Below are 60,948 nucleotides of genomic sequence, written 5' to 3' on the forward strand. Positions count from 1 at the left end.
ATAAGACATGGATGAACGAATGTGAAAGAAAAGCTTTGAACATGCTTGCTACGCCAAGTTTCCATTTAATAGGTTGATGCAAGATTTATATTCTATCACTGGATAGATTCTCAAGTCTTTGTGTGCCACGTCTGTTTCTTTCATTCTTTGGGCTCATTTCTTTCTTCCCAAGAGTTGTTTACGCTTCGCAACGCCAGTGAACGTGGATACTTTAAGATTGAGGGAAACGGTTGGACTGCTGGAAGGAAGTCTCCTGTCAGTAACTGCAAACGATGATAATTGAAATTATGATTTTTTCCTGCATCCACCAAGCATAACACATCGTTCAATAAGTCCCGAGACTAACTATGAAAACAACATTTTATCGGCAAAATTCTTTATTATTCATCAACATAATCTCTTAAAGTGTAATACAATCCATTCCACACTTCTCTATTTTTTCAATTCCATGTTTGTAGCACGATTTGTTTTTTGACTCAAAATGAGCCTCAGTAGCAGCGATCACCTCCTCATTCGAGCCATATCTTTTTCCCTGGAGCATCTTTTTGAGATCCGTAAAGAGCCAGTAGTCGCTGGGGGCCAGATCCGGCGAGTACGGAGGATGAGGAAGCAGTTGGAAGCCTAATTCGTTGAATTTGGTCATCGTTTTGATTGAATTGTGCCATGCTTTTGTTCCAATTGTGAGCAAACGCGGCACCCATTTGAAAAAAACCTTTTTCATATCCAATTTTTGGTGCAAAATAGTAAATGCACTACCAGTTGATATGTTCACCATCTTAGCTATCTCGTGCACTTTCATTTTGCGGTCACCCATCACGATTTTCAATACTTGCTTGATGTTTTCGGGAGTTACTGCCTCATTTGGCCGAACGTTCCGCATCATTTGTATCAGCACGACCGCATAGAAGTCAGCATACCTCCGACAAATGGTTGGTTTCGACGGAGTAGAGTCCGGATAACGTTTTTCAAGCCATTGCTGAGCTTGAACAGTGTTTTTTCCCATTAGAAAACAATGTTTTATCAACACACGAAACTCGTTTTGGTCCATTTTTTCAGGATTGCAAAAGTAGCGTCACTTTAACCACTATAGCTTTCTTGGTTATGCTTCGAATTACATCAAATTTTGACACATCTTATCTGAATGTTGGTACTTCCGAACCTTGGTATATACATTCTGTCAAATAAGTACCGGGAATTTATGATTTAAAAGAAAATGCTTTATTCGATTTTCGATTTTTATGTGGCGTTAGGTTGCTACACATGTCAGTGGCTTATGGTGAACAGTTCGGCCTCTTTTCCTTCATCGATCTGTTCGCGTGCCAATGATGATGGCTATTATTCGAAAAGCAGAACCAAAATCTAAGCACGTTATACATGAAGCAAAGTTTCAACCCAAATTTCGTATGTTTTTTTCTTTGTTTTTAAGGAATTCAGTTTCGTACGTTTGCAAGTCTAACTAAATAAAACACTCTTCTCCCTCAACGTTTTTGTTGTTTTTGTGTCACAGTCGTGTTACTTTTCTCTATTGCAAGTTTTAGTTATGGCTGAATGCATACGTGTAGTATCAGATATATCGTATGTCATGATTATTGGTATTGGTACACATTAGTACAAACATAGTATATAAGTAAGACTTTCTCGTAAAGCTATTGAGCTTACATTGGTACTACAGCGGTCTTTGCCTGCTTCAGGGAACTTTTCCACCGCTCGCGGTCGAGAGCCTTCGTCCACCACGTATGAATACCAGCCGATATCGCGTCCCGATCGACGCAATCTCTCCATTTCACACGGGGCCAACCACGCCGCCTCTGTCCCTCTGGACGGTCTAGGAGGACCTTATGGAGCCGGTTCGTCGTCTGCCATTCTCATGGCATAACTAGCTGTTGTAGCGGCTCCTCCATTGTCCCTCATCACATACGCGGCCAAATGTCAATATGGGCATCTTCCTCTCGGACGCGGCTAAGAGCCTTTCGTCAGTTTTCGATAATGTCCATATCTCAGATGCGTATGTGAGTACTGAGATTATGAAGGTTCTGTATAATCCCAGCTTCGACCGTCGCGACACGAGATGTGAGCGAAATAGTTTCCTCAGACTATAGTATGCCCTGTTGGCTGCTAACACCCTGGCGCGAATCTCCTCAGTTATGTCGTTATTGGTGTTAACCTTTGACCCTAGATAGGTGAAGCTCGGGACGACTTCGAACTTTCAGTCACCTATTAGTACGTCACCCCCACGTATGCTCGCCGATGTTGTTGGTGGGGCTGCTGACGGTGGCACCACCATAAATTTGGTTTTGTTTTCGTTAATCTGCAGGCCGAGATTCTCCGCGGCTTGCTCAATCCCAGTGTAGGCTTGGGCTACATCGGAGAGCCGTCGACCTCTAATGTCTATATCATCAGCATAGGCCAGGATCTGGCTGGACTTGAAGTAGATTGTCCCTGAGGTCTCCACCCCCGAGTCCCGGATGGCTCGCTCCAGCACGATGTTAAAGAGGAGGCAAGCTAGGCTTGGTGGTAGCAAAGGGATTGGATACCTTTCCATCCACCTTCACCTGGCTTGTGACGTTGGTCATGGTCATTCTAACAAGTCTGGTAAGTTTGGCCGGTACTCCGAAACTAGTCATGGTCTCATACAATTTTACTTTGGCTTTGCCTCTGTCTGTCTGTCTGTACTCAATCATCTTTTCCAAGATCTGCCACATGGCGAAGATCTGATCAGTGGTAGACTTTCCTCTTCTGAATCCTCCCTGATAGTTGCCAACTATCTCATCACCGCCTAGGACTAGTCGTTCCTGCAGAACGAGGGAGAGGATCTTATAGGCGGTATTGAGCACCGTTATGCCCCTATAGTTACTGCATAATAGCCTGTCTCCCTTTTTTTGTATGGGATAGATGATGCCAAGATTCCAGTTACAAGGCAGCAATTCACTATCCCATACCCCAGCTATGATTTGATGAATCTCGTGCTCTACTGTTTCGTCTCCATGTTTCGTGAGCTCGGCTACAATCCCGTCGGTGCTTGGTTCTTTATTGTTCTTCAGTCGACAAATGGCCCTTCGGGTCTCCTCTATGCTTGGTGGCAGGAGCAGATTTGTATCCACCAGTGGAGCTTCTGGCTGCTCAGTAAATTGGTCGTTGAGTAATTCATCAAAATGCTGGGCCCATCGCGAGAGGACCTCTGGCTGGTTACTGATCAGATTTCCAACGTTGTCGCGGCAGCAGGCGACCTTAGGTATGAAGTTGTTTCGGTGACCTGCTACCGCTTTGTAAAATTGTCTTGTGGGTCCGTATCGCACTCTGTTTTCTTCAAGTTCAAGTATATTTTGTTCTTCGCCTTTCGCCTTTTTTTCTTATGCCTTTTTACAATACAATCGCCTTTTTTTCGTATGAGCTTGCTTCTCTGTTCTCCTGAGTTTCTTGTATTCCCTTATGCTGTCCCGCGTCCTGCGCCTGCCTATCATTGCTCTGTGCGCAATGTTCTTTAGTTCCGTCACATGTCTACACGCGTGACGACGCGTGCCAAAGACGCGTGACGTATTATTTAGAGGTCCCTGTACGTCGTGGGACCCTTAGGGGGCCTCGTTGCCGCGCCCCCCCAGACCCCTCCAAACTCAGCCATATTCCCCATCCGCCCAAGGGGTTGGAAAGTCCGTATATCTAATTCCGTATATTTTAGCGTTTTGTACGACATGGACGTGTTTAGGAGGAGTGGAGGAGGAGAACCTATGTATCCTTCAAGAGGCGTCGGAATCCTTCCCCATTACAGAACAACCTCCTTATTTGTGGCTTACATTGGTAAGCTTCTTAAAGTCATACAGTGCTGTGCAACATTAAGCAGAATCTTCGATGTGAGTCGCATCGGATTTTGTATTATTTTTTATCGTATGATTTCTTTTACTACATAACATACAACGAGAATACAAAAATTGTCGACTAACAAAAGCACTAAGGTTAGTACTTTAGCCTACATGCTCTTATCAGAGTGCTTCCGTTCCATGAAGCTAGTTTTATAGTCGTGATCGGCATCCTTCCCCTTGGACTGCCTTGGAAACTGGTAGAAAATGGAATCTGCCCAGAAGGCAGATTATTGTCTAACTAGCAGACTAGCAGAGTTCGTGATCGGGGGATTGACGCGGGACCAACAACCCCACCCGTAAAAACGAACTGTTATGGAGAGCATCAGAGATTCACATTGTCTCTGGTTGGTGCAGGCTCGACCGCTCAGCGGTTGTTGTCCAATAAGAAGAAGAGACAATAAGTAAGCAGATTTTGGATTTTATCTAGTTCCTTTTATAGGATTAGGATAAATTAAAAAAATCTAGTGTTTTAACTATTCTTCAATATGCTTTTCGTTTTTTTGGTTTTTTTGGCTTTTTTTCCTACAGTTCAGCACCTTGTGATACACTACTTTTTTATTATCAGGCGCAATAACAAACAACGCAGATGGTCTTCCGGCCCGTGAACATGCCACATAAACTGATCATGGGAAAAACATTGATTTTACAAATTTCGATCACAAACTTGCAAGAATGCAAGACGGATCGGAAATTGAAGTCTTTTGAAGACTCAAACGGTATATCGATTGGGATTGTCGGGATCCTTAGTATGAGAACTTCCTCACCTTCGAATTTTCCTCTGAATATCGGCAAGTAAATCACATTGTTCATCAATTTTCTTACCACCAAACGCGTATCGTTGCATAGTTTAGGTTGGTTTATGTTTCGTAGCATGATTACTATGGAGCCAACCTTAAGGCGTAAATTGTGTGGTAGTTAGCCAGACACATCCAAGAAGTTTAAAAATTCAATTGGATAGTTGGTGGCTTCATTTTCATTTGTTACACAGTCAATAGATTTGAATGAATGCGTTGTTCCAATAATCTTATTCTGAACTAGCGGTTCGGTTAACCTTTCCGCCTCTCGTTATTCCTCTTTTTTGGATGATTGGGCTTCCCCGTGACGCATCCGATCGGCTTCCCTTCCCGCTTCCCGTTGGATATATGTCAAAACTCGCACCAGCTGAATTTGGTTCAAATTGCTTGAAAACTATCCCAGTTTAACTGAAATCTATAAGGCTGTAGCAGTCCGTTGCTTTCTCTCTCTCTTTCTCTTTCTCTCTTTCTTTCTCTTTCTCTCTTTCTTTCTCTCTCTCTTTTTCTCTGTCCCCATCTCTTTGTCTTTCTCTCGCTCCCTCTCTTTCTCACCTTCTTCAAAAATTAAAAGTAAACTATGCAGTTCACCCAACATCACACTATTTCAAGATGGATGGAATGACGGGTGGTGATAGGTGGAAGAAGGAAGGAAAAGGCTTTTAAGTGAAGCTAATCGATTTAGAGACCACCAAAACCTAAGAAACCTCTAGTACGTATTTTAAGGATTGGGGTTGTATGGGGACCCTTCCCTTCTCTCGTCCTGCAAGGACAAAATTTTGTTATGGTTTCTCAGTTGACCATGAACCATTGTGCAAGTTTTGATGAAATTCGATTTATAACTTGTGGAGTAATGAATATTTTAACAGTTAGTTGTTAGGGAGGGGAATGAAAGAGGAGAGTGAGGGGTTTCTAACCATGACTACGACATTCCCCGGCCCCTAAAACCCCTGTGAACCAAATTTCGAGTAAATCGGTCCAGTAGTTTCGGAGTCTAGATTGCTCTGCTGGGTATATGATGGGACTGGAAAGTAATCGTTTATTATGAGTTGCTTCCGTGTAGTCAAACACTAAATTCCGACCTCTACTGTCAACAACTGCACGGTTTGAAGCTAACAATTAACCAGAAACGACCAGAATCGACCTAGAGAATACTTTTTGTGTTCCACCAGGACAACGAAATGTCACGCACGTTTTTAGTGAGCCGCCAGAAAGTCCAGGAGCTTGGTTGGGAAATTTTAAGGCATCCACCGTATAGTTTGGACCTTGCACCAAGCGATTGATACCTTTTTCGTGCATTACAAATTTTCTTGAGTGATGAAAAATTGAGATCAAGAAAGGATTGTGAAAAAAGGTTGGTCGAGTTTTTCGCCAATAACGACCAAGACTTTTATGAGATAGGCGTTCTAAAGCTATTTTTAAAAAGGCTACAAAATTGGCTAACAAAACGGTGCATATTTGACGTAAATCGGACAATTGAAAATATGTGAAATATAGTTTTGAAGTACACGCAATTATAATGGATGAGTTTTTAGACTTGCTTATAGATACAGTGGATGGCGAAAATAACCTTACTAGGTGTGTGCGTTGAGAAACGGACTTTTTTAACACACAAAAAAATGTTTATAAAATTTTTATGCAAATTTCTATTTTATTCGAAGTATGTGCCATCGCTAGCTATACATTTCTCCTATCTCTCTGCTAAATCGTGGATTCCCAGGCGAAAGAATTCTTCGACTTTTTAAGTAAACTAATTAGTCATTCCATTTCGACTTTCTCGTAGAAAAACGAAGGGCTGCTCAGCCAATACGTGTCCCATCGAGGAAAATGAATGATATTCGGAAAGAACCAAGTCTGGTGAATAACGCGGGGAGGAATAGCAGCTGCCATCCAAGTGATTTGGTAGTATCCTGAAACAGTTTTGCTTTTTGGTGCGCCTGGTGCTTGTTGCCACGGGCAACTAGGCGCCTCCATTTCAGAAAACAGGAACGGCTTTTTGATCGTTTTCGATCAATGCATGGCTCAAATTGATCATTTGTTGTCAGTAGCGATAGAGATTAACGTTTTCATCAGGTTTTAGGAGCTTGTGAAACACCACACCTTTCTGTCCCATCACAAAGTCTGTTTTTTGGAGTACTTGGACGCTTTTTTTGTCAAGAGTCAAAATCGCCATTTTGATTTTTTTTAACCCCTAAAGCACTGCGACCTTCCAAATACAAGTCTCGACAAGCATTTGGTGCGATTCCGAAGCAGTTTTCTTCAACAGGGGCAGAAAAATACCTTCATTTTCTCACTTCACTTCATTTTCAGGCACAAAAGTTGACATATTTAACCCTTTCAAAGATGGGTTGCAAACCGAAATATTTTTTTTTCGACCTGAAATCCATTACCTGATATCAAAACAAGGTAATAATGAATGAACCGCTAAACTGGGAAGTCCCAATCGGCAGGTACAGCCATCTTTTTAAAAGTTCGTTTCTCAACGCACACACCTAGTAGTTCAAGAACACAAAAGATTTTAGGAAATACAAGGATGAAAAATTTGCTTAAGTCAAACAAAAATCAATCAAAAACATTACATAAGATGTGTAAATGATAGTTTTGGTGTACTTAGGGATGATTGATAAAAGAGAACAATTTTGGTCAAACATATTTGAAACAAGCCAAATTTCTCTTCGGCGAAAACAATCTTAGTATCCTGTGGTGTGGGGAAATCTTCACCCTATACGACTTGTTCCATGTTGAATGATTTTTCTTTCGTCGACTTTTAACCAGATTTCGATTCACCATTACCAGAAAAGGTCACTAACTTGTAAGTTTCATGTAAATAATGCATCCCTGGAGTGTCTCCTCTATCCCCTCGTCCTTATCGCTCGAGAACGTGACGGCCCCCTCTCCTTCTGGGATCAGCGAATTATTTGCAAAGCATATCTCCTCGGTGTTCGTCGACCCAGCCTCAAACTCCCTCCAGTCTCCCCGTGCTCTATCCCTCACCCCTTGTGATGTTCTTTCTTGTTCGGACGTCCCTATCGATGAGCACATTGTCCTATCGGCCTTGAACAATCTGAAGCACTCCTTTTCTCCCGGTCTTGATGGTATTCCTTCCTCTGTGTTGAAGGGATGTATGCATTCTTTCGCTCCGATTCTCTCATGTTTGTTTCTGAGATCGTTGCGAATGGGAATTTTCCCCACGGAGTGGAAGTCTGCTTTCCTAATCCCGATCCACAAGAAGGGAGGCCGTCAGACCGCCTCTAACTATCGCGGTATCGCCTCTGTGCTGTATCCAAAGTATTTGAATACATCACCACGTGCTGCCTAAGGTGAGCCCCTACATTTCCCCTTTTCAACATGGCTTTATGCCTAAAAGATCAACCACTTCTAACCTCATGTCCCTTTTGATGCCCCTCTACCCTATCACCTCCTCGGGGGGACAAGTCGATGTAGTATACACTGATTTCAGTGCAGCGTTCGACTGCATCCCTCATTCCCTCCTTGTTGCCAAACTTAGTCGGCTTGGCATTGGCAACCCCCTCTTATCCTGGGTCCAGTCCATCCTCTCCGATCGGACCTCCCGGGTAAGGGTCGGGAAGTGTATCTCCGCTTCAATCCGTACTCTTTCTGGGGTTCCTCAAGGGAGCACCCTTAGTCCTCTTCTTTTTCCCCTTTTTATTAACGATTGCTCCTCCGTCCTTCATTCCATCTATAGGAGAAAATTTGCATAGGCATAGGCCGACGATGTCAAATTCTGGCTCCCTATTGCGTCCCCTAGCGATGCCGTCACCACTTGTGTGCTGTGGTCCCCCGCCGGCAGGACTGCCATGAGCCGCCTTAAGGGGGTTCAGAGGATGTTTACAAGATGCGCCATCCGTCGCTTTGTTGGTGCTGCCTCCTCTATTAGACCCCCTTATTGCATTCGCTGCCGTATGCTTCGCCTTCCCAGAATTGAGGATCGCCTCACGATGGCCAAGGCGCTCTTCGTTGCCAATCTCCTACGTCACAACATTGACGCTCCTGATCTCCTCGCCTCTCTCCCTTCCTACGCGCTATCCCGCCATCTGCGGGATGGGCCGCCCTTCCTAATTCCCCCTCGTCGATCTCGCCCCGGCCAGGACGATCCATTCCTGCGTGCCCTTTCGGCCTTCAATGAAGCGAGCAGCGACTTCAATGCCTCTCTAGCTCTCTTCCGTTCTCGTCTCCTAGACTCCTTCTTATAACCCCCTCCCCTCCTTCCTTTTCCTCTCTTTATTTCCTCATCCCCATCCTCATTAGTGTGTAAGTCTGAATTAGTCTGTAAGCCTTGTCAATGTACGCCCGACGGCGAACATTCTTTTGAAATAAAATGAAATGTCACTGTAATTTGTTTCCTCGATAATGATTCAGGAATGGATAATGATTTCAACTCCTTATAATGAGAGGTGAATCATACCAAAGATTCATCATCCACGGTTACGGTTATTGGCGAAAAACTCGAACAATCCATTTTCACAATCCTTTTTTGATCTCAGTTTTTCATCACTCAGGAAATTTTGTATAACGCGAAAATGGTGTCAATCGCTTGGTGCAAGGTACGCACTATACGGTGGATGCATTAAAGGGTGTTTTTGGGTCAAAAATTGGTCAAACAAACAAATGTATAAATCAGTCAAAAAAATTATTAAAAAATCAAGTTATATTTCTTTTGAAAGCTCATTTTATACAGAATATGCAAAACAATATCTTTCAACCCTCCGTCCTAAGGAAGGCGAATTGCCGGACCTTTCGTTTTACTCCTTTCATCAAATTTTGCACCGTTTTCTTTGTCGCTTTCTCTGCTACAGCACGCCATTTTTTTTAAATTCCATCTCACTGACAACTGTTTTACGAGTACTTTTGAGGTTCCGGTGATAATGACCCAAAATTTTTCGATTGGGGGTGTTGGGAGGGTTCATGTCTTTGGGCACCACTTGGACTTTGTTTGCGGCATACCACTCCATGGGCTTTTTTCAATAATTACAAGATGCTAAATCCAGCCAAAACAGAAAAGAACTCTTGTACTTTTTTAAGAAAGGCAAAAGATTTTTATTTAGGCACTCTCGGACATAAATTTCCTGGTTGATGGTACCGATCGCGATGAAAACGCCACTTTTTTAACCATAGGAACAGAAAGCCCACATACGAGATATTTCTTTGTGAATTTCGATAGCTTTATGTCCTTGCAAATCTCTCCTATATTTTCTCTTTCAGTTGCACTATAGTACTCCTGTGCAAGAAGCTGTTTAAGGTTTGCCTAGATGTAGGTTTCATCATAGTTTTCCGCGATCGTTTTCTGGCCGACATGTTTTGCTTGTCGTCACGATTTGAAGTCACTACTTTCTTCTAGAATGCTAGACTAGCTCGTATTTGAGTTCATCGCACGGTTAAAAACGATACTTCTAGCTTGCTTGCGACATCTCGAACGGAGAGTTTGGGATCCCGCTTGAAACAACTGATCACCCGTTTCGTCGTTTTCGTGGTCTCCTGGTTTCGACTTCTACCTGATCCAGTCTTTCTGACTGTTGTCAAACGTTCTCCGAATACTTTTATAACTTTGTTACCGTTGATTTGGCCACATTCAATAATTCGCTAACTTAGCGTGCGAGTTGTTCGGATTTTCGCGCCGACGGTGCAAAGTTTTGAGACGATGCTCTTCTTGTTTCGACGCCATTTCCACAAATGTAGGCCAAATGTCAAAATCGAATAATACGTATGATTCTAGACAAAAACATCTTTAAAATGAGAGATGTACAGGATTTTTTGATGCACTATAAAAAATAATACGTCATGTTGAGTCGACCAATTTTTGACCCAAACACCCTTTAAAACATCCCTACCAAGCTCCCGGACTTTCTGGCGAGTCACTAAAGAAGTGTATGATATTTCGTTGTCCTGGTGGAACAGAAAACCTCTTCCGTTGGTCGTTTCAGGTCAAATGGTAGCTTCGAATGGTACAGTAATTGACAATAGAGATCTGAATTTAGTGTTTAGCCACACGACAGCAGCTCATAATAAACAATGAGACATTGACCCATACGTTTCATAAATTGGTCGATTTCATTCCGTTTGGCCAAAACTTCGCAGATGGAAATTTGAGACATCATGTAAATAGGGTGGCGCCCAAACATCGAGCTTCTTTGTGAATCCAGCTTTGCGCAAATGGCTTAAAACTGTTTGATGGTTAATCTTTAGCTCCTGGCCGATGCTCTGATTACTACCATATCTATCAACTTTGATTATTTCTATGATTTTATCGACGTTTTCGACGACGGGCTTGCCTGTGTGAGATGGATCTTTAACATAAAAATAACCGAAATGGGTCAACGAAACCAAAATCAAACGCTTTACTAGCTTTTTAAGATTGTCGGCACCATAATCACCATGCACAATTTCAGCAGCCTAGCTTGAATTTTCGGCTTTTACAAAGAAAAACTGTAAAATGTACCGAATTTTATCTTAGTTGACCTACATTGTGAACACCCTGTAACTTACAAACGTATGGAACAAACAAAAAACAGTTAAAGCAGTTTTTTAAGTGTAAAGTATCAGCTTTAAAACGAGCCTAAACTTGAAACTGTACGATCGATACGTCATGAGATATCGATCACAAAAGACAGCTGTCGTGAAAAACGTCGATTACTTTTTCCCCAACCTAATATTTTACAATGACAATGTTGGAACTAACATTTATAGCAGTGCAATTAGCATTAAAGCATGGCATTTATAGCATCATAATGTGTCCATCACAAATCCATCACAAATCCATCACAAATAAAGTTCAAAACACTTTAAATAATAATATCTAACACCATTCATTGTATGAACTAAAGTTTTATATTTTTGTCTCTTTTCGTCTTTGTCTCTTTTCTTGGATTCCACGGTTCTGCATTGCGCTCCAGAAGGCGATTAACAAAACGATGACGACGGCTGTTGGTGGCCTTTGCCTGATGACGACGAAGAAGCAGAAGAAGCAAACGACAACAAAGTGTAAACAACGTCACCAAGAAACGCCTTCTAGCCAGCACCAATCACAGCTACACCAGAAGCAAAATCCCTCTTTTTTCAGTTACCAAAGTATCCAAACGATAAGAAACGGAAAACTGAAAAGAAAACAAACGTCGAAGAAAATAGTTTCGATAGTACCGACGTCAACGGAGAACATAACGGGAGCAACATTACAAGCTTCGGAAAAACGAAAGATCTTTGTTGGTATCACCATCATAGTGTAACGGGATACAAGCATAACTATACTGTATGTCCTTCAGCACGTACACAATTCTACCATTTACTGTTGTTTGCGTAAGTGTTGTATGAAGGCGGTGAGAATAATAAATGCAATTCTCTGGCTTGTAACTTATCACGTGAGAGAGAAAAGAAAAACGGAAATCTTCGGGAACGGTGCGTGCTGATCGACAAAATATTCCGACGGGGCTGGCTACATGGATCGACGCAATGGCGGAACAAACTTGGCGCCACCACGGCCCCCGAAATCGTTGCCCCGTGTGCATCGTCCCCGGGCTCCAGAGCCCAATAACAGTTTGTCGACGACGACAAGTACAACATCCGGTAACATTGTTGCTTCGTTGTCTACTGCACCACCGATGAGTATGCTTCCAACAGACACCAGAAATGCCGGGGAGGTCAAAGAAACCCCCATTAATGTTCTAAGCGGTAACAACGCTTTACCACCCCAACTTTCACCGAAGCCGCTTCATCTAATCGGATGTAGTAACAAGAAGCCACCACCGGTTGCTCTGGCCAGTGCTGGAAACATCGTCACGCTGAGGTTCAGTGATTTAAGTAACTGCAGTAATATACCTTGTAATAGCATCAGCAATGTTAGCAATATAAACATTGCCAACAATAATTCCCAACATCCCGGCGGAAGCAGCATCAGTGCTGTTACCGGAGCAAGCGAGGCGAGTTGTGGACGTAACTTTAACGCTAGCCTAAGAAACAACGTTATCCGAGAAGGATGTAAGAGTAATAATAATAATAGTAGTGATAGTAGTAATGTTAGTAATACTAGTAGTAGAAGCAGCAGCAGCACGAGTAGTAATAGTAGCGCCATCAACACCACCAATAACAACAATTGCAACAGTAGGCAGTCCACTTCGTTTTCTCCTTCACTTCCACCTCATTATCTTCATCACCATCATGGAGGAGCAGGAAGTAATCGAAGCATCAGTAGCAACGCTTCGACCGTGTCAACTGCGTCTTCAAATGCTTCATCGACAGTGGCGTTGCTGAGGTCGCAGGTCACGCCACTTGTGTCACTACAGTCCCGGTTGTCTCCACCTACATCCCGATCGCCATCCAGCCATCTCCATACAGCGAGCCTTTTATCCGACCGGCCTACGTCTCCGGCCATCAACAACAGCAGCAATGCGTTTGCCCGCCGACGTCTGTCACCTGTCCTGCAAGGTGGCCCTGGCTATCTTTCACATAACCATCACCATCTACCAAGTATTCAAGTGGGAAGTGTAACAACAACAACATCGACATCGGACTTATTGCTTCCAGTAGATCAATCGATTCCAGTGGCATCGAACGCAGCCGCCGTCGTTCCAACAACCCCCGTATCCCTTTCGGCTCCAAGACCTGAAAACGAACGCCTTGCAAACGAGTACGTGGACACACCCTTCAGTCGGCATTGCAGTGGCGGAAGTGAACTATCTGGTGTTGGAGGGACGATAAACATTCCATCGTTTGGCATTCGGGGAGGTTCTGGACCGGGTAGAGGAACTGACGACCCCGCGAATGGTTCATACTCTTCATCAATTAGGGAGGCTAACTCGATAATCACGGGTCAGCCGCGACTCAACACCACGTCGATGATCGTTGAACGATTGCCGTCTGCGATCATTCTCAGAAGCATAGACAGTACTACAACAAACGATGTAAACGAAGAAGAAAAGAGCTTACATTCATCTACAGCAGCGTCAGAGGCCATCATTCCTCCCCGACGACCAACGTTACTGCCACTTCAGCTGACGGTAAACGCTTCGTCTCTTCCCATCACTAAGCAACCGTCGAAGACCGTACCAACGACAATGACGTTGAAGGACACCGGCGGCTCCGATCTACACGAGCGTCTTGAGTTGGATCATCACTATCACCATCACCATCATCACTCGACAACTGATCGTCCGCTAGTTTCAACTGTTGGCGGTGGCGGGGACGGCGGGGGCGGTGGTACTGGAAACCTCTTGCCATTCGGAAGAGCCGGTACCGATGGAGGGTTACTTGGTTCTATTACTTGTCCCCGATGTCGCCGATGTCGCTGCGAGGAATGTCAGCGCCCCCGATCCCTGCCCTCACGTTGGCTCTGTGACAATAGTTGTCTTTGCAGCGCGGAAACGATTATCGATTATGCGTCCTGTTTATGTTGCGTCAAAGCTCTCTATTATCACTGCTCCAAAGACCACGAACTGGAACGCGACGTGGTGGCTAGAGCTGGGGGTGGCAATTACGGCGTCGCTAGCAACGGAGACGCCGGCACGATCGAGACGATTTCTTGTGCCGATGATCCCTGCTCCTGTGTTCCACACAAGCGTGCCACACGCTGGGGATGTCTGGGGGCGCTTTCACTGGCTCTTCCATGTCTCTGGTGCTACTGGCCAATGCGTGCGTGTGTGGCCGTGTGCGCACGCTGCTATGCCAAACATTCCCGCCACGGTTGTCGCTGTACGCTACAGCAGCTGCAGCAACAGCAACAGATAATCGGAAGTAGTGCGGGCAGCGGTCCTCTTCTGTTGCTTGCCTCGAGAGGTAACGGTTCTATGGGTAGTGTGAGCATGAGTATTCATGGAGCTGGTGATGGCGCAATGGCGGACAATGGTATCGTGGAAGGACAGGGACAACAGCAGATAGAAGGTAAATCCGGTCCAGACTCTGTCTCGTCGCCGTTGCAACATCTCCATCACCATTTGCACCACCATCTGCATCATCACCATCATCACCATCACCACAACAACAACAATGGAGGGCGACGGGGAGGCTCTGAGGTAACGACACCCGAGAAGGGACTACTCGATTCCAGTCCGGATGGGCACTGACGCTGGCTGTCTTGGTGTTAGTCGCTTCTTTCTTCTTCTCTGGCAATTACAACCGCCGAGCGGTCTTCGCCTCCGACAGTGACAATGTTATTTTCTGTTGCTTATTGTAACGTTGTGTTTTTACGGGCGAGGTTGTTGGTCCCGCGCCAACCCTGTTGTTACGCTGGTTTCGTACATCGAACCCAGGCCAGACCGACTACTATATTAACGGGGGTGGTTACGTGACCATAATTGCATAAAAAATCTGCTCTTTTATTTTTCGGATCGGAACCCGAAAGAAGATAACGATGAGCTAATTGAACTGCTCCTACTGTAGATAGACGAAATAGAAAAAAAAGCACTTCAACGCTTTGCACTTCTTCACCATATTTTATGTACCATTTCTGTTTCCAAAACCTATTACATATAATTCTATTGATTATGCTTGGTTTTGCTGCCCGCATTACTGCTACCCCGTTTTTAATATTTGCGAATCGCTTGTTTTTTCCGTTCCATGAAATGCCAGATCCACGTTTTCTAGTTCATAACGTTGTGTGTATGTTTTTCCACTCACTTTTTTTTAGAAATGTTTGCTTGTAATATAGTTATGAAAACGAATAAGCAAAAAGATGGAGATCGAATCGATTCAAGCTCAATACATTTAGACAGTTTGATTATTTTTATTTTAGAAAAAACATAAAAAGATTATTTAAAAAGTATTCGTGCTTTTTTAAATAGTATTTTTTCGATTAAATTCTATAAAACAAAATTTTGAAGTATGTACCTAGGACATAAATAACAAACTTAAGAATTGAGTATTAAATAAAGTGAAAGTTTCTTACGATGGAAATTCTGCCAATCAAAATTTCTATGTAATTAATTTCCCAATATTAAATATCTTTTCATGTAGCCGAATTTCCATCATGATTCCAAACTGTAACATGATCGATTATTGAACTATATGTTGTATAGTTCATATTGGCTGGACGAAACCGACCACAGTGAGGCAGTTCTTTAACGCCGTAATTTCCGAAAAGGAATTAAACAAAGCGCTTCTGTATTACTTTACAGTATCAGATTCCTAAATTTCACAAACAATAATTAGTAAGGCTCTACATTGGCTTAGTTGAAATTTGAATTCAATTTGAAAAACGTTCCTAATAATCACTTTCTCCATACAATTGTCCAATTTTTAGCCTTATACATTAAACTTTTATATTTGACAAGACTTTTGAATTGTTACTTTGTGTGTACAAAAACTGTACCCCAATAAATCATCGATCCTATGAGGGCCCTTTCTATAATGTCAAAGCATTATTGGCCAACAAAGACAATCAATCCTATCCAATGATGAAAAGCACGGATATTTTTTACATGATCAATCTTTTAGCATCAAGAAGCAAGAAAATTTTGAAGGAAATAGGTTTAGAGCGTAACACAAGAAAGAAAAAGTTGAAAAATGCATGCTGTATTCATGTTTGATACACTCTTTCTTAAAACTTTGATTCATTGAGTAGACGTTCACAGCTAAACTAACTAAGGCTAACTAAAAAGTAATCCATTATTTTCTCGGTAGATGACTTTAGTCTGTTCACTATAAGTCACTGACATGTGTAGCAACCTAACGCCACATAAAAATCGAAAATCGAATAAAGCATTTTCTTCAAAATCACAAATTCCCGGTACATATTTGACAGAATGTACATACGACATACGACGATACTGTGTGAAAACGATCGTCTAAGAGTGGTGAAGCAGCTTAATCGGTGGCCAATCCAGGACTCACGGCTAGGAAGGTTCTACTTTGTATATGAAAATGAAAGTAATGGTACATGAAAGGAATCGTTTATTATTAGTTGCGGTCGTGAAGCCAAACACGGAATTCATATCTCTACTGTCAATAGCTGGACAGTTTGAATTGACCAGAAACGACCAGAATCGGCCAACGGAATAGGTATTGTGTTCCATCAGGACAACGAAATGTTACGCTTAAGTGATTCTCCAGAAAGGCCAGGAGCTTTGGTGGGAAGTTTCAATGCATCCACTGTATAGTTCGCACCTTGCACCAAGCGATTGGCACCTTTTTCGCGCATTACAAAATTTCCTGAATGATGAAAAATTGAGATCAAGAAAGGATTGTGAAAAGACGACCGACCAAAGACGACGCCAATAACGACCAAGATTTCTATAAGAGAGGCGTTCTGAAGCTACCTTTAAAAAGGCAACACGTTTTTCACAAAGCGGTGCCTGTTTGACGCAGATCGGACAATTGAAAGCATCTTAAATAAAGTTGATAGATTATAATAAAGGATTACTTTTCAGTTAGCCTTATATATATGTATATGTGAAGTATGTAAACCCAAAAGATCTCGAACAGGAAAAGAATAAACAATGACCTACTATGCCAACGAACATTTTTGAATATGTTCCTTGCTTAAAGCTCTCTTCAATATTCCATTTTTTGCCAATATTCTACACTAACAGACCCGATCGACGTTGTTCAGTTCAAATTTAATTTCGCTCTGTTTTAAATAAAGAATTAATTGATTACGTTGGTAGTAAAGAGCTTGTAGTTGTTGCACAACTGATCTTCTTGCTCTCAACGGTAGTGTGCACAGCGCTTAAGATGAATTTCTAATTATATACATGACAAACATTTTAGTTAGTCTCTAAAAGTGGTAGTAGTAAAGCTAAGTGGTGGTATACGGCTTGAATGTGTGGATTGATGAAATAAGATTGATCAATTCATTTTTAAGTATTGTACTGATTCAATTACCGTCAAAGTGGACAAGAAATTAGCTTGTTGAACCAAATGTGAGGCTCCAAAGAAAGCCATTTGAAAGCAACTGATATATTTGTAATGTAAAGTAGAAAAAATTTCGAATGTTTTCCTACTCTAATCCTTGAACGCCACCAAAACGGCGACATCAATACTCGTCACTGTTCCATTTGCTACAGGTCGATTCCCGTTGGTCTCACTTCATTCTTCCGTTTGCATCGCACAATTTCAGAGACTCATCGATCCAATAACAACAACAAACAATGAATTGAAAATGTTTCGCTCACATCGTTTTACTTTGTTTATGCGTTTGTGGTTTCTGTTGCGTTTCTGTTAAAATTCAAATCGAAGATGTTGTTCAATTTCTTGGACCATTGCGAAACCGTCAAAAAACAGCCTGATCGTAATCTGTTGATCATCCTGTTCTGTTGGTTGGTGCCTTAACGTAATAAAAACTCGATCCCTAAGATATACAAACATAAATTTATTAACGTAGATTACCGAAAGTCAAGAGATGATTCGTTGTGACGATGTATGATGAATTCACTTTAATCGAAGAAAACGGTTACTTGCTGTGATAAAATAACACAACTTGAAAGAATCTTAAGAAACAAAAAAGGAATCATATGGCAGCAAAATAGCAGATTGAGAGATGTGAGTGCTACAAATTCTCTATTTTCTCTTTTCGTTGTATCTAGAGCATTAGTAATTGTGAAGTGATGCGTTTTTGGCACAATCTGTTTCACACGAAGCGGCTTTTCTCTCTTTTAGAGAATAGGAAGAATTAGTTCTTTCTCCGTCTCGTCAATCAAATCAAAATGCACCTCGTACTATCCAAAAAGCATTTGTATGAAAATGCTGCATTTCATACGTCTGTAAATAACACTTAAATATTGATTTTGATGTCTCTGTTTCTACTAACATCCTATGTGCTCATTTTTTCTTACAATGTGTTCTTTGTTTATTACAATAACGTACGCGTATTACGTAGCACAATTGCACTTTGCATAATTCTTGAAATTGAACAGGAAAAGTATTAGATTTTATGTTCTTTGGCGAATCTACGTACATAACAATCTTAATTTGGTTTAAAAAAAGTAGTGTTTGTGAAACAAAGAAGTTACTTTGCTTTGAAGTAGCGTTAATTACATTTTACTGTTTAGACATCAAAAGGAAGTTATATTATACGAAGCAAACTTTTTCTATTCGCTTGAATGTAATCGCGATCCTTTCTTTCAAATACCATAATCAAATCAAATATCATCAATCTATTTTACAATCGTTGGCCGTTCAAGTTTTATTGAATCATCTCTCCGTCTCTGCACTTAACACTTTACCACTCTTTTCTTAATTCCGGTCCACAATTGTCCAATACTTTTCAATGGGACGGTGTTCGTGGCGATTTGGTCTACGTAATACATTTCAAACGAAATCCTATTTTAAACGCCTCATGTTTTAAATTTGCGATTCTTTAGGTAGTTATTACTTTTTCTTCAAAGAAAATAGTCTGCCTGTGTTGTTTTCATGAATGTGTGATTTTCGTGAAATTTTCTTATGGTGTTCTTCTTATTTTTTGAAATTGGATTACCAAAAGATGCAGTCAAAAATGGCGAATTATAAAGGCCCAAAGGGTTCAACGTCCATCATAGTAATAATGCATGAAACGCTTCGTGCAGTCTACTACTGCCCGGATGTTGGATCGCAACCATTAAAGAACAAGTAGAAGAGAGTGAATATTCAACAAACTTTCACAGCATCAGAGCGAACAGACAATGCTAATAGCTGATTTTAAAGTTTAAGGTTGGAAAAGTTTACTTGACGTTGCAGCTTCATTGATTATCGAAAACAGTTAAATTGAAAGTCGGTTTAGTTATCTTCTGAAATCAGTTTAGTTTTTCAAACTTTTGTTTGGTTTGGCATGTAAAAATTTGAAGAATGTTAAATATTTTACGATTGTTCGAATGACATTATACACCATTATCTTTTTGCGCAGAGAAACAAACACAATAAAAAAATAAGGTTAGCTGAATAGAAAGTTTTGTTCGCGATTGGTTTCTTCTGCTGTTTTTCTTGTTGCACTTCTTGAGTACGTTTACCTTCGGCATCACGAACAAAACTGAATTTCGATGAAGACAGCCACACAAAACAGCCACCGTACATAAAACATTACAATCAGCAATTCGACAGCGTTTATCCAACACGCTGTCTTACAGTTGTCTTACAGTTGTTGTTAATTTTTTTTTCAATTAAGTAAGCGAAAAATTTCTTCAACCACTATTGCCTTGAACTTGTATACCGTCCTTACAAAGAACGAACTAACAGTTTAAAAGAGAATAAGACGAACTGGAACGTATATACATATATATATATATAGTTAGGTTTTTTTAATTACGAGTTTTTTTTTCATATAAAAAGCAGCCATATCTAATAGTTACTAACATAGTTTTAAAGGAACGTTCTTCAAACTCTTTCAAAAGCATCCAATTTCATGCAAATCGGATGACAGATTAAAATGTTATGCGCATTTATGTATCAGTAGTTTTACAGATATCCCTTAAATCGCTAGAGTGTCTCTGGTTTGCTGGATCATAAAAAATTCTTTTTAAGGCCAATTTGAACTCATGAAATAAAAAATGGTCACATGGATCAGGGGAATACAGAGGGTGGTCAATGACTCAAATTGATTTTGTGTTCAAAAACCCATTAACTGATAGAGCTAAACACCTGAACTGAAAACTGAACTCCCCATTGATAGAGTAGTCGGTAAAGCTAGTCGTTGTCACGCTGCTACCCTGCGTTCGACACCCTAGACCGCCGTAACAGGGGATTGTTACATTAAGTAACAGAGATTAATATTGTCTGTTAGGCAAGCCAAGACCGCTCGGCGGTTGTAATTGTCAGATAAGAAGATTAATCACTTATTACGACCGAGGGCCAAAGAAGGATGAGTTTGAAAGAGTAACAACGTACCTTTCAAACTATGTAGCTAACCGATAGATATGGCTGCGTTTTATTTTTTAAAGTTATTTAAAAGATATACTGTACATAATCAAACAATAATGCCAAGAAAAACAAACATGAACTCAAGATTTCGAGAAGGATTTAATTTCCAGTATTATCTAGTCGTGCATTATGATATTTTAAAGTGCAAGGGAGAAATTAAATCATGCGCAGAAGATTTATAAAACAGATCCTTTTTGTAAATGTTTTATCTTCACGAGTGTGCGTAGGTGAGGTAACAAACAAGCGAGAAACTAGTGTATGTATGAATATTGGCATGTTAATAGTTAATAGGTAATGGTGCATCGCGCCCGTGTAATATGTTATTATATTTCCAACAAACCAACTATCAATCATTTTTGAAAAAAAAAACACGATTAAACAACTACAATTTTTTTTGTATTTGGTTTTTATTTTCATAAAACAAACCAAGAATATTAGGAATTTGGATATAAAATATTATTTTATATAAGCCGTGAGCTTTTTCCTCCATCATTATCTCGAAGTAAACGGCGTTATCACACGTTGAATTGAAGCGCAGAAATCCCTGAACGTTTCTATAATTATGTGCTCCAACAGATGAACAAAGTAAAAAGAAAGAGGGAAAGGGGAAAGTAGGATTTTTATCACATTAGGTTAAGAATGAAGAAAAAATAAGTTATTTAAAGAAGAAGCGAATATCTATAGGTATTTGAAAAAACTGAAAATTGCACTAACAAATTCATACTAGCTTACCGGAGCAACCATGTACAGAAAAGACCTTAAAAAGTGACAAGCCAAACATATGTTCACCCGTATGATCAGCATTGGTCCCAGTGTATAATGCCCAAATGAAAAGAGCTAAAATGATTCATTGAGTGCTCGATGCAAACATATTTTCATCCTACCGTAAGACAATGTTTTGTTGCGCAGGATCCGAATTACAAAACATGTACGATGGGCTTACTCCACAATTTTAACTTCTTTCAAGTTCAACATTTCTTAAAATGAATGTGGTCGTTTGTCGTCGTTCCAGTTTCCTTTAACCGCTATGTTCAATTTCACATAATATTGTTCACACTTGTTTTGATACCGTTTGCGAACGGTTTATCAAATAAAAAATATGTATAAATATTTAAAAAAACTCCAATCTTCAGTGTGATCCGGCCGAGCGATGTTTTATACACATAATTAAACTGAAGTGAACTGAATAAAATCAATTTTGAAATGTATAAAACTATCGAGAAACCTACACTGTAATAATTTTATTTCCAATTCAATGTAATGAGTCGTTCTAAACCTATTGTTAACAATAACATCGGAAACTTTATAGAAATCCCATTGTCGCAAAAATCTGTCGAAATCGCTGTTTTTATTAAAAAGATAATTCAAGAGCATAACCACAGTCATTCAAGAAAATCTGGCGTATACTATAACATCTACGGTTTTAAACGGCAACGTTTAGCAAAACTAAGGAAACCAGTAACAAAATACTGTGGAAAAAAGCGTACGTACGAGTAAGCACGAGCCCAAGAGATTCATGAAAGCGCAGTATGTAAATAAAATAATACAATGGAAAACCAGAAGAAATCTATGAATAAGCAAAACAACGATATTTTTTGCTTTAAGCACAGCTAGACATTGTTATAAAAAAATAACATGAAGCAAAACAGTTAAAGCGACAAAGCAAACTATAATACGCAACGATATAGAAAAATTGTCAACTACTGGAAAATGTTGATTGAAAATCACAAAGAGAAAACAAATGTATTAAACGGATGAACGCGGGTTAAGGAAGAATGATTACATAATAATTAACAGATTGCAAAACTGTATGAATGGTACGTTAGGATAGGAATGGTTTGAATTTAATAAAGAAATGAAAATCAATACCAAAAGCGTACTGAAGTGAGTTGCCGTTGCATTTTAATGATTGCAAGCACTACGAAAAAAAAACTTTTTTCACAACTCTGCTAAAATACCAAACGTAACACCTATACCTAACAACGCGCAAAACGTTATCTGTTAACGACAGACACCTAAACATTGACGTGTTGAGTTGAAGATCTATCAAGAAAACAAGAACGTTTGTACGATTATTTGAGCATCGACGGAGTGAACGTTACGTAACTAATCCGCAAGTATGAATACAAAATGTTCTCATCCATCAAACAACACCAATGAATTATTATTGCTAATGATACATTAATATCGTTATCTTTATAATTAAGATATATTAATAACAATAATAAGATGAAGTATGTACTAACATTATATTTTATTTTTTATTAGTAACTTACAACTAAAACGGTTTAAGGTAACGTGAACAAAAAACAACTACAAAATAGACCGAACTAAGCATTGACATATACCTAGAATAAAACAAACAAAGATATACGCCTTAAACATTGTTTGGAGAACTACAAAAATGTCGCTATTGTTACGCTACTATTTTAAAGAAAGTTCTAAAAGAAATTGAGGCCAGAAAATTTGAACGATAGCAACTTTTCATTTATGTAAAACAAAGATTCACTAAAAAATTAAAAATAGTACATGAAAGATGTTGTGAGAAACGGTGAACCCCGGTACAGCATCAGGTAATGTTCCTTATACTAGGAACATTGTTAAAGAAAATGTAATTCTTGAAACCGAATAAGCAAAACAAAAGATCAAAAGAGTGCAGCTTGTTAAACAAAATGAGAACTGTATAATCATTTGTAAGTGGATAAATACGAGCATTAAATCACTAGAGGAACGTAAATCACTCAAGTCGAAGCATAAAAAAGTGTACATTTTTGTATATACTATCACATTGCATTATTTTAGGAGAAAATTAATTTCAATATACATTGTAAAATAATAACATAATGACCAATTTAAACCCGAAAAGAAGTTACATATTTCATAGCAATTTGGGACGAAAGAAATGGAGCGGAGAAATGGTATGAACTGTTAAAAGTTTACTTGACGAGTGGTGTTAGCCGACTGACTGTCTGCTCTATCAGCGGGGGTTCACAATATCACTTGCCAGTTATGCGCTTTTTTGCGAAGCAAGCCGCACAAACGCCCGAATTCGTACGAAAACAAAAATTGGCTTTTGCGCCCATGCATACACATCGTTGATTCTGCGCGAATTTTTGATACCACAGCCACCGAATTCCCCAGATCTGGTCCCTTGTGTCCTTTTCCTGTTGCCAAAACTCAAATTACCGCTTCGTGGTCATTTACTTTTGAAGTAGACAAAAATCGACGATGAGTCAAAACACCTCCAAGTAAAACTGCTGTTTGCCATTCAAACTGCTGTAAAAACTGGTTGGCATTCAAATTTCAATTTTTGTTCCCGAGATGTTCGTTGATACTGCAAGTTGTTGCTTTCTATGGGGTCGTTCACGATGCGGTTGGTGATTTGCAGATCGTTGGCATCAGGACTTCCTCCTATCCACTTCCAAGCGGTCCCTATTGCTTCTATGCTTCTAGCTAACTGATTTCTCGGTTCAATTTGATAAAAATTTGAAAACAAATTCTTAACCTTGTATTTTGCGATACTTAAAAGGTTAGCTAAAGGTAAGTTTAAAGGTATTGTTTTTACTATAGATGGCCTGAGCTTTATTTTATTTAATTAAAAAAACAGTCAACGGGCAACTTAGCCTAATTGACAATAAAAACATAGCCTAGCACTTACAACTAAAACTAATCGACCTGACGAAACGCAACGAACAAGCTGGTAACCGATATTTAGCGGAAAACACAGGACGAAACGTTTACCATGAAGACATGAAAGCAAAAATACCACGATACTGATCGAGGGACATATAAAAGTCAAGAAACGACGAGATGTTGTTATAAGTACGACATAGAGAAAGCAATGGGTCATTATATCAGGTTGGCTAAAAAGAAATCGACGTTTTTCACGATAGATGCCTTTAGTAATCGATATCTCGTGAAGTATCGATCGTACAGTTTCAAGTTTAGGCTCGTTTTAAAGCTGATTTTTTACACTTCAAAAAATGCTTTCATTGTTTTTTGTTTGTTTTATTTGTTTGTGAGGTACAGGGTGTTAACAATGGAGGTCAACGCAAAGAAAATTCGGTATATTTTACAGTTTTTGTCCGATAAAGGTGAAAATTCAAGCTAGGCCGCTGAAATTTCGCATGGTGTTCATGGTGCCGATACTCTAACAGCTGGGTCAAATTTTGGTTTCGTTGACACGTTTCAGTTATTTTTGACGTTAAAGCCTAGGCAGACATCGTCATCGAAAATGTCGATAAAATCACAGAAATAATCAAAGTAGATCGGCATTTTAGTAATCAGAGCATCGGCCAGGAGCTAAAGATCAATCATCGAACAGTTTAAAGCCATTTGCGCAAAGCTGGATTCACAAAGAAGCTCAATGTTTGGGCGCCACCCTATTTACATAAGAAAACATGATGGCCATCTGCACAGTTTTGGCCCAACGGAACGAAATCGAACCATTTCTTAAACGGATGGGTACTGGGGATGAGAAATGGGTCACTTACGACAACATTGTGTGAAATCGGTCGTGGTCTAAGCGTGGTGAAGCTGCTTAACCGGTGGCTAAACCAGGAAAAACGGCTAGGAAGGTTCTACTGGGTATATGGTGGGACTTGAAAGGAATCGTTTATTATGAGTCGCTTCCGTGTAGCTGAACAATAAATTCAGATCTCTACTACCAACAACTGCACGGTTTGAAGCTAACTATTGAACAGAAACGACCAGAATCGGCCAACAGAAGAGGCGTTGTGTTCCATCAGGAAAACGAAATGTCACGCACGTCTTTAGTGACTCACCAGAAAGTCCGGGAGTTTGTTTGGGATGTTTTAATGCATCCACAGTATAGTCCGGACCTTGCACTAAGCGATTGACACCTTTTTCGCGCACTACAAAATTTCCTGAGTGATGAAAAACTGAGATCAAAAAAGGATTATGAAAATGGATTTCTCGAGGTTTTCGCCAATAACGACTAATCCTTTTACAAGAGAGACATTATAAGCCTACCTTTGAAAAGACAACAAAATTTCGAACAAAATGGTGCATATTTGACGCAAATCGGACCATTGGAAACCTGTTAAATATAGTTTTGAAATTCACCCAAAAAACGGCGATTTCTTTTTAGCCAACCTTATATCCGGTGAGGGACGACCGCGCATCAATTCTAAGTTCGAGGTTAGGTCAGGAGCAGAGAAATCGGACATCGGACAGGAGCAGAGAAATTTAGACGAGAAAGGAGTGTTGGCGAGTCAATACGTTAAGTTAAAATCTTAAATACGAACACCGCCTGAGCTGACTGTATCAACCAAGTTTAAGAACGGCTATCCTGGTGATCATGCGTTGTATAGCCTCAATTCGATCAATCCAGCATTGATAGTTCGGATGCCATACAACACAAGTGTACTCGAGGATCGGGCGAACAAGAGAACAATACTAGGTTGTTTGAACACAACAGAACAGAACAGTACTAAGTTTTGCGGTTCGATACCAGAGGACGCTGCTACGAGCTTGATTTTTTTAGATACACTCTTCATATGAACGTATGTGAAGTTTCATTTTAATCGGCCACTTAATATTTTTTTACAAGCCATTTAGTAATGACGTCTCACAGTATTTTTTACAATGGAAAAATCAAGTACCGTGCAGTGATTTAGTTTAGTGATTAGGTAGTCTAAAGTGATTTAGTGATTTAGTGATTAGGTAGTCTAAAAAGAAATCCATTATTTTTGCGTGTACTTCAAAACTGTTTTTAATACGGTTTCAATTGTTCGATTTTCGTCAAATATGCACCGTTTTGTTGGAAATTAAAACTTCGCAACCAAGCTCCCGGATTTTCTGAGGGGTCACTAAAGACCTGTGTATCATTTCGTTGTCCTAGTGGAACAAAAATTCTGGTCGTTTCTGGTCAATTGCTAGCTTCGAACGGTGCAATTATTGACAGTAGAGATCTGAATTTATTGTTTAGCTACACGGAAACGACTCATAATAAACGGTTCCTTTCAAGTCCCACCATATACCCAGTAGAATCTTTCTAAGCAAGAGTTCTGGTTTGAACACCGGTTAAGATGCTTCACCACGCTTAGACCACGATTATTTTCACCCAGTATTGTCGTATGTATCCCATTTCTCATCTCCAGTACCGATCCGTATAAAAAATGGTTCGATTTCATTCCGTTTGGCCAAAATTGTGCAGATGGAAATTCGAGCCATAATGTTTTTTGGTGTAAATAGGGTTGCGCCTAAACATCGAGCTTCTTCGTGAATCCAGCTTTGCACAAATGGCTTAAAACTGTTTGATAGTTAATCTTTAGCTCCTGGCCGATGCTCCGACTACTAAACTGCTGATGAACTTTGGTTATTTCTGTGATTTTATCGACATTTTCGATGGCGGGTCTGCCTGTGCGAGGTGCAACTTAAACATAAAAAAATAGCTGAAACGGGTCAATGAAACCAAAATTGATCACAACTAGCTGTTACACTATCGGGATCATAAGCAACATGCAAAATTTCAGCGGTCTAGCTTGAATTTTCGCCTTTTTCAAAGAAAAATTGTAAAATGTACCGTATTTTCTCTATGGTGATTTCCATTGTTAACACCCTGTAACTCACAAACGAATAGAACAAACAATAAACAGTGAAAGCATTTTTTGAAGTGTAAAGTATCAGCTTTAAAACGAGCCTAAACTTGAAATTGTACGATTGATACTTCACGAGATATCGATCACTAAGGGCATCTACCGTGAAAATAATGGATTTCTTTTTAGACTACCTAATATTATTTTTGAAAGGTTTAAACGCAAAGGAGATTTATGAACGAATGTTGAAAGTGTATAAGGAGTCTTTGCCTTCAATTAGGTGGTTCAAAGAGGGGATTCTGAGCTTAAACATGGTCGTAGTAGCCTTTAAGACGATCCATGTCAAAAACGTCAAAAAAAACAGACACAACACCTGAAATCGTAAAACAATACAGGATATCGTTTTCAAAAATCGTCCAATCACTAATAAAAATTAAGTACAAGATCTAGCCATCTCATTGGACAGTATAACCAATATTTTGACCGAAGTTTTGGGTTCGTGAAAGCTGTTTGCAAAATAAGTGCCGCATTCGCTAAAAACGCATTCGAATGCATCTTTCTTGACAACATGTAAAACGTTTTCGATAGGAAAAAGTGGATTTTGTGCATCGAATCATCACTATGGATGAGGCTTGGGTCTCTCACTATTATCCTGAATCAAAACAAGAGGGTAAGGAGTGGTGTGAACCTGGTTCTTCGGGTCCGAAACGAGTTCGTGTCCAGAAATCGCCCAAAAAAGTGATCAGTTTTGTGAGATGCGAATGACATTTTGCTATCGGATTACTTGCAAACTTATGAAACAATAAATTTTGATTATTGTTGTAACTTATTAGACCAACTGAAAAAGAAAGTTTGTGAAAGAAGACCCGGTTTGAAGAAGAAAAACATCCTCATTCATCAGGGCAATGCACAATGCCAGAAGAGCAATTTGAAAATGGCAAAAATCCATGAATTAAGTCCAGATTTGACCCCTAGCGACTTCCATCTGTCTTCACACCTCAAAAAAATCATGCGCGGAAATCGTTTTTAATCAAAAGATGACGTCATAACAGCTTAAAAAAGTACTGTGACATGTCGATACTAAATTGCTTGTAAAAAAAAAATTAAGTGACCGATTAAAATGAAACTTCATTTACGTTCATTTGAAGAGTATACCAACATAACAAAACAAAATTAGGCTCGTAGCACCGTTCCTTGTTATCGAGGCTCCAAATATAATGAACAACCTAGTATATCTACATAAGTCAGTTATATTTATATTTGTGCTGCCTATTTGCATTTTGCAAGGGTGTTTTTCAAGCACAAGAATTGGCTTATCTATCAAATTAGACATTTTTAGCTGCTGCGCTTTTTTGCTAGGATGGTAAAAATGTATATTGCAATGATGATTTTTATCTGACCTATCTTTATTCGTAAAAAAACATCCATGCTTATTTTGAGTTGATTTGTATGAGTTTAAGCCGCGAGGACTGTTTGGAGGTTTGCCATTATGAAATAGTTTCAGGGAATGTGTAATTTGGTCGTTATCGTATGAATTTTGTGATATTATGGTTCTATGAAAATTTTGTAAAGGTGTTTCCTAAATAATAATGTCCGAACGTCATCATCATCATAGTTGGCGCGAATTTCAAAATTAGTCAGTATCCCGTGTATCCGACGTTGTTTTGGAGAACTTTATGGTCTCTTCTTGGCAGCGAATCGACCAAATCATGACCAGTTTTTGCTGAAACCATTCCTGCTGCGCTTTTTGCTACAATTTATCTTTGTTTGAAAAATATTATCCAGCTAACTTTTGCTTCTTGTTGAAATACCAATCTCATTGGCATGTTTTTTTCTGCGTAAGGCAGCATAACGTCTTCCATGATTGATATACTATATATATATATACTAGCAGGCCCGGCGAACTCTGTTTCGCCCCAGAGGCAATGGGCCCCCGGTGATAGGAGCAGTCGGTAACGCTCGTCCCTGTATCGCAGCTGGCCATGGGTTCGATTCCCGATTCCGGCGTTCCAGGGGGGTTGGCGCGGGACTAACAACCCGGCCCGTAAAAACGAACGTTTAGAAAGAGTATCAGAGATTAACATTGTCGCTGGTTGGTGCAGGCTAAAACCGTTCAACGGTCGTTGTCCAATAAGAAGAGAAGCACTTCATTTCGTCAGCTGATCTTGGAATTACTGGCAGTGTTTGGCGGAAATTTCAGGACAGTAAAATCATTGCCCCTCCAAAACATCTCGCAACATGCGCCAAACATCTCGATTATATACGTCATTCAGTTCACGATTTGGCGCTGGCATTCCTAATTGTTAGCTGGTATCTCCTTATTCACCTGAAGATCAGGATTGCTGGAATTGACACGAATCTTCACATTTTTTCCCAAACAAAACACGGTACGGTACAATTTCACTATTTTTAAGTAAATACTTACTGGGGAATGCTTCCCTACGATTAAAATTATTTCCCGAAAAAGCAAGTGTTTAAAATGAAGTATTCAATTTTATTTTCACGCACGTTAATTTTTTTACGACGCGAAGGATGAAAGGAGATATGAGAAAGGAGATCCGCCTTTGTCGCTAAACAATTGCTCACAGTGGCGGATCGCGAGAATAAGTGGAGGCTCTCTCACTGGCTTACAATTTGCCAAACTATTCGAAGTTCGTGAGAGAGAGTGTAAGCATACGCAAGAGAGAGACAATTGCTTGCTGTTTCGCTCTCTGTCTATCGTTTGTCGATGCCGCCTCAGTGGAAGAGATCGCGTCGACCTTATTTGTTGGAAGGGGGAAAGGGGGGTGGGGGAACGCTGCATTAGCGAGAAAAAGAAGCCAACAATTGTTTGCTGTTGCGCGCTCTGTTTGTCCCGTTGCAGTATGTGAAAAAAAACACATTGTGCGTATTGTGGCTTCATTGTGACGCGATCGGATTATAAAAAGTATCCTATGTTACCCCCTTTGATCTAAGCTACCTCCACACCAATTTTCAGCCAAATCGGTTCAGCCGTTCTTGAGTTATAAAGAGAAGACCAATAACGCGGTACTCTTTTATATATATAGATATCATACTATATATATCCGTATACTCGAGAGCATTCATGGTACTCTGAAATGGGGACCTAAATATCCCCAAATCATGATACTTTCACCTACATGTCTTAAATTTTTATTTGTAAACCTGGGATGGAATTATTTGCCAGCAGGTCGTCGAACATTCCACTGAGAGTCTGCTCGAAACAAATATATTTTGGTGTCGTCGTTCCATGAAATATCATGCCAATTTTTCGTAACCTTTAGTAACTTCCCAAGAACGATATTGAGCAGCAAACTGTTACCTCATCTGAAATTTTTGTTTAATCAGTAGTGGCACTTTTCTTGCAATTTGCCCTAGTAGATTAGCTTCTTGCAACCGCCTATGGACAGGTTTTGGGCTTATAATGTTGTTTATTATTGAGCAAATCGCTCTGGATGCACCAAACGGATCCGCTTTTGCCTAAAATGATATGGAATAATCTATTGTTGGTTTGGTTTTTCTTGGTTTAACTTGTGTTTCCTTTGCTTTTTCCACAACAAAGCATTTCTACCAAATGTTACTGATTTTCCTAGGCCATGCTTTTGTACCTCGCGCCTTCGTTGCGTAGATTCTTCACAATCTTTCTTTCCTCAAGGATTGCAATGAGTGCTTCTGCCCATTCTGGATGTTCTACCTGCAAACAACGATTTTTTTAGATTTACAATTGAAAATTGCTTCCAGCAAGTAACCTATTGCTTACAGCCTATTCAAATAAATAAACCTATTGCTTACAAGAAGTAGGGTGAAATTGCAGCGTATACAACGAATTACCGATTTTATTGACCAGGCCAAATCAGACTGCTGTCAAAATAAACGGTAACACACCTGTCGCTTTTAAGATAAATATCACTAACATAGCAAAAAATGACGTAAACTAGTGTATCTAAGTACAGTATCAGTTTGGTGATCATTGGTTTAGTAGTGGCAGTAAGTACTTAAGTACAGTTCAAATTGTACCAGCTTGACACATTTACCTATTTCATTGGCCAGCTGTGTATATCTAGGCATACCGACTGGTCTCTTGCCGTGCACCTTTTCAAATAGCGTTTTTTTGGAATTCTTGACTCATCCATTCGTACAATGTGCCCAGCCCATTACAATTCTTGTTTCTTTATCATGGCAGAAACTTCTGGATCATCAAATATTTCTTACTGGAGGGCCACACGAAGCGAAAATAAACAATTTGATATCAATCTTTAACGTCAAATCGTTTATGAGTGTGCGGATTCATATACGATTTGACATAAGCGGGATCGATTTGACATTTTTACGCTCGGATTTACGGTTCGTCTAGCCTTCCAGATAGATTTCTGATCCTACAAAATTCTCCATCTCTCACTGGGCCAAGGATTCTTCTAAGGATCTTTCTCTTGAAAGCATTTAATCTACTTTCTTGAGAATGAGTCAAGACCCAGTTCTTTGATCCATAACACAAGACAGGACGGATTATCGTCTTGTATAATCTTAGCTTACTCTGTCTGTGCACTATCTTGGACTTCAGTATAGGCAATATAAAGGAATACTTGGTCTATGCGTCGAGAATCGGAATTTTTTGACACACAAAAAAAGTTCATACGATTTGAATGCGATTTTCTACATTCTTCAAGGTATGTGCCATTGCTAGCTATACATTTCTCCTATTCTCCTATAGCAGAGATGCTAAATCATGGATTCCCAGAGGAAAGAATTCTTCGACTTTTTAAGTAAACTAATTAGTCATCCCATTTCGACTTCCTCGTAGAAAACGAAGAGCTGCTAGTATGTTCGGTTGGCTATTTTTATTCTGCGACGTACCTCGTCTTCTTCATTACCATCTGCTGCCAAATTGGTACCGAGATATAAGAAGCTTCCGACATTCTCCAAATTGTATTCGGCAATAGTGTTATTTTGCCTTTGGGGGCGCTGTCTACGGGACTGTGTCATAATCTTTGTTTTATTCTTGTTTCTTTTGAGACCTACCTGTTCTGCTGCTCTGTCCAGTTGCGCAAAACTCTCTGTGGCCAACAGTTGTGACCGAGACATGATATTAATGTCGTCCGCATATGCAACTATCTGCGTTGATTTGGTGCAGAGTGTCCCTTTTATGTCCACCGGAATCATGCCGGATCCACCGGATATTGGAGAAGGCCTGTCTCCCCCGTCAGCCCGCAATCTGTCGAAAAGCTCGTCGATAATTCTTTGTTAATTCGAATGCACGACGAGGTATCTTGCAGACAAAGCTGGATCATTGTAATTAGTTTGCTGGGCATACCACACTCTAGTAGATATAGGCTGTTTCTGTCGTAGGCTTGTTAGAAGTCAACGAAAATTTGATGGACGTCATCGTAATATTCGCAGCATTTTTGACACAGAATATTTTATCGGCTTGATCTTCCCGATCTGAAGCAACCTTGGTGTTCCCCTATACTAGGTGTGTGCGTTGAGAAACGAACTTTTAAAAAGATGGCTGTACCTGCCGATTGGGACTTCCCAGTTTAGCGGTTCATTCATCATTACCTTGTTTTGACATCAGGTAATCGATTTCAGGTCGAAGAAAAAAATATTTCGGTTTGCAACCCATCTTTGAAAGGGTTAAACTATGTCAACTTTTGTGCCTGAAAATGACGGTTTGCGGGGATTATTATTGTTCTGCCCCTGTTGAAGAAAACTGCTTCGGAATCGCACCAAATGCTTGTCGGGACTTGTATTTGGAAGATCGCAGTGCTTTAAGTGGTTTAAAAAACTTCAAAATGGCGATTTTGACTTAACAAAAAAAAGCGCCGAAGGACTCCAAAAAATGGACTTTCTGATGGGACAGAAAGGTGTGGTGTTTCACAAGCTCCTAAAATCTGATGCAAACGTTAATTCCGATCGCTACTGATAACAAATGTCCTATTTGAACCATGCATTGATCGAAAAATGACCAAAATGCAATTCTAGTGGGTTTCGATGGGGGCGCCTGGTGGCCCGTGGAATCAAGCACTAGGCGCCCAAAAAAGCAAAAATGTTTCAGGATACTATCAAATCACTTGGATAGGAGTTGCTATCCCTCCCCGCGTTATTCACCAGACTTGGCTCTTTCCGAATATCATTCATTTTCATCGATGCGACACGTATTGGTTGAGCAGCCCTTCGTTTTTCTACGAGGAAGTCGAAATGGGATGACTAATTAATTTACTTAAAAAGTCGAAGAATTCTTTCGTCTGGGAATCCATGATTTAGCAGAGAGATAGGACAAATGTATAGCTAGCGGTGGCACATACTTTGAATAAAAAAGAAAATCACATTAAAATTTTATAAACATTTTTGTCCGTCTTAAAAAAGTTCGTTTCTCAACGCACACACCTAGTAATGATCTCTGCTATTGGTCTTAATCGGCTCTCCAGCACCTTAACACCTTGTATGACGCACATAATAAAGCAATCCCTCTATAGTTGGTACAGTCCAAGCAGACTTCTTTCTTGTACACTGGTATTATGATACTCTTTCGCCATTCTTTGAATATGCACTCCATAGTCCAGATTTTTAGTATTAGTTTGTGCAACGTAATGACTAAATTGTTACCGCCATGTTTGAGTAATTCCCTAGATATTTCATCCATACCAGCAGCTTTATTATTTTTGAGTTGGCCGTGGGACTATAGCCGTTCCTACGTCTATTTCTGTTGCGATATCATAGTGTTCGTCCTTTTTTATGGTAGTTACCCGATGGATTACGTCGGTTCTGAAAATCAGTTGATTACGAAAATAGTTCAACCGGTGTTAAGAGAAATTTATGAAACAGTTCGCCGAGTCGTCGGCGGAATGAAGTGTTTCGGAATCTGGAGCAGTGAAAGGGTTTTCAGAATGCTGTGTCTGTGAAGGATCATTTGCAGTAGATGCCGTACCGTCTTCTTCCTCGCTGGAGCCTGAAGAACTCAAAACCTTCATAATTTTCAGTAGCTTTGTAGAAAATGTGGTACACACAACAGACAAACAACCTTTTTACATATATAGATAGAAGAAGAAGATATATAGAAGATGAAAAAGTACATGTTACATTGCTCACCCTGTAGATATAGATATAAAACATATAATTATGCACTTCCCGTGGCGACATCGACACGTGGTTTTCAAACGTGAGCTCGATGTAAGCGCGTTTGTTTCCAGTTTGACAATCAGACGACGAGAGTTGGTCCTTCCCATCATATTCGATTTTACTCCAAATTTGTTCTCCTGCTACTATAGAGTACGTACAGTCTGCCTCCTGTTCATCTGCCATTTGTGCAGACGTGTGTATGGGTTGGTTCACATGCGAGACACGCTTTCATTTGACTTTTTTTTTCTTCTGGATGCAGTCTACCAGTTTGTGTCCATTCTTACAGCATCAAAAGCATCTGAAAAATTTCTTTTGTGCTTGCTTTTTGCCATAATCATAGAACGCAGCAGTCACACTTTTCAAGTTAGTCAAATTTGTCACTGCGCCTCGCCTCTGCATTTCTTCGTCCAATAGCCGATTTTTCACAAACTCCATTGTGAGCTGTGATTCTATTGATGTGTCTACTGCGTCACACTCCGTATCTAACGAGAGTGGCATGTAACTATCTTCCTTCAAACTGCCAGCCGCACTCGTTGCTGTCCCTGAGGCACTGATCAGTTGTCAGTTAGGTGGCTTCATTCAGTCTCGGTGTCCATCGTGGCACGTAGACATTATTCAACCGTTTTTCCAGAATTTTCTACCCAACTTACCCACCAATGAGTTTAATTTACAAACGAATCATATTAAATAATGGGTCAGATATAAATGGGTCTATAAATATAAAAATGGATGTTTGTTTGGCTGTGTGTACCGCTTTTCTTCAAAACTATTGAACCAATCCGGTTCAATTTTGCACAGCGTAGTTGTCGGATCGGATACGTCACCGGAAAGCCCGATCGTCCGAAACGGAGGTGTAACGGAAAGCGAGAAGAAAAGCCGATCGGATACGTCACCGGAAAGTCTCTGAAACGCCGGTTAATCGAGAATTGAGGATGAAATGAGACGTGGCGACGCGCCTAGGGAACAGCTAGTTTGTAAATAAATAAGTATTAAACAATCTTTTTAGGAAATGGAGAGGAAACCATTTATTGACTGTCGTATGATTCTTTATACAAAATGGCCTACCTACAACGAAACATGTGTAGGCAGTTCGATTTATCCCGTTAGTCTGTCGGAATTAAATCGGAAGATCGTTCCTAGTCATCTCGTAAGCGGATGAACTAATAGCTTCTGGAGTTTGTAACCGCCGGGAAACGCCCCCCGTTCAAGCACCTTTGCAATGCCCGACTAAACGGTCCTGGTCAGCCGAAACTTTTCAAACATTGCTACAGGAATTTTATACAGTAAACTAGCCGACTTCTCGAACTGAGACTTTCTTAGAAACCAGGACGTCAAGGCATTCTGACATTCTGATTCAACTAATCAAGTCGCAGTTTGATCGAGCGTTGTTGGAGTTTCGTCCATGAAGATTTTGCAGTAAAAGGAACTCAGGTTACATTTTTGATCGGGTGAGTGAGACAGTGATCGCTTAGGCAGATTCTGCGCACTAACAGGCAACAACGAGTAGTTGTGAACACTCATTCACAATTTCACGCTCTGGCAAAAAATGAATGTGTGCCAAGTGAAAGCTTGTTTGGAAACTTGGTTTGTCTATATGTTCTGATTTCGCATACCAATGCCATCACACTCAATAATCACGTTTCGACCATTCCCTTCTATGATGTTGAATTTTACCTGAAAAAAAAAGAAATTATAAGAACCATTCCTACTAAACTTAAGCAGCTTTTAAACCTTTGTCATCAGCTCCGTTACGTAGACTGCCGTTTTTGTGTGTGTAGTTAGCAATTCCGTTCGAATTCTACTTCGACCATCTGCCAAAGCCATTAAAATAATCATCATATCTTGCACGTATCGATCGGCACACGCTCCGGCAAGTATGGCGCTTTCGATTTCTTGGGCTGCCGCACTGCCGCACTGACTACTTTGTTTTCCTCTGCCACCAAGAGCTGAGCCGCCAAGGAGAACACCAGTGCTGGTTTCACAGCCCAATCTAAATTCGCAATAGCCAATTTGTAAAAAATGCTAAAATATAATTTGTGGATAATTATTGCTTACATTATTCCGGAACAATTTCCTTCAGGTGCCATGTGTGTGCTTTCCTTGTAAACTTCAATATCAACTTTATTCGGGCAAATTTTGTTCAGAACTGATTTAGCACCGCTACACATGTCGTGAGCAATCTGGAAGATAAAGCAACATTATTGTTTTCCACCTATATTTAGTGTTATTTGTACCTTTATCGGAAGTGCACCAGCTACGTAGCTCCATCCATAGCAGAATTTAACCGTGCCTACATCGGTAAGCTGAATGGGTTTCAGCGAATGAACAGGGTTTATACTAACATTACAATGCCCCCCACCTTTCGGGAAGTAACCTCGTCTTATGAGATCGAAATCGAATGTCGCGCCGAAGCGTTCCATATTTGGGCGAAATATTTCGGTTAAAAAGTCGATTTGAGGGGCCATTTCCGCGTTTGTTCCTCCCCGCAAATCGAGCATAATGGGCCCTGAACCAAAGATAGCGATAGGTAACGCAGCTTGCAACAAAAGAGAAATACTTCTGCAAAATGTAAAGAACAAAGAAGGTGACGTGATTGAAAAATAGTAGCTTATCCACCGAACCCACCACGGTTTTGGTTGCGGCTTGCGATTGGTTATTACATCGACACTTCAAACAAAAACATTTATTTGTCAGTTTTTCTTTCCCTAACAATTTTATGTTAGGGAAAGAATTACATTGGTCCTGGCTCGTGCGCTAGATGGGAGCTTTTCAATGCTTCTTACCCTGCTGTTTGTATGTGGCCAACAAATCGTCCTTGCATAACGCGACTGGGATAGAACTCGATATCGGTTGATCCTAAAAACGCTCCATGTAGCGTCCCTTGACACATATCACGAAGTAACTCTACTCCAGCTAGATGCTGGGCCGCAAGACCGCCTTTCTGGCGCCCCTGTCTGATTTTTCGAATACGCACCGGCGTCTTCATAAGTACACTATAACATAAAGCCATTCGTAAAATTTGTCCGCCCTGTTAAAATTACAAAACAATATTATCTTTAGCAGATTAATTCCACATTAGATTTCACTCACCCCTTCTAGAACGCTTCCATCTATATTGATCAATTCCCTACCATCCATCATTTAATTTTATTATTGTCCTGCCGACTTCGTTTTTTATACTTTCCAGCCAACTTCGTTTGACAGCTCTGGTCGTTGTTTTCGTTTTTCGTGGAGGCCATTTTCGCTAACGAGCTGTCAAACGCTTTGTTTTCGCTCTTTGTACTAAAAATGATTGGAACAGCATAAGAATGAAACGACTATAGTTTCACTCGATTTGCAGCGTGGGTCGGTCGGTAGGAATGAGATAGTCACAGTCGAGTGGTCGAGTGTTTCCTGTGTGTTTTACCGCAGCTAATTTCCTGTCAGTGCAAGTAGAAGAGGTGTTACGCGATTTTTATTAAGATTTTGTGAAGCTGATCGACGTTTGTTTCGGCAAGTGCGTACCGTTTTACTAGAAACATGTTTTTCATTTGTTATCGGGGCTTAAGTATTTTGTAGGGCTCACCATGAAGAGCTTTGTTGCAAAAGCGTAGTTGTGCGTATGTTCCTTCTCATTTTTTTTTGATCTTACGTATAATAAGTGATATTTCTTATCTGCGTGCCATGACGCGACAAATACATTTTACGATCGTTGAAAGCTGCTGTTAAATTTACCCTTGCTTTTGGTTAACTTTACATTTCGGCGTTTCTTTTTCCTTTTCCTACGGTACGTTTCGCGATTCCTTCCGACTTTGTCAACGGATCCGCAAAATTTGGAAACGCCGGTGCACCGGATAATATTACGGAAAATGTAAACAATATCTGCTGAACGACATACTTGGATGAACTGATGTTCGTGTGACTCTACCAATTAGTCATAAAAAACAGCACAAAGCGATGGCCAATAAAATGGAAGAAATTCGAGGAACAATCGAGGCGTCGCTGAAGGATGAATCGAAACCATGGACCAAATTTTTCAAGCTCGTCGAAGAAAAAACGAACGTATCGCGACTGCATATATTTTTAGGTGAGTACAGCTTCAGTTTTGTATGCGTAAACCCATGTTTTTGTATTTATCTACATATATGTATGTTTGTATGTGTATGCGTTAACCTAAACCTCTAAACGGGCTGTAGCGACTTGGACGAAGCCTAGGAAACACAAAAGTGTAGTTATATGGCAAGGATATTTTTAGGAAATGAGCTATTTGCAATCTTTACCGGCGAACAGGGATTTTCAATTTTTTTTCTTACATTTACCTTTTTGTCTCCTCGTCGACTTTTATGCGAATCCCACAATAATCTGTATTCTTTTTCTATAAATGCACAGCACCATTAGCATTTTCCCTCAATCAACCGATTGCAAGTGTGGATGTGTGTGTGTGTGTGATGTGTTTTATGTCCGGAACCGCACTAAACGTGATATCAAACACATTGAAAGCGTTTGATAGCACCTCTCCCGTCGTTCCGATCTCACAGCGACGAGATAAAATAAAAATCCAATAACTTTTACTCTTATTGTTTATGTTTATTAGCAAAATGTATATCTCACTCTCAGACCCTTGAATAACCATTTGCTGGCCAAGTCTGCATTTTTAGAACCAGTAACTACTGACGCATCTCGCGTACATGCAGGCACCTGGCCTTGGAGATTGTCTGTGTCAGGTTTGCTAAATTACGATCATTGAATGATGCATAAAGATGAAGAATGTTTTTTCAGTGTGAAAAACTTCAATGCGTAGACTATCGCTCTGGCGTGTTAGGGTGTGTTAGTGTCGTAATTTTAAATAACCAATGGCTATTACACAGAACATGAAAAAACCTGAAGGCAGGGTAAGCATGTTCCAATATAATAAAAATTTATAGTTAAAATTTAAAGAACTTCACAAATAAGAACTTACATTATCCTTACGTTTGTAAACAAACGCTCGTTGTTACGTGTTATGTGTTATGTTTTACAGGGTCCGCTGAGCCACAAAGCTTTTCGATTAATTTCGATCGATTAAGTGTCAAATTTTGCAAGATCCGGACTATACATACACTGAATGAATTACAACTTCCCAACCAAGCTCCCGGACTTTCTGGCAAGTCACTAAAGACGTGCGTAACATTTCGTTGTCCTGATGGAACACAAGTTTTCTTCTGTTGACCGATTCTGGTCGTTTCTGGTCAATTGCTAGCTTCGAACGGTGCAGTAGTTGATAGTAGAGATCTGAATTTAGTGTTTGGCTATACGCAAGCAACTCATAATAAACGGTTCCTTTCAAGTCCCACCATATACCCAGTAGAACCTTCCTAGCCGTTATTTCTGGTTTGGCCACCGGTTAATCTGCTTCAGTTCTGCTCTGTTCTTCAGTCTGCTTCAACCCTTAGACCATGATTGTTTTCACACATTATTGTTGTATCCCCATTTCTCATCCCCAGTACCCAGCCGTTTGAGAAATGGGTCGATTTTGTTCCGATTGGCCAAAACTTCGCAGATGGAAATTCGAGCCATCATGTTTTTTGGCGTAAATAGGGTGGCGCCCAAACATCGAGCTTCTTTGTGAATCCAGCTTTTCGCCAATTGCTTAAAACTATTTGATGGTTAATCTTTAGCTCCTAACCGATGCTCTTATTACTAACATGCCGGTCAACATCGATTATTTCTATGATTTTATCGACATTTTCGACGGCGGGTATGCTTGTGCGAGGTGCATCTTTAACATAAAAAAAAACCGAACCGGGTCAACAAAACCAAAATTACACATTACTAGCTTTTAGAATATCGGCACCATAAACACCATGCACAATTTCGGCGGGCTGGCTTGCATTTTCGCCTTTATTGAAGAAAAACTGTAAAATATACCGAATTTTCTCTTTGTTGACTGACTTCCATTGTTAAACTTCCTGTAACCACCAAACGAATAAAACAACCAAAACGTATTGAAAGCATTTTGAAGCTGTATGATCGATACTTTACGAGACATCGATCACTAACATCATCTACCAAGAATGCAATGGATTTCTTTTTCTCTCACCTGAAATCCCAACCCAACCCCATCGACGGATGAATAAAAACAGCTGTATCTTCGTTAGTGCTTACGAATTACAAGGTTGTCTTGTTATTCGGGTTCGTTTCAATTACCAAAAAGATCTCATACATGAAAGATCGTTGTTCGTATTGGTATACGTGTTTGATACGTTTTTCGAAAAGAGAGTATACGTTTTCTACAATTGTAGAGGTTGACGAATGATAACCGAAATTCATTAATGTTGGGTCGAGTACAATACACACAATGTTGAAATGTTCAATTTACTACGTGTGTGAGATATGACAAATACCTTAGGGCATCATAAGCAGCAAGATCTTGAACAGATCAGTAGCATAGGAGAGACTAGCGTTCAAAACGGGTTGTTCGAGTACCCATTTGCTAGGAAAAGTTTATTTTACTTTATTATTATTTACTACAGTTCCGAATTAGAACTTAAGGGAAATCGAAATTTATTGTCCCAGTTGAACTAAGTGAAATAAATTTGGATGAGGGACTAGAGTGCCAAAGTGAAAAAATTATCGGTTAAGTGGATCACTTTTTCTAGTGTATATAAAGGTCTGCAAAAATGGAATTTGATAAAGGCCAACAAAAAGACCACTCGGGCTACATTGTGCTAGGTAATGTTTGTTTAAGTAGTATGTAATAACATACATTACTTTTTGTATGAGACTTTTGGTGCAAAAGTTTTTAACGGTATAAACGGAATAATCACTCGTGAAAATGAATATTACCATTTTCACGACTGCATTGTAAAGAATTTCGAACCAGGGAGCAATTTTAGGCTGATCTTAAACCGGGGCGTCGATTGCTTTGCCATGTGACTGAACACAGCTCCCTAGGATGAACTATTTATAAATGAGTTTTCGCTTATTTCTAAATTGTAGTAAAACACAACGCTTATTAGTTAACATCGTCGTTACGCAGCATAGAACTGAGTGTGACCCAACTTCAACATTGGATGTCGTCGATTAAATTAAAATATCGTGGATGCATATTTTATATAGTAAATTGCATATGAATTGCACCTTACAAATTCTTTTATTCGTAGGTTCGTTGATTCATAGGTTCAACACAACCCTGTCTAATACTACACTCGCGTTCAATTTAACTCCTTTCGTTCAATCGTCAAAATAGCAGACTGTTATGAAAAGCGTGGAGATATAAAATTTTGGCATTGAGACAAGGCTAGTTCCCTCGGCAGATCATATTCCGTTCCAATCCAATGAATGAGCAGATACACTTGAATAGAGATACGTCATCTAATTAGGTGCGATCAAGTTTTCTTATGTATGTTTTTTGTACCATTCCTCGAGAAAAAATGATCCGTGATCATGTAATAAATACTCCGCAGCAGGCTCAAATAACCATTGGTACATAACCTGATGAAAAAATAGTCAATATTTCTCTAAAAAATTGCACTTTACGCTGCTTTGATAACACAACCAATTTTTAAAATTTTGCAGAAAGGTAAAAAAAAGATTCACAAGTTTTTGTAAAGTACAACAACAACAAAGTGTCTGTGCAACATTTAATAATTAATATTTTTTAAATATGCACCCGTTGCGTACAATGCGGAACATATTAAATACATTTACTTTATTCAATAATTCAAATATGTGAAAATCTTAAATACTAACGATTCATTATACGAAATCAAATTGTAGCGATTTTGAACGATTGTGCGAAAATCAGAATCAGACATCCTTTTTGCTCATGCCATACTGTTCTAATATATATGTTCCTCAGTGCGCGTTTATCCACATATAAGACATATAATGTACGCGTTAAAATATGTTTGCTATCATTGAAAAATATTTTACGATTTGCAGGTGGTGTCGCAGTCGTTGTTTTGTATTTGGCATTTGGATATGGCGCTCAGATTCTGTGCAACGTGATCGGTGTCGCCTACCCGGCGTACATATCCATGAAAGCGATCGAAACACGCACGAAGGAGGATGATACCAAATGGCTAACATATTGGGTGACGTTCGGTGTGCTGTCTGTATGTGAGCATTTCTCTTTCTTTCTGGTTCAGATCATCCCCTTCTACTGGCTGTTAAAGGTACATGTAACACATAATAGCAATAGAAATCCATTTGTTCTAAAATTATTGTGAAATGTTTTTAATTGGAACTCGGTTTTTTAATCTACAGTGCATCTTTCACATCTGGTGTATGATCCCAATTGAAAACAATGGATCAACGATCATGTATAATAAGGTGATTCAACCTTATTTTAAGAAATACGAAAAAGGTAAGAAGTAGCATAATATTTTTATAATGATTAATATTGACTCGTCTCCTCACTTCTTTTTGATGAACTCTGTTTTTTTTTATTTATTACTTTTTTAATAAAATAGTTGCCGACGACTTCATCACTGAAACTACGGACAAGCTGAAACAGACGGCTGGTGAAGTGATCTCGAAAGTTAAATCAACTTAATTGAATTGTTGCAACACGCACGCAAATGCAGAATCGTGGTTCATCAAGCATGAAAAAACAATTGCGTTCTTTGTTCTTGCGTTCCTTTGTCTGTCAAGAAAGAACTAACAGTCAACAAACATTCGAAATATACGAATAGCCAACCCCAAAGATTTATCAGTTTAGCAAATAATAAATCTTATAGAGAGACGTGAACACAATGATACTACTACAATCACGCAACTACCTGTCCAAGCAAAGACAGTGCGAATATTGAGCATAAAGAAGAATAACAAGTTTTTTATGCAGTATTCAACCATTTGTTCAATGTTCAAAATGATCGTCAAAATGTGTCAAAAACTCTGAATGTGGCATGTTAGATTATACTAGGCTGCTCATTAAATTCGGAGCCTCGACAACTTAGAGCGCTGCTAGGAGTGTAATTTTTGTTTTGTTTTATTTGTTCACTCTTCAAACGAACGTATGTAAAGTTTCATTTCAATCGGTCACTTACTTTTTTTTTACAAGCCATTTAGTATCGACGTGTCACATTACTTTTTTACAGCTGTTATGACGTCATCATTTGATGAAAAACCCTTTCCGTGCACGATTTTTTTTTGGTTTGAAAACAGATGGAAGTCGCTAAGGGCCAAATCTGGCGAATAGGGTGGATACTACAACAATTCGTACTTTAATTCATGGATTTTTGCTATTTTCAAAATGCTCTTCTGTGCAGGGTGCGTTGCCCTCATGAAAGGGGTTGTTTTTCTTCTGCAAACCGGGTCTATTTTCACGAATTTTCGCTTTCAGTTGCTCTAAAATGTTACAAAACTAGTCAAAATTTATTGTTTTATCAATTTGCAAGTAATCCGTTAGCAAAATTCCATTCGCATCCCACAAAACTGATGCTAACATCTTTTTAGTCAATTTCTGGACGAACTTGTTTCGGAACTGAAGAAAAAGGTTTACACAACTCCTTAACCTCTTGTTTTGATTCAGGATCATGGTAATAGACCTAAGTCTCATCCCTAGCGATGATTCAATGCACAAAATCCACTTTATCCAATCGAAAACGCTTTAAATGTTGTCAACAAAGATGCATTCGAATGCGTTTGTAACAAATGCGGCACCCATGTTGCAAACAGCTTTCAGGAACCCAAAACTTCAGTCAAAATATTGGTTATACTGCTCAATGAGTTGGCTAGGTCTTGTACTTAATTTCTATCAGTGATTGGACGATTTTCAAAAACGATATCCTGTATTGTTTTACGATTTCGGGTGTTGTGTCTGTTTTTTGACGTTTTTGACATGGATCGTCTTAAAGGCTACTACGACCATGTTTAAACTCAGAAACCCCTCTTTTAACCACCTAATTAAAGGTAAAGAGTCCTTATACACTTTCAACATTCGTTCATAATTTTCCTTTGCTTTTAAACCTTTCAAAAATAAAAATTCAATCACTGCACGATACTTGGTTTTTTCCATTGTGGAAAATACTGTGACACGTCGATACTAAATGGCTTGTAAAAAAAAAAGTAAGTGACCGATTGAAATGAAACTTTACATACGTTCGTTTGAAGAGTGAACAAATAAAACAAAACAAAAATTACACTCCTAGCAGCGCTCTAAGTTGTCGAGGCTCCGAATTTAATGAGCAGCCTAGTACATCAAGCCTTGCCTTGATTCATAGAACAGCAAGCCTTGATTATAGATCAAGCCTGATTCGTCCCAATCTGCCTATCTTCCAACTCTTCTCTATGCGGATTACAATCTGTTGCATACTACCAACGCCGCCGCACTGTCTGAGCAATAGATGTGCGGGGCAGCTGAAAAAATTATAAAGCAATTAAGGCTGAACAACTGGTGTGATGTACACACGCTATTATTTATATGAATATTTTTATGTAAAGTTGACGCTCACAGCCTTCGTTATACAAAAAAAAATCGGTGAGCGATAACAATGTATGCAGATTACTTTGGTATGCGTCGGAGTATTGAAATGGTCAGCCGGCGAATGGGGTAGATCGTAAGGAAGCACTGATTTTCTTTTTCATGGAAATGTTTTCAGCTTTCGAGCTTTGTTTGCTTGGTATTTTGTTATTCTGATTATATAAATGATGTTTGCGTGTTCGGTCATTTTTTACGTATAAAATATAAACAGGGGCATGAGCCAATCTTATGAAACCGTGACTGTGTATATCGAGGACCGTTTACGGATTCTCATTCTGCAATTTTATCTTTGGCAGCTGCATGTTGTTACGAGTGAGTGTTCAATGAATCAATGCGCGATTTTCGTTCATAATCAACATCAATTTTTGACCGGTGATTGACCACGCCAGTAGCTTTATGAACGCTGCAGTGGTCAATGGCCTGAATAGGAGCAATGAGAGCAAGATGAGAGTGGAGCGCGAAGTCTCCCGTTTTTACCGACAGTTACAAGCATTTCTTCTCGAACATAAGTGTCTAACATCTAACTGATGTTAACTATGATTGCGTTTTTATTGTAAATACTCAATTAACAATGAAAATATTCCGTATTGTTTTTTTAACTAGAGTTAGAATGTTCCAGTGTCTGATTCGCCTCCTGTACTTGGGCAAGTTTCTCACCTAGCTGCCGGTTGCGCCATGCGGTCATATAAGTACGTGGATGAATTGGTAATAAACCAGCGATACCTGTAGTAAAATATGCTCAAAATAATGTATATAAGACTTAAATTAGAAAAGTGTCGTGTTACCTAACAGTTCGGCCACGGGGTGTGAAATGTGGGCACCACTACCTATCCAGTGCCGGATGCGTTCGTAGTTAAAGGATACCAGTTGTTCGTCATGTTCATTCGGAATCGGATCGTAAGTTCCTACTTGCTCGATCACTGGTTGATACTGATCTTTGCGGCGCTGTAGTATCCAAATGAGTAAACAACGATTTATCTTTTGACATTAGGCTTGGTGTGGGATAAAAAGAGCAGGTGTCTTTAACAACATTTACCTCCATTACTACGATATGAAAGAATGGACGATTAGTGCATCCATGGCGGACGAAACGGATTATTTTAGCTGAACGTGCCCAAAAACGACCGGTACCACTAGCAGATACAAGAGACATTGCAAAACGGAACCACAGTTTTAACGCCAAGTTTTTTTTTTGTATGAATCGTTCAACCAGCTTTTGTCACAAATGATACGAAAACACAAAAAAAACAAACAGAATAAGCTTAAAAGGCGAAAGAGTGGCCACGCCGTGATTAGTGTCGCGTGGATGACAAAAACATGTTGAATGATTTGAACGAATGATGTTTAGATGACCGATGATGTTTAGATGATTGGGTATGTTTGGTGAATCAAATAAATTTGTGTCAATTTTTAGTGCAATATATATAAATAGTATGTACATTTTTCCTGTTTAATGCTGTTGCAGAGGCTGAACCATTTTACTGAGGTTGAGGCTTTTTCGCCTGACACTTGGTTGTCAAATCAAACTGCGAACGACACACGCCAGAAAAAGTGAACGATGCGAGCTCAGTTTTCGCCGAACGTTCACATAGTTAAGCGCATTTGCAAGGTACATCTGTCGTCCGAACATTGCTGCTAGCGAAGAACAGCATTTCAGGTTCTTTTTTTATCAACTAAGTACGCGAGTGTGGGTGAAATATTGTGCATATTCGGGATTGGAATGGAAGTACATTTGTTTTAAACAGTTCAAGAGACGCACCTGCCCTGCATACACTTTTTGCATGCGTTGCTCGTCTCTGCCTAATCCGGCTCGGTATCCGATTCCAACCCCCTGTACGACGGTCGACTTTGTCGGTCGCGTGAGTGCTTGTGTGCGTGCGTATGAAGAGCTTTTTCTCCCTCGCCAGAGTTTGAGTAGTTTGGTGTGCGTGTGACATTGGACCAAAGGAGGCTTGGTCTATACAGTCTGATATAGGAAGAGGAAAAAGAGCCACAAGCTGCAAAGGGGGCCATGGTGAAATTATGTAGATGTACGAGTTGCAGCGTCTTCTGCTTTACTTAACGTTGGTGTGCGTACAATAAATTTCAGAGAACTGTAACGATGAGAGATCTCCGTGTTCCCTAAATATTACAGCACATTTGTAATGAAAGCGTGACATGGTTCAATGGTTTCTTACAGTTTTCGTTGGTATGCACACACACTTCGTTGTAAATATGATAGGTTTGCTGCATCTAACCGTCATTGTCGTGTATATTTTGCGACATGCGGCTAAAAAAGTGCCCGTGCGGAAGTTCTCACTATGTTATAAATGGTGAGCGAACGGCTCCTGTTCTGACGCACAACCCTGGCACTCAAAAAGCCCTCGAACGAGAGTGCCGCGGCATTCTCGTTTCGCAGATTATTTCTCTTTAAACAAATGGCGTCTGTGTCTTTAGGTACTTCTTGTTATTACATTATTATCTAAAAAACGGTCCAAAGTAAACACAATAAGGTAACAACTTAACAGCTTAATTCAAGTTTAATCGAAAAATGTATTCGGATAAATGCTTTTCATGCTTATCCAAAGATGTCAGTGGAATTCTTCGGTTCAGGATCGAGCAGAGCATTTTATTCACTTGTTCTGACAGATTTGTATTACTTGCTCTATAGGCCAATATATGTAGGGCCTTTAAGTCGCTCAGCGGTTTGCTATGGGAACCGTGCCGTTTTTGAGTTGCAAAGATACAATACAACGATAGCTTCGCTTTGCAGTGAGCATCGGTTCGAGTAGTAGAACGCACGAAGCGGTGAAAAGCAGTAGCAGCAGTAAGCTAAATTAGAACAGGATTAACCAATTATACTTCTATTTTGTGCAAAACCATGGTTATGATTTAGACATTCTGACAGCTGTCGTAGTACTCTTTATGCTTTTCCTGGCTGATCGCTATCTACTTTTTCCATTGTGTCTAAACGAATATGCGCAACATTTCTTACTGAAACATCAAACAATGCCGAAACGGAAACAGCAAGATCTTTTCTTTTTCCTTATTCTTCTCTCTTCTGGTTCAATGTGTTTCACTTTATACGTGCGGCTCCGGGTCTTCAACCCAGAAATAAAGGTGTTTGTGATACTCGTCCTGAGTTAGATTATGGGGTGATGTGATGGACAGGAGTAATATAAATGGCCGTGTTGCGGTGTGGCCGTGTTTGTAGATGGAAATCGGTTTTCCTTTTCCTAATCATTCTTGATTGAACTTGATAATAGGATGATATTTTCGCCTGGTCGCAGACATTCCAGGACGCATTTAAAAATAATATGGGAAACCCGTAAACATTTTTTTGCACGTGTGTGCGTAAAATGTCGATTGTGTAGAGTTTCTCAGCGGTGAATGGTGGTAGGGAACGCAACAATGGAGATATATGATGATTTTTTTTTGTTTTTCTTAAACTGGGGAAGTCGTCTGAATACTTTGATCATTCATTTTATATTCGTAGAAATAATTTTGTTTCCTTGAATTTCCTAATTCGGTTTGTTTAGTCAGACAAGAAGGTGATAAGTCATGTTAGCAAGCCTTGCATTCTTGCAATTTTATCCATGTCATCAGACTTCCATTCCACTGTCGAACATTTGCGGCAGTCGTTTCGTATAGTGAGAGCTTCCTTTTGATTTGTATCTACCAGATTATTGTATTTATTTGATCAAATTAAATCGAATTTTTACAAAATTATAATTAAAATTATATCATCGAATGAAAGCACTCGCAATTCGGCCATTATATGATTGCATGTGGGAACTGTTTGTATGAAACACGCTCTCGGTGAGCTTATTTGTGATGTGCAGTATCCATTTGTTTGTCGGTATGAGTGCAGCAGTCTGCCAATAATGCGCTAACCTCTGCATGAGCATACACGGTTAAATTTATGTTCTTAACAATCCTGCATATTGTCATTAACTAAGCTCGAAGAAGTTGTAACAGCGAAACAAATGCAACAGCAAAATGCACGATTGGTTGTAGTTGGATTGATTTCATGTTTTTTCGTACATAACCTGAAACACTATTTCTGTCATTGGTCTTATAATTGTCATTAAATCTTAGAAGAACGGACCGGGCCGTATTAATCCCATCGACGGTGTTTCGGCTACAAATTTGATCTAGTTCGTCAATGATGATCGCTTTGATCATCTATTCCAGATAAAAGATTTCTTACTATTTTAAGAAAAACGAAACTAAAGTAACAAGAAGTTTGATGTATTTAAAGATTTTGATCTTTGAATACATCAATCTTCTCGTTACTTTCAGAAATCCTTCTACTAATCTTTTGTAGGAGTTTCTTGTTCGAACACAAATTACTGCTATGGGGTTTCAAACAGGAGCAAGAATTCGAATTTGTATTATCTGTTGAAAATAGCTGTTCAATTCGCTAAGAACGTGGCTGTCTAAAATTATTGGTAGTTGAATACCGACAAACAAGTTGGATTTTGCGTTGGTGAAATATTAAATGTTACCGTTCAACATGCTTCATATAATATTGCATTACAACGGCTTTATGTAATATTTTCTCCCTAATTGTTGCAGCTACTTTGTAAATAACAACTGTAAATATAGCGAGATGAGTACACAAACTCGTTCTGGAGGTGGTGGCGGCGGCCGTAACAAGTCCAAGGCCAAAACGCAAGAAAATAAGGAAAATCTTGCCAAGGACGAAGGAGGTCAGCAACAGCACCACCAGCAGTCGTCACAGAAGCACCATCATCAATCGAAAGGCAACTCCGGACAGGGAGGGGTCGTTACGACCAGCAACAACAATGTTCCTGGAGGAAATGATGGATCATCGTCGGTTACAGCCGGTGCAAATGCAATCGCGATCAGTGGCGGCGGCGCTAAAGGTGATCATCAGCAGCAGCAGCAGCACCCGAAACAGAAGGGTAACAACAGCGGCAATGGCTTGGCCAACAAGGGGACAGGAGAGAACTCCAGCGGTCCCAAGAGTGGTGACGGAGTTGCATCGAAGGAAAAGCACCAGCAGCAGCAGCTGAAGGAGCAGAGTGGTGGTGGTGGTGTCGTATCTTTGACTGCTAGTGCCGGCTCTGCCACAAACAGTGGCGAGAAGTTTGTGGCAACTTCAGTAACATCGTCGGTTGCTGCTGCTAGTGGCCCAGCAGCAGTCACTCACACAACGGTTAAGGCGAAGCAACCCACTGCTGAACAAATTCGCATCGCTCAGATCACAGACATTAAGAGCGGTATGGATGATCCTAAGATACAGGAAAAAATCCAGAGCTTGATGGAGACTACGCAACGTTCCGAGGAGGAGGTCTGCTGTGCGCTTCAGGAATGTGACAGTGACCTCGATCGTGCTGTCATTTTTCTCCTGGAGACACTGCCGGTGGGCGCGTTCGCTACGACGTCGAAAAAGAAAAAGAAATCGCAAGCATCGGCTCAGAAGGACGGAGACGAAGGCGGTGAATGGGACACCGTAGTAGGGGGTGTGCAAGGTTCTGGTGGTATCGGGGTTAGTGGCAGTGGTGGCGTTCAGCTCGGTGGCATCAATGTTGATCTGAAGGAACAACAGCGTCGCGGTGGTGCAAACCATCAGCGCAACGTGCCCGGTAATCAACGTTCCGGAGGCGGTGGACGCGGAGGTCGTACGGGAGGATACCGTGATAATGGTGTCGGTGACCGTAATCGTGATCGTAACCTGTACGACAAAGGCGCAGATGGTGGGTATCATCGGGGACGAGGTGTCGGAGGTGACGGTGGTGGTGGCCGAATGCGTGGTGGTCGTGATGGTGCTGGGCCAGGCGGTCGCGGAAACTACGGTGCGCGCGGAGGCAGAGGCGGTGGATCTCGGATAGGCACCCGTGGTATGAGTTCGCGAGATCAGCACCGGGGATCGCGGATGAGTAACGACCATCAGGAAATTGATGCCTGGGATCCAGTGGCAACCTCTGGTTCGTCTGGCACCAACACAAATGATCTCAAGCCGGAAGAAAGCTCCGCCTTCACCGACACGTGGGGTGATTGGGACAACGAAGAGTACACGGGGTCGCTGTCCGATACCAAAGTTTTCACTGCAAGTACCCAAGCCGCCCCCTCGACGCAAGCACCCACGGGCATGCAACAGCTCTCTTCACCACAAGGAGTTCAGCAGCCGCCCAACCAAACGGGGATTCTTAGTGAGTGGTTTTGCCATTTTGGGAGTAGTGTGGGGTTTTTTTGAACGAACATGTCTTGATGGTATGTGTTTTACTCTTTTAGATTCATCGGAGCTGACAGCACCTCCGGGTCTGGAACAGCAGGTGCTAAATCCACCATCTTCGCAGGTAGGCAAAGAGGCGGAGCTGATGGTACAGCAATATAGCACAACCGTCGTCTCCAGTACGGCCACTGCAGCTGTTGCCGCCGCCGCTGGTAGTGCGGTCGGTGTATCCACTGCTTCTGGTGTCCCTCAGTATTCTGATATGTGTCAGTCCTTGGTAGAGGGTGCCATGCCTGCACCACCAGTGAATGCCTCTTCGTCACTGTCCGCGGAACAATCGCAGTATTTCAATACCCTTTCCTCTCAGAACTCAAATCTCCAACCGAGCTTTGCTCAGCAGCAACCAGGTTCATCAGTTTCTCAGCAAACGGTTCAGCAACAGCAACAAGCTGCACAACAACAACAATCAGCCCCGTCCAACACTGTGCAGTATAATGCTGCTGGCGCACCTGCCACTTCGACGGGGCAACAACCACCTCCTCTTCGACGTCAGCAACGGGCGCGCGTTCCTCCACCGTCAAAAATTCCGTCCAGTGCCGTCGAGATGCCGGGCGATAGTCTAAACACCATCGGCTACTTGGATGTGCAATTTGGGGCGCTGGATTTCGGAGCGGACGATTCGTTTGACGTAGGAGAGAAATTTAACACTACGGCAGGCGGTGCAAGCGGATTAGATCAAGCTGCCGCTTCTGTTGGGCACGGGTCACAGGCGGTGCAACAAACACAAGCTTTGGTAGTACCCTCGCAAAGCCCTCAATCGGTGCAGACGACAGTTAATCAGGTTCTTCCGGTCGGTGGATCTCAAGTACCGAACCAGCAACAACAACCGCAACTACAACCCGCTGCTGTTGTAGTCGTGCAGCAGGGACAGCAGTCGGTACAAACCGTGCAGCAGCAAATATCTCAAACACAACCACCCGGAGGACAGTCGGAAGCGAACGATTATCAGCCGTCCAAAGCTGGCCCTGGCGCAGTTAGTGGACCCGGTGGAGTGGTGATAGTGTCGGGTGCTGGTGCAATGCAGCAAAAATCGAATGCTCATTCTGGTGGACTGGTAGCTGCTTCTCAGATTCTTCCCAGTGGGCAGTCAGTGCCGGTGGAAGGCGGCCTATCTTCTTCGCAGAACGACTCGCTGACAAGCAGCTACACGCAGCGTAGTAATGCAACCAGTGGAGTTTCTGTTCCCATCGCCTCTATGAGCACTGCCGCAGCGGGTAAATATTTATTTTCTTTCTAATCTTCCGTGGTTTACTAGTTTTACTTTCACTGCTAAGTGGAACCCCGTGTATATATGTTAACACTCATTCACAGCGCTAGACCAACTGACGAAATCGGATCACTATGGCCAAGCGACGGCCACAAACGTTGCTGCATCGGCGACCAGTAGTGGTTCGTATCAAAACACTCCGTATTCAGCGGGTGGCCATGGTAACAAAACGTCCTCGTACCCGGCATCGGTTGCTCCGCAAGGTTATAACAACATAAGCTATTCTTCCAATCAGGTAGGTGCTGCAAAAAAATCATGAATGAGTGCTGAATCTCGAGATTTGCGGTGCCTGAGAAATGGCTGAGCATAGCATAGTGAAATGTCCAACAATTTTATTTTTTTTGGATGGTAACCCACTTGTTTTGTTTCTCGCAGGTGACGAACAACGCTTACCCTACGTCGACTAACAACTACGGTTCCTACAACCAGGGTAATGTTAGTGCCTATCAGCCTGCAGGAGGGAGTAGCGTTGTGTCAGGCAACGTTGTACCAAACAGCGCCAACACGAGTAACGCCGCAAGTCAACCAAATCCTAGCCTATCCGTAAACAATAGCAACAACAACAGGTTAGTTATACCTTTTATACAGAACGATCAGTATCTATTTTTACTATGTTGGCTTACTCTAAGTGTCAGAATACTGAAAATGTTACCATGGGTATGACTTTTTTTAATTACCTGGGAAGGAAGAATAGACAGATAAGAAACTTATTTTTAGTTTTAGTTTTTATTAGTTTTTTGTTAACTATACTGTGTACTACATTTCTTTTAACATCTAATGTAATTTTGTGTGGTTCATGTGCGTAAATCTTTTTCATTATGAGCTGTGCAGCACCAACAGCAGCGGTTATCTGTCCAACCAGTATCCAGTGAGCCAAACTTCATCTGGTTTCCCATCGCAGCAGAGCTACCAAAATAGTTCCCAGAACATGTACGGCAACGCTGGATTAAATAGTAATACCGGGTAAATATTCCTATATGCTGTGTATCGTTTGTGCGATCTAGTTTGTTTTGTATATTGTATATTTTATTAATTACGTTTGTATATTAATCAATTGGTGTCACGAGCAAAGGTCATCTTTGTTGTTGGTGGGATCTTCCTCGAAAACTAGCAACATCCTTTCAGATATAAGGTTTGGGGGAAAAATAATCCATTATTTTTGGGTGAAATTCAAAACATTATTTAAGATACTTCCGATGGTCCGATTTACTTCAAATATGCATCGTTTTGTTGGAAAATTTGTTGTCTTTTCAAAGGTAGGCTTATAATGCCTCTAAAATACTTAGTCGTTCTTGGCGAAAAACTGGAGCAATCCATTTTCACAATCCTGTTTTGATCTTAGTTTTCCATCACCTAGGAAATTTTGTAATGCTCGGGTGTCAATCGCTTAGTGCAAGGTCCGGACTATACGGTGGATGCATTAAAACATCCCAACCAAGCTGCCGGATTGTCTGACGAGTCACATTTCGTTGTCCTGGATGGAACACAATATCTCTTCCGTTGGTCGATTCTGGTCGTTTCGGGTCAATTGTTAGCTTCAAACCGTGCAGTTGTTGACAGTAGAGGTCTGAATTTAGTGTTTAGCTACATGGAAGCAATTCATAATAAACAATTCCTTTCAAGTCTCACCAATACCCAGTAGAACCTTCTTGGCCATGAGTCCTGGTTTGACCACCGGTTAAGCTACTTAATTACGCTTACATCCCGATCATTTTCACACTCATTCCTCCCATTCCCATCCCCAGTATCCATCCCCTTAAGAAATGGTTCGATTTCATTCCGTTTGGCCAAAATTGTACAGATGGAAATTCGAGCCATCTTGTTTTTTGCTGTAAATAGGGTGGCGCCCAAACATGGAGCTTCTTTGTGAATCCAGCTTTGTGCAAATGGTTTAAAACTATTTTATAGTTAATCTTCAGCTCCTGACCGATACTCCGACCACTAACATGCCGATCAACTTTGATTATTTCTGTGATTTTATGGACATTTTCGATGACGTGTCTGTCTAGGCTTTAACATAAAAAATAACTGAAACGGGTCAACGGAGCCAAAATTTCATGTAGCTAACTGTTAAACCATTGGCACCATAAGCACTATGCAAAATTTCAGCGCCCTAACTTGAATTTTCGCTTTTTTCAAAGTAAAATTATAAAACATACCCTATTTTCTCTTTGGTGACTTTCATTGTTTACACCCTGTAAGTCACAAACGAATGGAACAAACAATAAACAGTGAAAGCATCTTTTTAAGTGTAAAGCTATCAGCTTTAAAATGAGCCTAAACTTGTACGATCGATATTTCACGCGATATCGATCACTTAAGTAATCTACTGAGAAAATATTGGATTACTTTTTCCCCAGCCTGATATATTAAGTAACTAATAAGTAACTCGCTAAGTAACAAATAATACAGTTTTGTGTTTTTGAATGGAAAGTGTGTTTTGTATAAGATTTTCTGCCAACAAACGCATGGTATTGTGGTTGTACGATTGTATTTCATTGATCACTGAATACAAACGGAGTGATGCTTGGCCAGAACATAAAATATAGGATGGTCAAAAAAGTCTTTTCGTATTTCACGATAGATGGGTTTATTAGTGATCGATCGATCTCGTGAATTATCGTGAAAATCTTGATCGATCGTACAGTTTCAAGTTTAGGTTCGTTTTAAAGTCGATACTTTACACTCCAAAAGAATGCTTCACTGTTTTTTATTAGTTCCATTCGTTTGTGAGTTACAGGGTGTTAACAATGAAGTTCAACGAAGAGAAAATTCAATACATTTTACAATTTTTCTTTGAAAAAGGCGAAAATTCAAGCTAGGATGCTGAAATTTTGCGGTGCCGATACTCTACGTGAAATTTTTTTATATAGTAAAGTTTATTCTGTGTGAAAATGATCGTGATCTAAGCGTGATGAAGCAGCTTAACCGGTGGTCAAACCAGGACTCATGGCCAGGAAGGTTCTACTGGGCATATGGTGGGTCTTGAAAGGAACCGTTTATTGTGAGTTGCTTCTGTGTGGCCAAACACTCATGCTTTTAACTTGAAACGGGACTTAGAACATAGTACAGAAAAAGATCAACTAGTTGAACAATAATATATTTAGTTTTAAATCAATTGCGTGCACCATAACTTATGTTCACATTTTTCTTGCATAATTGTTTTTTTAAATTTATTACTTCTTTTATAAACAATCGCTATCATTGATAACTCGGAATCACAAAACATGAAAAACGTCTCAACATCATCGGCTTTCGGTACATCTTTATTGGCGTATTCGACTGTTTATCATACATCTTTCAAACAATGAAACGATGTTGCATTTATCGGTGCTCGATTCGTAATTGCCTTATCGACTCCTTCAGGTATACTGGTGGGAGCACAAACAACGCGTCTGGCCAGTATGGCAGTAACTTTAGCGGATCAAAACTAAAAGATACGCCGGTAGTTTCAACGCCATTCGAAAGGTAGGTTTTGTTTTTATTCTATTTACTCATAATTTAATATATTCGGGTCAGTAGTGCAATTTGACTTCATATGGTTTGTATTTTTCGTTAGGTTTTTATGACATTGTAATTTCGCCTGCCTGTCATTCTATATATTTTTGGTTTTAGTATAATTCATTCGAAATTGTTCATATAACCACAGTACCTCCATGATGCATTTACTTAAGTAAAAATTACCTTAGTCTAGTGAGTTTTATGATCACTGATGGTTTTTGTTCTACTTTCATTTACAGCGTGGCAAGTACGGTTTCGAATAGTACGACGAACAATTCCAGTAACAATAATGTGACTAGCTCGTCCTCGCTATCCAACAGTTCCGTGGTATCTACGACGAGTGAGTATATTTTTATGCCAATTGGTATTGATGATAAAATAATAAATATATTGTTATCATTCTTTTTTGTAGCTAAGAGTAGCAGCAGTAGCAGTAGTACGGGTGTGGTCCCTAACATCCCGATGGTTAGCCCATACATTCAAACTGGGATGCCATTCTATCAGCAAGCGGCAGTCTACTCGTACGAGGATCTGCAACTTATGCAACAGCGTATGTCACACGTGCCTGGTTTTTACGACATCAACTACCAGACGCCTACAAGTCTCGGTGCGGCTGGGGTACGAGACGCAAACCTTGGTTCCGTTGCCTACTCGACCATGTCCGATGGTCGGTTCACACGAACGGACAACAACTCGTCACCTGTTAGTAATGTACCAAGTACCTTGTCACAGCAAACAGGGTCTGGTGGTCCTATGTTGAACCTGCCATACGCTTATTTTTATGGTGGCAATATGATGCCGGCCAGCGGCTTCCAATATGGCACCCCAGCAATTTATCCTGTTAGTAGAACATAGCTGCAGTAAGTTATATTGGTCCTATAGATGTTGACGTTTTTTTTGTATCTTTTTCTTTTTCATGTGTCTGACCCTCGTTCACGTGTCACTCGGGATAACGGTTCAACTGGAATAACGACTGTCTACTGCAACATCCATCAATCACGCAAAAACTCATCCTCCACACAGCAACAAATGGCGACAAATGCGGCAACTTCTGGTGGTCAGTTTCAGAAACCTACCTACAACAGCGGCTACGGATCGGCTACAGCTTATGATACACTCGGTCAATCGGGACAAGATTACAGCAAAAATGCGTACCCGGCGTCGATAGTCGGTCAGCAGCAATCGAAGGGTCAGTCTGTAACAAACCCTCAGTCTGGCTCCGGTAGTAACTCTGACATGGCTCCGTCAATGTACGGGAAAAACCACGTTGCACTAAATAAAGTCAATGTACGTGTCGGTTCGTAATGAAGCTCAAACCAAAACATGTCAACAAATTAAGATGAAGAGATTTCAATATAAACATATATGTATATATTTTTAGTATGACAAACAATCGTTCCACTCGGGAACACCACCGCCGTATAATTTGGCTGGAACACAGACTGCTGGTGCTACGTCAGGCCAGCCCTACGGTCAGCATTTGTATATTCCGACAATGACGACTCATCACAATATAAACATGCATCAGACCATGCATCAGGTAAATAGGATTATCTATGAAATGAGACCTTTTAAAATAAAGGTTTCTGATTTCTTTTCTTAATATTTTAGTAATCAATCGTGGGATTCGAAATTCCAGATTATTTTACAAACATTACCTTCAGCTTCAAATCAAATTTGAAACCATCATTATGAATTTTTCTCATTTCATTTGTTTAAGTTTTTGAGAACATGTTTGCTTAAAATATTAGTTGCTTAAGTTGTAAAATGTATGTTTCAATTTGATCAATTTCACAATTTTTAGTTATATTTGAAATTTTGGATTACCGTTTGCCACAAACCCTTGTATTTCATTAATATTTGTCATGTATTTATTCAATCAATATTTTCAACCATGTTTGAATTAGTCGTCACCAATTCAAATGTTTTTATTGTTTCATCAAACTACAACCAGTGTTTCTGCTATCTTTTCTGGCAGTTTTTTTTTTAATCACGTTGTTAGAATAACATACTGAAACAGTTAACTTTAAATGTATCGAACAACTTTATGATTAATGGACTAAGAAAAAATTTAATGTTAGCTAAAATACTTATTTCTTGTTATTTTGCAGGATTCCAATAGCACCGGTCAAAGACCACAAAACAACAACCAGGGAAAGACTGCAAATAAGCAAGGCTATTCTCCATCTACATACTGGACTGGATAGAGCTAATTCGCTTGGGAACGAATGAAAGAAGGGAGAAGAACAAATAAAAAAGGAGCAGCAGAAACGCGATGAAATAATGTATAAACTCGGTGTGTGATTGTGATTTGATTGGATAGATACTTTTCAGAATTAAACAAAATTGCATTACACACGTACACATTGCTGCAAATTCAGACGTAATTTTGTTTTAGGGGAAGAAATGCCAGGTGAAAATAAAGCATGTACAGGTTGGTACAGAACAAATCAACAAAGGCAGATTGGCATCGGAAGGCGGGATGGATATTACGTATATGCACATGTATACGTATATGCACATGTATTGTCATCAGCTTATGCGTGTGTCTGTGTGTAATATCCATTCTAACCTTTAAACAATGACGTGGTGGATCGGAAGCATTCTTTTTAAGTTAATTACGCGAGCATACCATTCATGCATAATACATGATAAAAAGATCGAAAGTATCCTACATTTAATAATAAACACATTTTCATACATGCACCGGAGATGTCAAACGAAATTGAAATCAATCAAAGTCAAGGTAGCTGATGGGTCGGTTATCATTCGGGATTTAAAGTTAATTGTAAGAGGGCGCGGGAAATAATATGTGTGTACATGTTCGCATGCATGCATGTGAGAGAAAAATCTTGTTTTATAAGAATAAGAAGTTTGTGAAGAATTGGGGAATTTCCCTTCGACTCTTTAAATTTTTTGATGAACATCAAATGTGTTGGATAGTGTATCTTCTAATGTCCACGTATTTGGATGTTGGTATCAGAAACACATGTTATTTTGGTTTGTTGTGCCGCTTGCAGATTTCGCATTGCGGATATTTGTCCTTCATTGTTGGAAAAAATTGAAAGATAAACCAGACAAATTGGTGCTTTTTTTAAAATGATTTGGCCATAATATCGCCAATCCCGCCAATATCAATATTGTGTAACATTCTAAATCATATGCTGTAAGAACACATCAACAACAAACACCAATCATCAAAAGTGAATCTGTTTTCGATTTACATACTGTGGTGTTTTGATGAAGATTTAATCCATGATATTTGATGAAGATGATATATTGATTTATCATTCCGTAAACTTAACACTGTAATACAAATTGAATCGAAGAAAAAATTACAAAAGCACAAACGAATATAGTTTTTCAAAATGTAATTCAATCAGCTTCTAGTGCTTCGTTGTTTGTTTATACAAATATGGTAAGTTGTGGTCGTTGAATGAAGTACTTCCAACATCAATGAACAATTGAATAATTGCCTTGCTCTTCTTGTTGAACTATTGAAATGAACAAACATGGCCGATGTGGAATTGTTGCTTCCAAGTGATTTGAAGCCCAACTTTTTGCTATCCATGTGCTTCTGGAACTACCGTTTCCGGCTTTTTTACTTCATAAGGCGGGACTAGGGCTGCAGGCGCCGTCGTCTCCTGAGTATAAAAACAAACCGCTCTTTCGGCCGATCATGCCGTGCCTAAGCACACAGCGAACCACCAGTTTGCCCATTCCCCTTATATAAATACGGTGGGCCTCCGAAAAGAGTGCCAGAGCACTTGGCCCCTCCCAGCCATCTCTTGGGATCAAGATCCAGTGGTCACTCCCGGTCGACTGTCCTAGGGCACAGTGACCGCTACCGACATCTGCACGTCCTGTTGTCGCTGCCTCTTTTTTTAATACGTTCTGAGGCAAGCCCTGTTACCGGCTTGTTTGTTAACATTTCCACTTGACAAAATTACTGAATATTGCTGAAAGTACACTTATCAGGTCTGACCCTATGAAAAGCAACAGACTTGGCGCCTTCCGATTATCATTCATTTTCATCGATGGGACACGCATTGGCTGAGCAGCACCTCCATTCCTACAAGAAAGTTGAAAATCGGATGATTAATTGGTTTGCTTCAAAAGACGAAGAATTCATTCGGTGTGGCATCAACGATTTAGCAGGGAGATGGAGAAATGTATATCCAGCGATGGTACATACTTTGAATACCATAAAGTTTTTCATTTCAATGCAATAAACATGTGATTTCTTTGAAAAAAGTCCGGGGACATCCGCTTGGCTTTGTGGACGTCCTTTCAGGGAAATTGGTACTTGCGATCACCACGTTCCTTGCGGATGCATAACTGATCAATCTGCAACAACTACGAACATATACGTTAGGTAATAATGTTATTGCGAGGTTGAATCAAGTTAGGAATCTTACATTTAACAAGCTCTCGAGGCTTGGATTCATCCGAATGTACCTACAGGGGAAGGGCCGATTACACGCTCGCCTGATTGCACATGGTGCACTGGGGCTGCGGAGTCAGCGGAAAACAACATGTTCTACTGCTCACAGGAGGAACTGCTGGCCGATAGGGCCTAGCAACTTGCTTTCCAGCTCTGCTAGCAGCAAGCTAAGGTAAAAAAAATGAGCAAATCAATTTGTGAGTGAATGGGATCAAGTGAGCAAAGTGTAATTAAGTGCAATTTAGTACAAACATAGTAAAAATTCTAATATAAGCTTAGTGATTATATTATTACATCATTTCACTATTGATACCAATAAGCGGGTGATGAACAATGTTTTTTTTTTTTAAACTTAGAAGAACAGACCGGGTCGTATTTATTGAACAATGGAAGAAATCTGTTATTTTTGCGTAAAATTCAAAATTTTAATTTAAGACAAGTTGTTCCCTGCGCGCGTCGCTGCGCCTCATTTCATCCATTTTTCGTGCCGTATCCTCTTGCCGACCTCTTCGTGACGTATCCGATCAGCTTCCCTGTTCGCTTCCCGTTACTCCTACTTTCCAGACGATCGGGTTTCCCGGTGACGTATCTGCTCAGCTTCCTTTCTCGCTTCCCGTTGGATACATGTCAAAACTCGCACCACCTGAGTTTGGCTCAAATTGCTTGAAAATTATCCGACCTTTGCTGACATTAACCCAGATTTTATATGGGAGCCCCCTTTGTAAAGATTGGAGGGGTTTCAAACATTCACCAGAACATTTCCCCTTCCCCAAAACTCCCATCTGCCGAATTTGGTTCGATATGCTCGAAAACGTTTGTATGGGACGTTACGTATGGGCGTTACGCATGGGCGTTACGCATGGGACGTTACGGTACGTTACGTTTGTATGGGAGCC

General features: G+C 40.3%; 5 protein-coding genes across 8 annotated transcripts; 3 read left to right on the top strand and 2 right to left on the bottom strand.

Moving 5' to 3' along the window:
• Positions 1–12,099: 12,099 nt before the first annotated feature.
• Positions 12,100–14,718, top strand: LOC128278908 (protein sprouty). Its single transcript, XM_053017633.1, has one exon. The coding sequence runs from the start codon at positions 12,100–12,102 to the stop codon at positions 14,716–14,718; it is 2,619 nt and encodes an 872-aa protein (XP_052873593.1).
• A 20,472-nt stretch (positions 14,719–35,190) lies between these two features.
• LOC128269038 (RNA 3'-terminal phosphate cyclase) lies at positions 35,191–37,343 on the bottom strand. The gene is made up of 6 exons (XM_053006376.1): positions 37,246–37,343; positions 36,939–37,183; positions 36,390–36,714; positions 36,211–36,335; positions 35,887–36,145; positions 35,191–35,829 (listed from the first exon to the last, which is right to left on the bottom strand). Exons 1-6 carry the CDS (start codon positions 37,294–37,296, stop codon positions 35,746–35,748), a joined length of 1,089 nt encoding a protein of 362 aa, XP_052862336.1. The 5' UTR covers positions 37,297–37,343; the 3' UTR covers positions 35,191–35,745.
• A 171-nt stretch (positions 37,344–37,514) lies between these two features.
• Positions 37,515–42,822, top strand: LOC128269039 (receptor expression-enhancing protein 5-like). Of its 4 annotated transcripts, none has more exons than XM_053006377.1 (5): positions 37,515–37,651; positions 38,070–38,221; positions 42,058–42,290; positions 42,382–42,481; positions 42,588–42,822. In XM_053006377.1, the coding sequence occupies exons 2-5, from the start codon at positions 38,092–38,094 to the stop codon at positions 42,668–42,670; spliced, it is 546 nt and encodes a 181-aa protein (XP_052862337.1). In that variant the 5' UTR covers positions 37,515–37,651; positions 38,070–38,091; the 3' UTR covers positions 42,671–42,822. The 4 variants fall into 4 exon arrangements, with proteins under 4 accessions (XP_052862337.1, XP_052862338.1, XP_052862339.1 ...); XM_053006378.1 differs by having other exon boundaries at positions 37,517–37,651; positions 38,083–38,221; XM_053006379.1 differs by lacking the exon at positions 37,515–37,651 and adding an exon at positions 37,685–37,754.
• Positions 42,823–45,112: 2,290 nt separating this feature from the next.
• Positions 45,113–45,785, bottom strand: LOC128267823 (probable 28S ribosomal protein S16, mitochondrial). Its single transcript, XM_053004759.1, has 3 exons — positions 45,636–45,785; positions 45,385–45,544; positions 45,113–45,322 (listed from the first exon to the last, which is right to left on the bottom strand). Exons 1-3 carry the CDS (start codon positions 45,750–45,752, stop codon positions 45,195–45,197), a joined length of 405 nt encoding a protein of 134 aa, XP_052860719.1. The 5' UTR covers positions 45,753–45,785; the 3' UTR covers positions 45,113–45,194.
• Positions 45,786–46,196: 411 nt separating this feature from the next.
• On the top strand, positions 46,197–58,117 carry LOC128268811 (protein lingerer). The gene is made up of 12 exons (XM_053006052.1): positions 46,197–46,256; positions 49,157–50,757; positions 50,840–52,054; positions 52,152–52,342; positions 52,483–52,673; positions 52,939–53,070; positions 55,474–55,575; positions 55,848–55,948; positions 56,021–56,448; positions 56,632–56,901; positions 56,990–57,148; positions 57,720–58,117. Exons 2-12 carry the CDS (start codon positions 49,191–49,193, stop codon positions 57,813–57,815), a joined length of 4,452 nt encoding a protein of 1,483 aa, XP_052862012.1. The 5' UTR covers positions 46,197–46,256; positions 49,157–49,190; the 3' UTR covers positions 57,816–58,117.
• The last annotated feature ends 2,831 nt before the right edge of the window (positions 58,118–60,948 follow it).

This window comes from Anopheles cruzii, chromosome 2 (assembly GCF_943734635.1).
Source record: "Anopheles cruzii chromosome 2, idAnoCruzAS_RS32_06, whole genome shotgun sequence".
Classification (NCBI taxonomy): domain Eukaryota; kingdom Metazoa; phylum Arthropoda; class Insecta; order Diptera; family Culicidae; genus Anopheles; species Anopheles cruzii.

Bases quoted from the DNA above. Each gene is read 5' to 3' on its own strand.
- LOC128278908 (XM_053017633.1), top strand. From the start codon at position 12,100: ATGGATCGACGCAATGGCGGAACAAACTTGGCGCCACCACGGCCCCCG.
- LOC128269038 (XM_053006376.1), bottom strand. From the start codon at position 37,296: ATGATGGATGGTAGGGAATTGATCAATATAGATGGAAGCGTTCTAGAA. The intron at 37,184-37,245 runs GTGAGTGAAATC...TAATTTTAACAG, and splicing joins ATGGAAGCGTTCTAGAAGGG to GGCGGACAAATTTTACGAAT. The intron at 35,830-35,886 runs GTTTAAAAGCTG...TTTTTTTTTCAG, and splicing joins TAACGGAGCTGATGACAAAG to GTAAAATTCAACATCATAGA.
- LOC128269039 (XM_053006377.1), top strand. From the start codon at position 38,092: ATGGCCAATAAAATGGAAGAAATTCGAGGAACAATCGAGGCGTCGCTG. The intron at 42,291-42,381 runs GTACATGTAACA...TTTAATCTACAG, and splicing joins CCTTCTACTGGCTGTTAAAG to TGCATCTTTCACATCTGGTG. The intron at 42,482-42,587 runs GTAAGAAGTAGC...TTAATAAAATAG, and splicing joins TTTTAAGAAATACGAAAAAG to TTGCCGACGACTTCATCACT.
- LOC128267823 (XM_053004759.1), bottom strand. From the start codon at position 45,752: ATGTCTCTTGTATCTGCTAGTGGTACCGGTCGTTTTTGGGCACGTTCA. The intron at 45,545-45,635 runs GTAAATGTTGTT...TGGATACTACAG, and splicing joins TTCATATCGTAGTAATGGAG to CGCCGCAAAGATCAGTATCA. The intron at 45,323-45,384 runs GTAACACGACAC...ATTTTACTACAG, and splicing joins CCCCGTGGCCGAACTGTTAG to GTATCGCTGGTTTATTACCA.
- LOC128268811 (XM_053006052.1), top strand. From the start codon at position 49,191: ATGAGTACACAAACTCGTTCTGGAGGTGGTGGCGGCGGCCGTAACAAG. The intron at 52,055-52,151 runs GTAAATATTTAT...ACTCATTCACAG, and splicing joins TATGAGCACTGCCGCAGCGG to CGCTAGACCAACTGACGAAA. The intron at 56,449-56,631 runs GTTAGTAGAACA...TCCTCCACACAG, and splicing joins GCACCCCAGCAATTTATCCT to CAACAAATGGCGACAAATGC.